This window comes from Tachysurus fulvidraco, chromosome 25 (assembly GCF_022655615.1).
Source record: "Tachysurus fulvidraco isolate hzauxx_2018 chromosome 25, HZAU_PFXX_2.0, whole genome shotgun sequence".
Lineage (NCBI taxonomy): Eukaryota > Metazoa > Chordata > Actinopteri > Siluriformes > Bagridae > Tachysurus > Tachysurus fulvidraco.
In genome coordinates, this window is record NC_062542.1 from 1969971 (window position 1) to 2042059 (window position 72089).

Consider the following 72089-nt stretch of genomic DNA (forward strand, 5'->3'; position numbering starts at 1 on the left):
TACTGTACTTAAGTAGAAATTTCACGTATCTGTACTTTACTTCGCTATTTAAATTTATGTCAACTTTCACTTGTACTCCACTACATTTCCTAGATAAAATGTATACTTTTACTTAGTATTTCCACTAAACATCTTCGTTACTAATTACTACAAAATAAAATCAGAAGAAATGTGTGCGACTACAATAAGGGATGTTTTGCGAATCACTGCTCCTAGATTGCATTACGCTCCGCATGCTCTAGGGAGAAGCACAGGCACGCACAGCATGCACGCGCAGTCAGAGCTGGAGACATTTATCTATAAAGTTAATCAGTGGAAATCCACAAAGACGCCAACCAAAAGCAGTGAAATTTCACTATTCTTATTACCAGAGTTGATATCACAAACAAAATATGAATGCAAACAATCCATTCAATACTAAATAAAAATAACATTTATTGATTTAGTCTTTCTCTTGTGAGTTTTTTTTTTATTAATGATTGCATTCATTGGACACACTGTTTGTAGAGAATGCACACATACATGAACTGATTTGATTCAAGACTGGCATTATTATATCATGCATAACATTTTGATGTCCACTTTTGCCATTTAATAATACCATATAATACCACTTTTGGCTTACTATGTAGTCATATAATATATAATATAAAACTCTTAAAGATGAAATCCTAGAACCACCCCTGCTCTTATGCTTACTGAAAATCTCTGAAATTTTACTTTTTACGTTTACTGTACTTAAAATACTTAAGTACATGTACATTAAATATCAGAAAATTACTTTTAATATTTAAGTACATTATATATCAGATACCTTAAGACTTTTACATGAGTAATATTTTAAAAGGTAACTTTCACTTCTTCCAAAGTATTTTTCTAGTATGATACTTGTACTTTTACTCAAGTATTGATTTCTAGTACTTTATACAATGCAGTTACCGGATGTTACCCACCCCTCTCTGAGAAGGAGGAGGAGATGGAACCTGTTCAAAGAGGGAGTGCTCAAATAAACATTGAGCCAAGGCAGCTGCAAGTCATCGGCACCGCTGGGCTGCACTGGAACTCCACAGAGGGAACATATGCACTTTCCACCTCCTAACTGTAAGTATTTGTTTTTCTCTGCTGATCTCTTTGCTTTTTTTATTCCTTTTTATTTGCTCATATTTTAAAATAGCAAAAAAAAAAGAATTAGTGAACAGGGCATACAAAATAGATCTTTGTACATGTCCACAATTTTGATGCATTTGCTAATTCTGGATTTTTTTTAAGTTTTGATAAGGACCTGTTTTGAAATGCCCGGATGTTGTGCTTAAGTAAATATTGACTTGCATAACACTTTTTTAACTATGGTAACTATGGATGTGGTTTTAACAGGGATCTCAAGTTTTGAAGACAGGCAAAAAAAAATGTATGACATAAAACATTTCAAAACATAATATTTGAATTAAGCAAAACATATTAAATTATATAATGTAGTGCTGGTGGTTAGTAGACTTATTTTTCTGAGATGTAATTACACAGAATTTATGACAAATTCATTATTTTATAAAATGTCATAAAACCCCTGGCACCATCTCAGGGCCACATGTTTGAGAACCACTGGCCTAGACTACTTGTTCTGAGCAGGTGTTGTCAGTGAACAGGCTGTAAAACTGTTGGCTAAGTTACAGACACTCATGAAAAACTGATGCGGTTTATCTGGGAAACGCCTCTAATGGCAGTCACAATGTCATTGTTTGTGTCAAACAAGTGTGAATTGTTGTAACATTAAAGCAAGAGATCATGACTTACTCTGTGCTCAGAGTGATGCTCGCAGCTCCAGTGGTTTTCTCTGTGGGTGAATGAGGATGATGCTGAACAATTCCAGGATCTGCTTTTTATTCATTGGTTGTTGCGTTACAATAGTGCTATTTTCTGATCGGTTATTGTGTAGCCTCTTCTTTTTGATTAGCTTTTAAGGCCATGTCCACACTAATACGTTTTCGTTTGAAAACGTATATTTTTCTCTCCATTTTGGCCTTTCGTTGAGACAGAGTTTAAAGTCAAAGAAAACGTAGCTGTTGGAAGACGCTCTCCAAAGCAAATAAATTTGTAAACGCTGTCTTCGCGTCAGTGTGGACTGTGAAGACGGAGGCTTTTAAATACTATGACACATTTTTAGTCATGTGATGCAGTCAAAAGTAAATTAACGCCTAGTGGAAATGACGCAGGTCGAAGCCTTACTCATGCACAGTAGAGAGATGTAAGCATTTTTATACATTTCAGTGTGGATGAGCAACTTTTGAAAAACGTTTAGATGTAAACTCCGTTTTCAAATATATCCGGATTAGTGTGGACATGGCCTAAGTGTCAGGCTTGACTAAGCACTCCAGTGGAGATACGCTTGATTCCTGCCCGGTTCCATAGAGAGATCGGTGTGGACAGATACATTTTGGGTGCTGCGGCATATTAAATATATGATAAATAGTAGGTTTTTCTGCGTGAGAAATACAATGTTTGGAGGGAGAGCGTGATAAATGCCCGAAATGAGTGACTGTCACACTCAATACGTGACACTGGTGCCGTGGTTTTAAGATAATAAAAAGACCTGGCTAAAGTTAAAATGCAACAATGTTGGTGCCATTAAACTGTAAAACTAGATTCTATAGGAAGCTAAGATTGAGTTATCGATTGAACTGAAATGAAGGATTGTGGCAGCCAGTCAGTTTTCAGATTGGCCCGTTAGCCCTCAGCAGTAATCATCAGGAAGTGTCAATGATGGCTAAGTCTAGAAACACACTAAAAACAACAGCTTGTTACACACTGGCCACTAGGGGCTCTGCTGAACCTTTTTTATCTAGTCAAGCGTAGCTCATGTAAAACAAGGTGACAAACATTTACCTTTGCCTGTACTTTACCTGTAAATATGCAAAAATCTATTCTTAAGATGTTTGCTTCAGAAAAGTAGTATCAAATTACTCTTATGTACCTAACCGAGAGTGATTAAAAAGACCTTTGGCACTAGCTCGAATGAATCATTCATTGCCAGACAGAGTTTACTTTAGTTAAGCTGCAACACATGAAAGATGGAATCACACAAAACCTGAATATCATATTCAGGACAGGATTGTGAGGCTTGCTACTGAAACACCACAGCAAACAACAACAATACCATAGCAAGTAACTTGCAACAGCTACCTGGAATGTCATGTTGACCACCTAGCAACACCCTAGCAACCAGAATATCACTACTTACTTTTTAACTAAAACTGGAACGTTGCCTTGGGTTACATCAAAGAACTAGGATTATTTATACATAGACATATAATCATAGACCTTGGCTTTCTTTGGACAATGCACACAAACCCAACATTCCTGATAACGTACATCCTTTATTTATTTTGGAAATACTGCAACAAAAAAAAAAAACTGCAAATATTTGTACATTATTCCAGATGAAGTTCATACTTGTTCTGCTATCTGCTAGCTTTTAAATTTTTTATATGACAGAGTTAATTATAATTTTTTTAATGAATGTGACATTTACATAATGCATTGATTAAGGAATTCCTGAGAAAGTTTTTAATATGACATTTCTTATTGTGTTACAGAAAGAACGTTTGCCTCCATTAACAGATTAAGACAGAAACCTCTTTCATCACCTGACGTCCAATATGATTTTGGAAGAATGGTTTATGGAGAACAGCGACAAGATCGAAAAGGGAGTAGAGATACTAGGCAAAGGCTGTGAGATCCTTGCAGCCACTGTAGGCAAGTTCAATCCCATCCTGGAGGCAGTATTTAAAGTCGCTGCTGAGCTCCTTAGCAACCCAGAGAGCAAAGAGACTAATTATCTAGCTGAGCAGTTTGTGAAGGTCAACCAGAAGCTGGAAAAGATCCAGAGTGATATTAAAAATATAGAGCTGGTGATGCAGCGATCATTTGTGAACATCGAGAACTTCAAATTCCAAGCAAACATAATGAGTCAGTATGAATATTTTCAGTATATTTTCACAGCCAAACCTGAGTATAAGAAGTTGAAGCGAGATGAGTTCCTCATCTTCTTTGAGAAATTTGAGGGAGAAAAGAACCTTGAATGCTTATATAATGCTATCATGATAGAGAACACCTCTGGACAGACAATGCTGGACATTATAGTGGAAACTGAGCAGCGGAGCAGGAGGGCAGTGGAGGAATTCTGTGCTAGCCTGAAGAAGCTGTTTGTGGTTGGGATCATCTCACTGATGGGCTACGCTGCACTAAAGAAAGACACTGTTGATGAGGAAATGGGAAAGAAATGGCTTGCCCGCATGGAGGACGTAGAGAAGCGCATGAAGGCAGCAGTGGATGAGTGTGTGAACAACTTTGCTGAGCAAGCCAAGACTGATATAGATGAGATTCTCCTGGAGAAGCAGAGCAGTGTCGACCCTGAGTTTGCTAAATTCCTACTGGAGGCTCTTGTGAAGAAGTATGACTGGGTCTCCTGGTCAGTCCGGGTGTTTAACGATGATGATGGTGGCAAACTTGTGAAGTCTCTGTTTCGGAAGAAGCGCGTTGACAATTATTTTGAACATTTGTGCAGTAATAAAATAAGGGTTGTGGTGTCTTTCACTGCAGACCCTAAACCACTCGATAAGAACCAGATAAAGGATCAAATAGAGAAAGAGAAAGGTGGCATGGAGTCTGTGGCTGAGTCTCTGAGCAAAAGTTTTCCCAACTGCCTTGTCCATGCCATAAATTGCTCTTTAAATGTAGAGGAAGCCAATAATTTTGAGTCTGAGCACCTTTATTATAATTCTCACAAAATAGCACACATCTGTATCCACTCTGAATAATGGAATTTAGATTAAACTAAACATATTGATGTTCAATCAGAATCTATTCTCTCCAGGCTTCTATTAATTAAAGAGTTCTAAAATTACAAATGTATGATTGTTATTAGTAATGATGATGTTATGGCACTTAAGGAAACAAGACTGATTAAGACTAAGGCTTGAGATGATCACTTTTAATAAAGGCTTGTAAAAAAGAAAAAGGGCTTTGTGTCGTTCGCGTATTTCTTTTCTCTGTTATATCCATGATAAAAATTGATTTTTAAAAATGAATACACATTAAATCAGAGCATAATTTTAGTACAGTTTCATGCATCACTTCATGCATTTATTATGTAATACTCTTCCACTTAGCCTGAAACTTTTGTGCAAATTATAACCATCTCTTATTTTTGCCAAAGTAACACTAATGATTCTTTTTGTGCATTTGTATTATTATTACTTTATAGATCCATCATTTGTTCAGGAGTAATTCATAATAAATTAGGAAAAAAAAATATTTTGAATTTTATTTAGTCTCATCCAGAATACATTCACCCCTTTTAAATGTTTGGAATATTCCACATATCACATGTTCCACAGGAAGTGACATCGTCTTAAATGACTGAATGCTATGAGAAGACAAAGGCAAGTTTGCTAATTCTTTTTTTTCTGTATTTTTAGTTATATTTTGATCCTTAATGAAGATAAACTGTTCACATTTTATAATTCATACCTAAATTAGAGATTAATTTATTAATTTCAACTAAATACACTTGATGTGAATCTGTGGAATGTTCTATGTCCACATGGCATTAGCATGGACGTTAGCTAGCCCTTTTTTGTGTGTGTTTGCTTATTAAATGCTTAAAAACTCAACCCTGTAAATTTTGACCCTGTTATTCATTAAGATTAAAAGTGTTGAGTGACAGTAACAGGGTTAATATTTTATGGTTTGTATAATATGTATGTATGAATTATAATTTACTTATAAACATAACTGAAAATACTGTTATCTGAAGTCTTAAAAACAGAAGTGTTGCAGAATAAATATTAGTGTAATATTGCATAGATTTAAGGAAACTAATCCAACATTAAGTGCTGCAGAGTAACAGAGATGTTATAGCTACTATATACACTATACTATACTGAAATAGCTATTTCTCATAACATGTAAAATAACAGAAATCTTTACAGAACCTGAACTCAAGTTGAATGTGTTCATTTTTTTAGATTGATTTAAGTTAAATAATGATGGATTGTGCTGTTCTTTGTGGAAATCTTTTTTTTTTTTTTTTTAAAGATTATTCAAAAGGTCTGGAAATGTTATATTGCATGTTATTTTTTTCCCAAACTGTCTGGACTTGTGTGTATTTACAGTCATACAACACCAGAGGTCGCTCTATGAACGCCACTAATCTTCCAACTCTTGAGTTTCTGCAGTAGCCATTTTGAGAGAGAAATGCACAGAGATTGAAGGCTGTACTTTAGTTGTGTGCTCCAGAAGAGGCTGTTCACTGACCCCGTGAGGGACAGGGGGTGGAAAAAATGAGACAAATTTATTTTATTTGTATAGCACTTTTAACAATTTCCCATTGTCTCAAAGCTTTACAGAAGTATGTAAACAGATGAGAGACAAATAAATAAATAAATATATGATGACAATAATAATAATAAGAAGAAGAAAAAATAAGTATAAAAATAAATAAATGAATATATACAATTATTTAAAAAAAAAGTTTAAAATTAATTTTGGACAGTCCATACTACAACAGTACAATGATCCCAAACACACATCTTAGCTTTGCCAGAGCTATTTGAAGAAAAAAAAGAACTAGAAGGAAAGCTGAAAATAATGATTTTATAACAGATTTTTTTTTTAAATCTTAAATTTGATCATTTATCGTGATGCTCATGGCAAGTTTCTCTATCAGTTTTTATAAGCAGGTAATCTAATAGTTGCAGTAGCTGCTCTTTTCCCTGTGTACATCACAACCCGATACCTGTAAAAAAAAAATCTATATAATAAAATAAAAGTCTAGATTTTTACTTCAGTTAACTAAACTAAAACGATATTTTAATCAGCGTACAATAGTGAGTAGAGAGAGAACCTTGTGACAAACAGTCCAACCGGCTGGACGTGAAGTTCTCCCGCCGCACTTCATGTTCTTACATGTTCAGGATTTGCTGAATTCACCATTAATTCAAGGTAAGATATGTTTCTTAAGAAGCCAATTCTGTGACTATAGATACATCCTAACACACACACACGGACAAACAGCTGTAGATATGTAGAAGGCTTTCTTCTTATTTGTTTTTCCTTTGTACTTGTTCTTGTACTTGACAAAGTCAGACCCAGCACACACCTACCTTAAAGCACCTGTCACACCCTGCTCTACTCTGCATTCCCTCACTGCTCCCATCATGCCTTAAGCACTGTTTGATTGAACCCACCATGTGTCAGGGTACAAGGAAGACATGTATCAAGGCTCTTCTCTGCATCACTTCCTGTCTTCTAGCAAAGAATAAAAAATCTGTACGCAAAGCACAAAAATAAATAAAACATTACTTTCTTACTATACAAATAGCATCAACAGGGTTTTAGACTTTATTCATGTTCACACACTTCTACAAGAAGTTCTGTAGAAGTTGTGAGGATGTGGTAGCTTAGAGGTTAAGGCGTTGGACTACTCATCGGAAGGTCATGAGTTTGAATTCCAGGTCCACCAAGCTGCCACTGCTGGGTCCTTTAACAGTCAATTGCTCAGTTGTATAAATTGAAATAAATTGAGTAACTCTGGATAAGGGTTTCTGCCAGAAATGTACTGTAAATGTTGTGCATGTTTGTGTAGCTCCTTGTTTAATCTGGGAGGAAAATTAGTAATCTTTCTTTTTTAATTTGTATTTCATGTGTAGCTCCAAATCGACAAAATCCTGGGAAGAAATTAAAACAAGAAAATACTGATTTTAACTTAAATTCCTGGAGGAAAAGCTGAAAGACCTCAAGAGTGAGAGGGATTTCCTCAAGAGTCTTCTTAAAGATGGTATGTTTCTTTGACAACCTCATTGAAGTCTTCATTTTTGACAATCTGTGGTACAGAATACAAATGTTAGTTTTCCTGATCTGAGTTTCTGTCTTAAGCATATGTGTGTGTGTGTATACACTATACTGTGCAAAAGTTTCAGGCAGGTGTGAAAAAATGCTGTACACACTACACTTTGTCACCTTGTACCCATATGCAATGAAAGGAATTCATCACTATGGTGCTTTTAATGTTTGCAGTAATTTTTCCGGTGTATTCAGTCACATTTAATAGAATAAGAAACCTTGCAGGTGAAGCACCACCCACTACTTCTTAAAGTCTTGATAAAGATATTAATCAGAACCAGGTTCCTGATGGACATGAAGTTACATCTCTGGTTTCATCAAAATCATATTTATAAAAGATTCAACAAAGTGAATGATTATATTAATGGACTAATGGATGAACTAGTGTATTCTCATCCCTTTTTCTGAAGATGACAGTACCAGACATGAAATTTAATGGTTCTTTCAAATAACCAGTTGACTTTTAGGCCTAATACCACTTTTATTTCATTTGTTTAGGGAGGTGGTATATCACTGGTATCTGCTCCTAACATAAAAACACTCGCTTGCCATCTCCTGGTAAAAAACAGTGGTATATGTGAAAAATGTTAAACACATACCATTAGATTTTGAGTGTGTAGATAAAGGATTTCTACAAGTATACACATATTGCACAAACCCAGATTTAATTGGTTAAATAATGATGTTTCTGTGCATATTTTGTGAGCTAAGCTAATTGTTGCTAACTACATTAATTATACTGTTTATCAATTATGATTTTTCTGCTGTTGTAGGAGACTAAAGACGTGGCAGGACCAGCAGAGGAAGATGAAGCAATCGGCTCTTCACCATGTTCACAGGTAAGAAGTCAACATTGGGGTTCTGTTTTGTACCCATACAGTAATGTACAGTATGTTCTCATGTATACAAATCTTAGTTATAGAGGATTTGACATGTATAGGATGTTGGTCAGGGTATCTATTTTTACTGTATATCATTCACAAATGTTACATAGATTTGCAGATTAATAGATATTAATAATATATAGATTTTCCACAAAATGCCAGTTAGGCCTATTGTTTAAGTGCTTCTGTTAAAGTTCAGGGTGTTAGGGTTTCGATGCCAAAGTAGACTTTATTGAGAATCATCGGCCTCAGCAACTCTGACCCTTTAGCTGTCTGCTGCCCATCTCTTTTGAGTTTTGCTTTTCTTCTTGCTTCATTGCTTTAAAACATATTGACATGCACACATCCTTGTATGATAGCATATTGATAAAGTCTTATTATAATTAGCATACACCTTTTGTTCACCAAAATATTTTATAATCCCAAACCCCTGGGGTAATTACATATGACAATGGAATACGTTATGATTTGTGTTTGTGTGTGATGTTAAGGTAATCACTTGCACCTCCTCCAGCCAATAGTTCATTCTCCAACTTCTCAGCCCATCACATTTCTCAGAGCAGTGAGGCTGTAGAGGTAGATGAGGCTTTTTCCGTAGGTGCTGCAATAACGATTTAATTTTATAGGCTATTTGTTTAGGTTAATTAAAAAAGCATTTTAAAGCTAAAATGCTAATTTAATAATTTGTAAAGCCTGCAGGTGTCAATAGACTAATGATTCAACGCCCGCTAATTTGTATATTCCTGTTGAGTTTCTGAATATTTAGAGTTAGCTACTATTTGACTATCAAATGGTGTCACGTGATGCACTTGTTTTGGAAACTAATTACAGTTACTCATGAGGCCATTCTTAAAAATGTTTTTGTTTGCCCTAACCCGACTGACCCTGTCAATTTAGGACCGACTCTATTTATTTATGTATTTATTTATTTCCGACCGATTTGCCGGTTGTAAATTTGCATTAAGTCCGACCAATTTTTTTTTACTCTTCAAACAACTAATACAAAAGCAATAAAATAATAATTATTATATTTTAGTAAGTATTGTAAATATATAAATTGCCTAGGCCTACATACAAATGAAGGCTATGTTCTTTCTTTTAAATAAAAACCTGTGACATCATCTATGTTTACACTATTGGTTAACGGATGGCACACTGTCAGAGCCGACGGTTCACGCTTGGTAATGATGGCTGCGGCTGCAGTAAACAAAATGTTCGCGGTCACCGTTCAACGTCATACGAGTTCGGGCACCATAATACATCTTAAAAATTCATCAAAACAGCTCGACACTGCTTTAACTTGGCACAAAGTTCTGGAAAAACTGTGCCCACCATCAAAGGCACGGGTTGAAGACCCAGTCAGTGACATCACGATATGCTAATTTGTTTAACCATTACCAAAATTCTACTTTTTTTTTTTTTTTTTTTTTTTTAAATTGAAACTTGGGGGGGGGGGGGGGTAGACCTACCTACTGATACTGCAAACCAAAATATTTTTAAGGATGGCCTGAGTTAAAAATCATTGATTATTGATCACTGAATGCACTGATATTAGATATCTTAGAAAATATCTGGCTTTACTATATCACATATAATGAAAAATCTGTTAACCTTTTTGAACTTTAATTGCGAATTCAACAAAAAGACAACGAAAACAACCAGATAAACTTTTCTTTATCATGATATAAAAAGCATTGATTTTGTCTTACTTCTGCATTTTGGTCTGAAACTTAAGGATCATTTCACTGAAGCCAATTTGGAAAAGAAAAGCTAGATAAGCGCATTTCATCACCTCATTTCGCACAGACAGAAATGTAGCTCTGTACGTAAGGCTCGCGGTGGTGCTGTGTGTGTTTACATCAACAAGGAATGGTGCAAGAACTCTGTGCTTGTTTCTAGTTACTGCTCATCGCTAGTGGAGTTTGTGACTGTTAGATGCAGGCCATTTTATTTAACACGGGAATTCACCACGATTTTCATTGCCCCAGCGCTAATGATAAAAGGTGCTATGTGAACTCTATGGGACTATAAGCAATCTTAAGAATGTTCACCTCGACGGACTGTTTATCATCGCCACAGATTTCAGTCATGCAAATGTCAAATCTTTGCAACAAGATGGGAAAATATGCTGGATCATGTTTACACAAACATGCCTGGTGCTTATCATGTGGAGCTCCTCACCACCTTCACTAATCAGACCACATCTCTGTTATGCTAATTCCAGCATACAGACCACTCGTTAGACGCTCTTACCCGGTTCTGAAGCAGGTGAAAACCTGGCCAGCAGGAGCCACCTATCCTCTTCTTGATTTGACTTGACTTGACCTTTGAGCACAACTGTATCTACCTTCAAAATGTTTTGTTTGGAGTCGGTGTGAATGCTTAACGATTTTTCCGTTTATAAAATGCTCCCATGTATAAGACGATCCCCAGTTTTTCAACCTCAAATTAAGAAATCGATATTTTAAACATAATGCAATGCTTATTTATTTTTTTATTTTCTGACACTTTTATTGGCTCAGACGTTCTGACATTACCGGTCCCTGATGCATCTGCTCACTGGCTGCATGCTCTCCACTTCCAACAGGGTGTGTTCCAATTGGTTTGTTCAGCATCAGCTGATGTCAGGTACATAAGGCTTGTGATTGGAGGAAGCCTGTTGGCAGAGACAACCTATTAGCAGTTTCACTTGTGACTGGAGGAAGCATGTCTGCAGTGATGAGGTATGGGCAGTTTCACTCGCGATTGGAGGGCAGTGATTGGAGGAACCATGTCTGCAGTGAAAAATACTCTACTTGATTATTTTTCATCACCTAAGGTAGACTGTGGTCTTTTTCTTACTCTTTTCAATGAGAAGACACCAACGGTGATGCCGTGACGCCAAATCCGCTAATTAAGCTTTAATAAAAATTGACAGATTCTGCAAGGTTTATTTAAGGCATAGTTGTGATTTGCAAATGCAACTTACATTAGAGCTCCACTTCACCTGCCACTATCTTGTTTGTGAGAGTGAAGCAGTAGATGGAAGGAAGATGGAAAGTTCACAATGCAGGACATCTGGAGTCAAGGGTTTTGACTGAGTGCAGATGACACATTAGTCTAGCAGGATCAATAACCTGAATATGGCAGACAAAAAAGGCTGTCTTAAAGAATAAGTAGACTTAGTAAACAAAACCTTTGCATTATCAGTAATTTCTGTGCTATTCATCACATTTGTGGGTTTTAAATATTAGTTTTAAATTTCAGAAATTACAGGTCATGCAAAAGCACAGCTATTCCCTTATGAATGATGGTGTTGAGCCATAACATTGACCATAAGCACACACGGTAATAAACACTTATCTGTTAATAGCTATACTACTTTCACTATGTCTTTTGTAGCCTGGTGGGCTGATAAACCTGCTGAGAAGATTTCATCATTGTATTTAAGACAAACTGCTTCAAGGCATTATTTTCAGAAGCCGGGGAAGGAAGCCACCAGAGCACCCCCCTTTAAAAAAAAAAACACTGAGCATTTCTCAAACACGAGTCACTCCCTTAGCCTGCCCATTTAGCACAGTGCTAAGGACGCTTTCCAGGCTGCTGTTGAAATAATAGCTGCACGAAACAAACAGCAATACTATTAAAGGGAACAGGTACTCTACAAAAAATAGCAGGTAAGATATTTAGCTTTGGCCCATTTTTCTTTTGTCCTGTTTACTGCATGCCTTGTCATTTTAGACAGATGTTTTTTTTGTTTATGGTTGAGAGTCATGTGCTTGTGTTTTTATTTTAAGCTAACCTCTTACTCTGACAATGATGTAGTCTGTATATTGTGTACATCTTGGTTTTTAAATGAATGTATTGGAAGGGTTTATTTTGGCTATTTTCTGAGTGCCTGACTCAATAGCAGAGTAGCTACAAGAAGCTCAGCTAATGGCTAGTGGTTGGTATTAACAGAGACAGATTTACAGCCTTAGATTCAAACTTGAATGCAAATGTATCTTGTGTGAATGTGAAATGAAACCTTTGCTTTGCATGCAATGTCAAGAAGGAGACAGCTTGCTTCCACAAAGCATTTAAATAGCGGTAATATTTACTGATGATTCCAGCGTATTAAGGTGACAGTATATTGGACATGCTGAGATTTTTTTTACTGAGAACAAGTTCTAGCATTTTGATTTTTTTTAATGCTACAGTAATTTCCTGGGTTTGCTTAAAAATATTTTAAACATCAACCTACTAACATACAGCAGTGATAGTTGGGTATTATAATATGAATGTTTATGGTACAGGTTATTAAAATTCCGATATTTAACATGGTAAACAATTGTCCATCCTCTATAAGGAACACAATGACATTACATTCACTTTATTCGTGCCTCCCATGACTTTTCATATGAGTTGTTGACATGACTTTGTTATTCTACAACATATATTAAACATTACCAAAAAACTCCAGAAGGAAACAATACTGATTTCCGAAGCCATTGTGAAACAAACTACACCCAAAGCTACTTCCTCTAGTTACCTGGAGGTTTTCCAAAGTAAAAGCCCTTGAAATGTAGATATTGTATGGCTGGTTGTATTTGTGTATTCAAGGAAGAAATCAGTGATTGCACTTCTTTCCAATCTTTAATAATTTCTCACCTTTTTTCAGAACCCCACATGACCAAAGGCTAGTTAAACCAAAACTAGTGACCACTTTGCATCAATGGCAGACAAGGGGCAAATCAAACAGACTGCAGCCATAGTGCTGGGTTGCTTGGAGAGTGTCTCTTCATTTGCCGCCACCTTCAACCCTCTGTTTGGCATCGTCACCACACTGGTTGGTGCAGCGAGGAAAGGCCTGGTGGATGATGACACAAGCAAGCTGGAGAAGGACTTCCAGCAAATTCATGAGAAGTTGGAGAGCATCTCTGAGCAGAACAAGCAGCTGCTGGACCAGATCCACACTGCTGAGATTACCATAAACTATGGTAATTTGGAAAGGAACATCGAGCACCAGTATCGAGGCTTCAAGAACATGGTGGATCGCATCAGGATAGACCCCGAAAAAAGTGAGCGTTATAGAGAGGAATTCAAGAAAATCTATAGAAAACAAAAAGGCCACCAGAATCTGAACAGGTACTATGATGCCATCATGGAAGATGAGGGTCCTTTTGGCAAGCCGCTACTGATATTTTATCTAGAGCATTACAAGAAGAACAAAAAGATTATGGAGGCAAAATGCTCTCATCTGGCCTACATCTTCCACATCGGCCTCATAGCACTGATGGCCTACTATGTGGTCACTGAGGATAATGAAGATGAGTTCAGGGATGAATGGGGCCAAAAGGTCTTTAACATTCAGGCCAAGATGCAAGAAGTCCTGGAAGAGTGTAACTAGAAGTGATTCCAAATTCACTGAAATTTTGTTAAACCACAGCTGTCTTAGTTTCTTCTGCATGTGAGAACACAATTGTTCTTTTCTTCCTGAATTGATTTTGTATGTTTATTAGATTATCACTTAAAGATTTCAATCTTTTTTCATATCCTTATATGGCTGTATATATCAGAAACTTTTGCTGTATATACAGTAAAGCTGTAGACATATTTGTGTATTAAAATCAGTGTTATTCATTTTGGCAGTTTGTTGAATCGTGGGCTATGATGTATCAGAGCTTAATTTTACTGATAATTAGCTTGGAAAAAGGAGCATTGTGTAATCACATACTTTTTTTTTATCAGACATTGAAATATTAAAAAAAAATTAGATATCAGTTTAAATCAGCCAAAATCATATTATTAGAATGGTCATTGTAAAAGTCCCGTGATATTCTGTCCAATACAGCACAATATGCAAATTAGCATGATTTGCAACAGTCGACTAGTGACATCTACAGGCTTTATGAAGAATTACATGGATACGCTTGCACAGATTTTTATCTCATCTTCGCAGATAAAAGACCCAAAAATTGTCTTGCACATTTGTCCTCCTGTTGTGTGTATGTTATGTTAGTTTTTGGGGATTTGCTGAAGTTTCTTTTTTCGTTTGCACCCTTAGTTATAGGGTTGCATTTGGCTGCTCTGTCCAAATTCTTTTTTTTTTTTTTTTGAAAGTGAAAATAAGTGAGCACAACAGCTAACACTAACTATGACTAGCAATATCATATCAATATCAGGATTACTTCCAAGCAACTAAAAAAATGTGCAAAGGAATAAGTGCAATATATAAAAGTATGTACAACAAATAAAGCTACAGCATGTTGTTTGCACATTAGCATACAGCATAGCATGTGTACATTGTATGTACAATCAAGTAAGGCCATCCTTAAAAATATTCTTGTTTGCCGTGACCGACGCTGTCAATTTAGGACTGAATGAAATTTTTATTTATTTTTTTGCTTTAAGTCCGACCGACTTGCCAGTTGTAAATTTGCGTTTAGACTGACCTTATTTTCTTAAAATCATAAACAGCTCGACACCGCATTAACTTGGCACGAGGTTCTGGAAAAACTGTGCAACCCAGCATCAAAATAAGGTTTGCAATGATTCGCCCGAAGGCACGGGTTGAAGACCCAGTCAGTGAAACTTGAAAAAAAAAAATATATAGACCTACTTACCGACCCCCCCCTTTTTTTTTTTAACTGTTACTGCAAGCCAAAATATTTAAGGATGGCCTAACCAAGAAATATATAGTGTATGTACAGTTAATATACATAAACAGAGGTGAACAATGAATAGAGGTAAGCAATGAATTTACAGCTATATCCATTTATAATTGGTAGAAAAGATGTAACAGAATGTACAGAGTGGAGCAGAACTGCAAGGTGATTGTACTAAGGCTTTTATTATATTAAATATATAGTTGTTTTCAAAAAATGCAGCATGTATTATGACTTCAAGAAAACACAAAATACTATTTTTTGTGCCTTAAACTACACCAGTCTGTGTTCCATTACTGAGGTTACCTTCATGAGTCAGCATCACATGCCTGCATACAAGCCTTACCCAGCTCTTCCGTGTCTGTTTCCTCCCTCTATTGGGTTACTCTGCATTCATTGGTGAACACGAGCCGGGGCTCAGCAGGAAGTGGATAAAGAAAGCCAAGAGACTGTGCAAAAGAAGATGTAGGAGGTGCTATTATTCGACTTCCCCATACACACAGACCTCGCTGTGTTTACCACAGCAGGCTATCCCACGTTACATTACAAACGTATTTAGGTTGCTAGTATGAGCAAGACAATGGAAAATAAATAGTTTGTAAGCCATTTTCCTTCCATGATAACGAAATCTTTGGAAGAACCAGACTCATAAGGGACACAATCTTCTTTCTGGGAAACACTGGATAGTGCATTAATGCTTTATTAATTTTCCACGTTAAACAGTCAAACAGTACAGAATGTGTTTAATGGTCTTGAGTACAAGCATCGGAGATCATGGCATCATGGATTGCATGCAGTAGATTTAACAAAGAAAAATAAGTAAAAAATTATACAATATTAGGCACAATAAGATGAATACCAAAGCTATAAGACCAAGGCACATCAGGGTAAATTTGAGGTACCTTTAATCTCTTGTGTTTACCATTTGGTATTTGTAAAAAAAAAAATCTACTCTGTGTAGGGACTTTTACTTTTTGTTTTTTTCTGAGGGAGAAACTCTTCAGTGGCTCAGGACACTTGGTAATGTCGCAGACTGAGCAGAGTGGAAGCCTGTGAAAAGGGCACAGTTACAGGATGTTACCCATCCCTCTCTGAGAGGGAGGAGGAGATGGAGCACGTCCAAAGAGGGAGTGCCGCATGCAGCAAGGCTACAGATAAACATCGAACCAAGGCAGCTGCAAGTCATCAGCACCGCTGGGCTGCACTGCAACACCACAGACGGCACCTCTGCACTTTCCACCTCCTAACTGTAAGTGTTTGTTTTTCTCTGCTGATCACTTTCTTATGGGGCTTCTTTACTTTGTGGTTTTTTTAAATTATTATTTTATTTTCATTTGCTCACCCTTTAAAATAGCAAAACACAGAATCAGTGAACAGTGCACACAAAATAGATTTTTGTACATGTCTACAATGTTGATGTATTTGCTAATTCTGGATTTTTTTTTAAGCTTTCATAAGGACCTGTTCTGAAATGCCCGGATGTTGTGCTTAAGTAAATATTGACTAGCATAACACTTAGCAACCATGGATGTTGTTTTAAGATAATAAAAAGACCTTGCTAATTATAAAAGGCAACAATGTTGGTGCTATTAAATTGTAACACTGGGTTCTATAGGAAGCTCAGATCGAGTTATCGATTGAACTGAAATGAAGGATTCTGTCAGCTAGTCAGCTTTCAGAACAGCCCGTTAGCTCTCAGCAGTAATCATCAGGAAGTGTCAATGATGTCTATGTCTAGAAACCCACTAAAAATGGCAGCTTCTTAAACACTGGCCACTAGGGGCTCTGCTGAACCTTTTTTATCTAGGCAAGTGTAGCTCATGTAAAACAAGGTGACAAAATTTACATTTGCCTGTACTTTACCTGTAAATATGCAAAAATCTATTCTTAAGATGTTTGATTCAGAACTGTAGTATAAAATTACTCTTATGTACCTAACCAACAGTGATTTAAAAACATTAATATCTGTACAGACCTTTGGCACAAGCTCGAATGAATCATTCATTGTGAGACAGAGTTTACTTTAGTTAAGCTGCAACACGTGAAAGACGGAATCACACAAAACCTGAATATCATATTCAGGACAGGATTATGAGGCTTGCTACTGAAACACCACAGCAAACAACAACAATACCATAGCAACCATGGCAACCACCTAGCAACACCCTAGCAACCAGAATATCACTACTTGCTTTTTAACTAAAAATGGAACGTTGCCTCGGGTTACATCAAAGAACTAGGATTATTTATACATAGACATATAATCATAGACCTTGGATTTCTTTGGACAACGCACACAAACCCAACATTTATGATAACATACATGGCATATCCTTTATTTATTTTGGAAGCATTCATGCAGCATGGAATTTCACATACAACTGCAAATATTTGTACATTATTCCAGATGAAGTTCATATTTGTTCTGCTATCTGCTAGCTTTTAATTTTTTTATATGATAGATTTTTTTAATAATATTTTTTTAATAAATGTGACATTTACATAATGCTGCATTAATTCTGGAATTAAAAGTTTTTAAAATGTGCCTTATTGTGTTACAGAAAGAACTTTGCCTCCGTTAACAGACTAAGACAGAAGAGTCTTTCATCACCTGACGTCCAATATGAGTTTTGTGTCAGAATGGCTTACGGAAAACAGCGACAAGATCGAAAAGGGAGTAGAGATACTAGGCCAAGGCTGTGAGATCCTTGCAGCCACAGTAGGCCAGTTCAATCCCATCCTGGAGGCAGTATTTAATGTCTCCGCTGAGCTCCTTAGCAACCCAGAGGGCAAAGATGCTAAGTATCTTGCTGAGCAGTTTGTGAAGGTCAACCAGAAGCTGGAAAAGATCCAGGGTGAGATTAAAAAAACAGAGCTGGCAATTAAGCGATCACTTGTGAACCAGCAGAACTTCAACCTCCAAGCAAACATAATGAGTCAGTATGAATATTTTAAATATATTTTTACAGCCAAACCTGAGAAAAAGAAGTTGAAGCGAGATGAGTTCCTCATCTACTTTGAGGAATTTGAGGGAGAAAAGAACCTTGAATGCTTATATGATGCTATCATGAAAGAGAACACCTCTGGACAGACAATGCTGGACATTATAGTGGAAACTGAGCAGCGGAGCAGGAGGGCAGTGGAGGAATTCTGTACTAGCCTGAAGAAGCTGTTTGTGATTGGGATCATCTCACTGATGGGCTACACTGCACTACAGGAAGACACTGTGGATGAGGAAATGGGGAAGAAATGGCTTGCCCGCATGGAGGACGTAGAGAAGCGCATGAAGGCAGCAGTGGATGAGTGTGTGAACAACTTTGCAGAGCAAGCCAAGACTGATATAGATGAGATGCTCCTGGAGAAGCAGAGCAGTGTCGACCCTGAGTTTACTAAATTCCTACTGGAGGCTCTTGTAAAGAAGTATTACTGGGTCTCCTGGTCAGTCCGGGTGTTTAACGATGATCGCAAACTTGTGAAGTTTTTGTTTGGGAAGAAGCGCCATATAAATGGTGGAGTTGACAATTATTTTGAACATTTGAGTGGTAATAAAATAAGGGTGGTGGTGTCTTTCACTGCAGACCCTAAACCACTCGACAAGAACCAGATAAAGGATCAAATAGAGAAAGAGAAAGGTGGCATGGAGTCTGTGGCTGAGTCACTGAGCAAAAGTTTTCCCAACTGTCTTGTCCATGCCATCAATCGCTGTACGAAAGTGGAGGAAGCCAATAATTTTGAGCCTGAGCACTTTTATTATATTTCTCACAAAAAAGCACACATCTGTATCCACTCTGAATAATTGAATTTGGATTAAACTAAACATATTGATGTCCAATACGAATCTATACTCACTTCTATTAATTAATGAGTTGTACAATGTTTATGATAATAGATATTTGATTATTTACAAATGTATGAATGTTATTAAGGCTTGAGATGATCACTTTTAATGAAGGCTCTTAAAAAGGAAAAAGGGCTTTGTGTCATTTGTATTTTTTTCTCTGTTATATCCAGGTTGACAATTGATTTTTAAAAATGAATACACATTAAATCAGAGCATGATTTTAGTACAGTTTCATGCATCACTTCATGCATTTATGATGTAATACTCTTCCAATACGCAAATTATAACCATCTGTAATTTTTTAAAGTAACACTAATGATTATTTTTGTATTATTATTACTTTAAAGATCCATAATTTGTTCATTTGTAATTCATAATAAATGAGGGAGAAATATTTTGAATTTTATTGTCTCAATAATAATAATAATAATAATAATAATAATTGCATTTTATATATGACAGCACCTTTCAAACTCTCAGTCACCTTACAAAATTTAAAACACACAGCATAATATAAAACATACAAATAGACAACAGAATAATAATAGACATGAAAATAATAATAAAATATAAATTAATAATAGAAAATAATGGACTAGTTCAAATATAAAATTCATTTCTATACATGCGAGTTTTGAATCTGGATTTAAAGGTTGGCAGAGAGTCTATACCTCTGATGCATAAAAAATGAAAAACTCAACCCTGTAAAATCGACCCTGATTTTTATTAAGAGTAAAAGTATTGAGTGACAGTAATAGGGTTAATATTTTATAGTTTGTATAATATGTATGTATTAATTATTATTTACTTATAAATGTAACTGCAAATTCTGTTATCTGAAGTCTTAAAAACCGAAGTGTTGCAGAATAAACATTAGTGTAATAATGCATAGATTTAAGAAAACTAATCCAACATTAAGTGCCACAGAGTAACAGAGATACAGACCTACACCAAATACACACTCTAAATCAATTCAATTCAAATGTATTTGTATAGTGCTTTTTATAATTGATAATGTCTCAAAGCAGCTTTACAGAACATAAACATAGAACAAAAGGTTAAAATAAAGAATAATATAAAGATTAATATAATACAAATTTCAAGATTAATATTAGATATATTTAAATGTGTTTGTATTTATCCCCAGTGAGCAAGTCTGAGGTGACTCCCTTGAATGGTGAAGGAAGAAACCTTGAGAGGAACCAGACTCAAAGTGGAACCCATCCTTATATAGGTAATAATAGAGGGTGTGATTATAAATATACTGTACAATCTGACTAATGTTTATACACCTGACTATAGATAAGGGAGACAAGATTTTAATCTACATTTAAACTTGAAAAGTGTGTCTGAGCCCCAAACACTATCAGGAAGACTATTCCAAAGATTGGGAGCTAAATACAAAAACTCTCCACCGCCTTTAGTAGATTTTGTTATTCTGGGAACTACCAGAAGTCCTGAGTTTTATTATTGTACGTAATATTGATTGAACATATTTATAGTATAAATATGTATAGTATTTACACTGTTCAGTGCTGTGTATTGTCTTTTGTGTATTATCTTTTGTGTAATGTCTTATATTTTTTGCTTGCACTGTCTTTTTGTCCTGCACTGACTTTTTATCTTGTCCTGCACTGTTTGCACCAGGTTGCACAGATGCACTTTATGTGGCTAGGACTACTTACTAAGTCCTTAGCTCTCTCTTTGTTTTACAGTATGTAGTACCATGGTCCTGGAGAAACGTTGTCTCATTTCACTGTGTACTTTTGGGAGGCCGCTACTGATATTTTATCTACAGCACTACAAGAAGAACAAGAAGATTATGGAGGCAAAATGCTCTCATCTGGCCTACCTCTTCCACATCAGCCTCATAGCACTGATGGCCGTCACTATGTGGTCACTGAGGATGATGAGGATGAGTTCAGGTTAAAATGGGGCCAAAATGTCTTGAACATTCAGACTAAGATGCAAGAAGTCCTGGAAGAGTGTAACTAGAGGAAGTGATTCCAAATTCACTGAAATTTTGTTAAACCACAGCTGTCTTAGTTTCTTCTGCATGTGAGAATAAATTTTTTTATTCCTGAATTGCTTTTGTATATATTTATTAGATTATCACTTAAAGATTTCAATCTTTTTTTCATATCCTTATATGGCTGTATACAGTATATCAAAATCTTTTGCTGAATCTACAGCTTTACTGTATATCCATCTGAATCATGGGCTATAATGTCTCAGAGCTTAATTTTACTGACTATTAGCTTAGAAAATGGAGCATTGTATAATCGCATACATTTTTTTATCAGACATTGAAATATTAAAAACAAGAATAGATATCAGTTTAAATCAGATTAAATCATTTTATAAGTATGGTCATTGTAAAAGCCCCAGGGTATCTTTTAAAGGACTTGCTCCATGAGTTCAGCTCACTTCATGTCATTAACTCTTTTCGCGAATAACCACCACCACAGCACAATATGCAAATTAGCATGATTTGTAGCAGTCGACTAGTGACATCTGCAGGCTTTACGAAGAATTACATGGATACGCTTGCAAATATTTCTATCTAATCTTCCCTTATAAAAGACCCAAAAGTTGTTTTGCACATTTGTCCTCATGTTATGTGTGTATGTTATATGTCAAGATCCTACACAAATATCTTATAATTACTCAGGCTAATCCCCTCTTTACTCGCTCAGTGAGGTTTCCTGGAGGTCTTCCTCTTGTCACAGTTGAGGTTGTACTGTAAAAATTCAGTTTAAAAAAAATTAAGATGATTTCTGAAATGTTCAATGATTGGGATAATTTTTTGGGGATTTGCTGAAGTTTTTTTGTTTGCACACTTACAGTTATAGGCAACGATTTGGCTGCTCTGTCCAAATTCTTTTTTTTTTTTTTTTTTTTTTTGTTAGTGAAAATAAGTGAGCACAACAGCTAGCACTAACTATGACTAGCGACTTTACTTTATACTGATAAACCAAATAAAAATGAATTTACATCTAGGAATGCTTCCAAGTTGATCAAATAGGCAAGTCCAAGCAACTTTGTCATTGCATAGTGCAGTTAAATTGCAATGATATGCCGTTTAGCATCCACCAGAGGTGCAAATAGAAAAATGTGCAAAGGAACAAGTGCAATTTGTAAATATATGTACAACAAATAAATAAAGCTACAGCATGGAGTTTGTGCATTAGCATACAGCATGGTATTTGTAGACAGTACAATATGTCTAAAACATGTATAAATTGTATGTACTACCAAGCAGACCTGCCAACCTTGGAAAAAAATTTTGAGTAGCAACTTACTGCATCGACGCGGCGCAAGGTCAGGCACATTTGCTGGTCAGTGTTGATTAAGTTCACAAGCTCATTCATCACAAATTTTTACTATATTTTTCCTATATAAATACTGGCAAATAACGTAAAATTTGATCTGTGCGTAAAACTTAAACTTGAGGCACAACACCGGTCAAGAACTTCTGAGGGGCATATACTCGCTTCTTTTAAGATTTGCTTCCCTCTTCCTCTCTGTCAGTATCCTCATCTGACATCATGTCTATTACTAACTGCAAGGCACACACAACACACACACATCATCATCCTCATGTTTTTCATAATAGGTTTCCACGCGCATTTGCATGAAAACAATTTTATACATTATTAATATGTTTTAAGGCACAAATGTCATGTAAGAAGATTTGCATTTTACAGTACTAAAGTACAAAATGTACAATAACAATACTTGGCTGCTACTAGTGCATGATCGTTTGTGTATAATATCTGAATACTTTTTAACAACTCTTTATGTATTGCCATAAATTAGATCTAATGAACTAAACAGTAACTTCATATCTGACAACACATACATGTGTTAATTTTCTCAGCAATAATGCAAGACTCTAGACTTCGCTATGGTTTTGACTGGCTGATCATATAATAATACCTCCCTCATCATTTCTACTTTCTGCTTTTATTTCCCTGCTTTTCAAAAAAAAAATATGATGTTCATCAGATGTGATCTACAGTAGCCAGTAACAATCGAGTCAGAATACGATTGATTTCTGCGTGCTCGCACCAGTTTGTCTTTTCCGTTAAAGTACGACGGCAATGCGTTTACAGGCATGACTTACGTTTTCTATATAAATACTGGCAAATAAAGTAAAACTTGATCTGTGCGTAAAACTTAAACTTGAGGCACAACACCGCCTGTGGTTCGGCAGGCTTATTAAAATGGATGCAATTAACAATTCTGGCCATTTACCTTTGAAACGTTAAGTCCTAACTTGGAAAAACCAGTCACTGTAAGAAGAATTGAAGACGGACAGAGACAGATGAAAACCACATTCGTTTTGACGGCTCTCCGCTTGTAGTGTTGAGTTTTAAACTGGCGCTATGATTGGTCGTATTATTATTTTCTCAGGTTGCTGCCCAATGCGGTTACACCCATAGGCGCATTGCCTGGTGCGCAAATGCACAGACAGTTGAACTCAAAGGCATCAGCGGTTTTTTACAATGCGTATATTGAAGTGACAAATCGCAGCGCACTTTGATGTCTAAATGCGTATCTGCTACACAAAATGCGTAAAGGTTGGCAGGTCTGCCAAGTAACCAAGAAATATATAGTGTCGGTACAGTTAATATACATAAACAGAGGTGAGCAATGAATAGAGGTAAGCAATGAATTTACAGCTACAGTATATGCATTTATAATTGGTAGAAAGGATGTAATAAAATGTACAGTGTGGAGCAGAACTGCAAGGTGATTGTACGGCTTTTACTATATTAAAAATATAGCATTCAGGCCTTTGTTTTCAAAAAATACAGCATGTATTATGACTTCAAGAAAACACAAAATATTATTCTCTGTGCCTTAAATCATTCCAGTCTGTGGTTCATTACTGAGGTTACCTTCATGAGTCAGCATCACATGCCCACATACAAGCCTTAGCCAGGTCTTCTGTGTCTGTTTCCTCCCTCTATTGGGTTACTCTGCATTCATTGGTGAACATGAGGAGGGGCTGAGCAGGAGGTGGATAAAGAAAGAAAAGAGAATGCGCAAAAGAAGATGTAGGGACGTGCTACTATTCGACTTCCCTATACACACAGGCCACATTATCCCACGTTACATTACAAACATATTTAGATCCCTAGTATGAGCAAGACAATGGCAAATAAATACCCTGTAAGCCATTTTCCTTCCATGATAAAGAAATCTTAAGAAGAACCAGACTCCTAAGGGACACCATCGTCTTTCTGGGAAACACTGGATAGTGCATATGCTTTATTAATTTTCCACATTAAACAGTCAAACAGTACAGAATGTGTTTAATGGTCTTGAGTACAAGCATCAGAGATCATGGAATCACATATTGCATGCAGTAGATTTAAAAAAAAAAGAAAAATAAGTAAAAATATTACACATAATTAGGCACAATAAGGCTCTAAGCACATCATTTATCTCTAAAAGATTTGTGATTGTATGAAAAAAAAGAATAATAAATAGCATTCTTTTCATACTAGCATTCTTTTCAGACACGGTTTTACCAACATTGTTGGTTCCTCAGAAAACAAACATTTCAAAACAAGCTTAAGCCTGTCTGCTGTCACATGTAGTCAGGATATTGAGTAAGCTACTTTCACGCCAGGACCGATATACTGTATTTCCTTCACTGAAACTGAATTACTGTACAGCATGCCAGGAAATGTTTAGACTTTTAGACCTCATAGCAAATAAATGTTGTGCTCAACCTACAGAATAGCAAAGAAAGAAAACAACAATCCTGCTCGTCCAGCTTACACTTTCAGACAATAAGTGATGTTTAGCATAACATAATGTTTGGAATTAATATAGATGAATGCCAAAGCTGTTCTAAAAGACCAAGACACATCAGGGAAAATTTGATTTACTTTTAAATACATTTGGTATTTGTAAGAAATCTACTCTGTGTAGGGAATTTTTTTTTTCTGAGGGAGAAACTTTTCAGTGGCTCAGTCAGGACACTTGGTAATGTTGCAAACTGTTTCACAGAGCAGAGTGGAAGCCTGTGAAAGGGGCACAGTTACTGGATGTTACCCATCCCTCTCTGAGAGGGAGGAGTAGATGGAGCCCGTCCAAAGAGGGAGTGCCACATGCAGCAAGGCTACAAATAACCATCGATCCAAGGCAGCTGCAAGTCATTGGCACCGCTGGGCTGCACTGGAACACCACAGACGGCACCTCTGCACTTTCCACCTACAGTACTTACTGTAAGTGTTTTTTTTTTTTCTCTGCTGATCTCTTGATGATCTCTTTCTTTTGGGGCTTCTTTGCTATTTTCCTTTTTAATATTTGCTAACACTTTAAAATAGCAAAACATAGAATCAGTGAACAGGGCACACAAAATAGATCTTTATAAATGTCTACAATGTTGATGTAATTGCTAATTCTGGATTTTTTTTAAGCTTTGATAAGGACCTGTTCTGAAATGCCCGGATGTACTGCTTAAGTAAATATTGACTTGCAAAACACTTAGCAACCATGGATGTGGTTTTAAGATAACAAAGACATTGCTAATTATAAAAGGCAACAATGTTGGTGCTATTAAACTGTAACACTGGATTCTATAGGAAGCTAAGACCGATTTATCGATCAAACTGAAATGAAGGATTCTGTCAGCCAGTCAGCTTTCAGATTGGCCAGTTAGCTCGCAGCAGTAATCATCAGGAAGTGTCAATGATGGCTGCAGTACGTCTAGAAACCCACTAAAAACAGCAGCTTGATACACACTGGCCACTAGGGGCTCTGCTGAACATTTTTTATCTAGTCAAGTGTAACTCATGTAAAACAAGGTGACAAAATTTACATTTGCATGTACTTTATCTGTAAATATGCAAAAAATCTATTCTTAGGATGTTTGATTCAGACTGTAGTATCAAATTACTCTTATGTACCTAACTGACAGTGCTAAAAACATTAATATCTGTACAGACCTTTGGCACTAGCTCGAATAAATCATTCATTGCGAGACTGAGTTTACGTTAGTTAAGCTGCAACATGTGAAAGACGGAATTACACAAAACCTGAATATCATATTCAGGACAGGATTGTGAGGCTTAATACTGAAACACCACAGCAAACAACAACAATACCATAGCAACTAGCAAGTAACTTGCAACCACCTAACAGCTACCTGGAATGTCATGGCAACCACATAGCAACACCCTAGCAATCAGAATATCACTACTTACTTTTTAACTAAAACTGGAACGTTGCCTCGGGTTACATCAAATAACTAGGATTATTTATACTGTACATAGACATATAATCATATTCTATGGGGAAGTCGTGGCCTAATGGTTAGAGAGTTTGACTCCTAACCCTAAGGTTGTGGGTTCGAGTCTTGGGCTGGAAACACCACGACTGAGGTGCCCTTGAGCAAGGCACCGAATGCATTTTTTATACAATAAATGTGACATTTACATAATGCTGCACTGATTCTGGAATTCCTGGGAAAATTTTTAAAATGACATTTCTTATTGTGTTACAGAAAGAACGTTTGCCTCCGTTACAGATTAAGACTTTCATCACCTGACGTCCAATATGAGTTTTGTGTCAGAATGGGTTATGGAGAACAGCGACAAGATCGAAAAGGGAGTAGAGATCCTAGGCCAAGGCTGTGAGATCCTTGCAGCCACAGTAGGCCAGTTCAAACCCATCCTGGAGGCAGTATTTAATGTCTCCACTGAGCTCATTAGCAACCCAGAGGGCAAAGAGGCTAGGTTTCTTGGTGAGCAGTTTGTGAAGGTCAACCAGAAGCTTGAAAAGATCCAGGGTGAGATTAAAAAAACAGAACTGGCAATAAAGCGATCACTTGTGAACCAGCAGAACTTCAACCTCCAAGCAAACATAATGAGTCAGTATGAATATTTTAAATATATTTTCACAGCCAAACCCAAGTTTAAGCAGTTGAAGCGAGATGAGTTCCTCATCTATTTTGAGGAATTTGAGGGAGAAAAGAACCTTGAATGCTTATATGATGTTATCATGAAAGAGAACACCTCTGGACAGACAATGCTGGACATTATAGTGGAAACTGAGCAGCGGAGCAGGAGGGCAGTGGAGGAATTCTGTGCTAGCCTGAAGAAGCTGTTTGTGGTTGGGATCATCTCACTGATGGGCTACGCTGCACTAAATGAAGACACTGTGGATGAGGAAATGGGGAAGAAATGGCTTGCCCGCATGGAGGACGTAGAGAAGCGCATGAAGGCAGCAGTGGATGAGTGTGTGAACAACTTTGCTGAGCAAGCCAAGTCTGATATAGATGAGATGCTTCTGGAGAAGCAGAGCAGTGTCGACCCTGAGTTTACTAAATTCATACTGGAGGCTCTTGTGAAGAAGTATTACTGGGTCTCCTGGTCAGTCCGGGTATTTAACGATGATGATGGTGGCAAATCTGTGAAGTTTCTGTTTGGGAAGAAGCGCCATGTAAATTGTGGAGTTGACAATTATTTTGAACATTTGAGTGGTAATAAAATAAGGGTTGTGGTGTCTTTCACTGCAGACCCTAAACCACTCGACAAGAACCAGATAAAGGATCAAATAGAGAACGAGAACGGTGATGTGGAGTCTGTGGCTGAGTCACTGAGCAAAAGTTTTCCCAACTGCCTTGTGCATGCCATAAGCCACACTAAGAAAATGGAGGAAGCCAATAATTTTGAGCCTGAGCACCTTTATTATATTTCTCACAAAAAAGCACACATCTGTATTCATTCTGAATAATTGAATTTAGATTAAACTAAACATATTGATGTCCAATCAGAATCTACACTCTCCAGGGTTCTATTAATTGACGAGTTCTAAAATTTTTATGATAATAAAGATTTGATTTTTTACAAATGTATGATTGTTATTATTAATGATGATGTTATGGCACTTAATTATTGAAACAAGACCGATCAAGAATGAGGGTCAAAGCACTAAGGCTTGAGATGATCACTTTTAATAAAGGCTTTTAAAAAGGAAAAAGTGCTTTGTATCTTTTGTATTTTTTTCTCTGTGTTATATCCATGTTGAAAATTGATATTTAAAAATGAATACACATTAAATCAGAGCATAATTTTAGTCATAATTTTAGTACAGGTTCATGCATCACTTCATGCATTTATTTTGTAATACTCTTGCACTTAGCCTGAAACTTTTGTGCAAATTATAACCATCTGTCATTTTTGCCAAAGTAACACTAATGATTATTTTTGTGCATTTGTATTATTATTATTATTATTACTTTATAGATCCATCATTTGTTCAATTGATAATGAATTAGAATTATGAAAAAAATATTTATTTAGTCTCATCCTGAATACATTCACCCCTATTAAATGTTTGGAATATTCCACATATCACATGTTCCACAGGAAATGACATCGTCTTAAATAACTGAATGCAATGAGAAGACAAAGGCAAGTTTGTTAATTCTTTTTTTTCTGTATTTTTAGTTGTATTTTGATCCTTAATGATGATAAACTGTTCACATTTCATCATTCATACCTAAATTAGAGATTCATTTTTTAATTTCAACTAAATATAGTTGATGTGAATCTGTGGAATGTTCTATATGTCTACATGGCATTAGCATGGACGTTAGCTAGCCCATTTATTTTGTGTTTGCTTATTATATGCTTACAAACTCAATCCTGTAAATGCTGACCCTGATTTTCAGTAAAAGTGTTGAGTGACAGTAACAGTGACAGTAATGCCATGTGAATGTGTTCTTTTTTTTTTTTTTTTTTTTTTAGATTAATTTAAGTTAAAAAATGATGGATTGTGCTGTAAGTTCTTTGTGAAAATGTTGAGATATTAGGTCTGGAAATGTTAATTTACATGTTTTTTTTTTTTGTTTTTTTTTTTAAACTATCTAGACTTCTGTGTATTTACAGTCATACAACACCAGAGGTCGCTCTATGAACTCCATTAATCTCCCAGCTCAAGAGTTTCTGCAGTAGCCATTATGTAGAGAGAAATGCACAGAAATTGTAGGCTGTACTCTGTAAATGTGTGCTCAAGAAGAGGCTGTTTACTGACACCATGGAGGTCAGGGGGTGTAAAAAATGAGACCAATTTATTATTATTATTATTATTATTATTATTATTATTATTATTATTATTATTACTGTTATTAATAATAGTAATAGTAACAGTAATAATAAAAATAATAATAATAATAATGATGATGATTTTATTTGTATAGCGCTTTTAACAATTTCCCAATTGTCTCAAAGCAGCTTTACAGAAGTATGGAAACAGAAGAGAGAGAAAAAGAAATAAATATTTAATAATAAGAAAAAAAATAAGAATAAAAATAAATAAATGAATATGTACAATTCAAGTTTAAAATTAATTTAAATAAAGATTAACTTAAAACTTTTAAAAAGACACTTTATATCTATCCCGATCTCTAATGAGCAAGCCGGAAGGGACGGCGGCAAACTCCCTGAGATGATATGAGGAAGAAACCTTGAGAGGAACCGGGCACAGAAGGGAACCTCATCCTCATTTGGGTGACACTCTACAGTAAATAGTGTAAATGTAAATAATGTCCTTTTCTACAACAGTTTATAAAAGTGCAATCGAGAGCTCCTGAGAAACAGGACCGACACAGCATTGGTTCAAAAGAAGGCATGACCATGATGATTGTATATATGCCTGATGTCATCAATTTTTCGCCATTGCTTTTAAACATGACTTACTTTTAAACTAGAAAAAAATAATCAAGGATAGTAAACGCATTCTGAAGAAGGACATTGTTTTTTCTTTCCTGTTTAAAAGCAGTACGAAAATAAAAAAATAGCCTTTTCTCTTAATACCACAGGCGTGTCAGTGTTTACACCATTGTTGGTGCTGAGTTTGATTCTGCTGTATTCCTTTACTTTAGTACTTCAGCTGGATTAATTTCAGAGTGAATCACTGGGGCTCTAAAGCATCATGTATGATGATGTCATTATGAAAATGTTATTTTTATTTTTGAATATTAATTGTTTTGATCATTCATTGTGCGCCTCATAGCAAGTTTCTGTAGTAGTTTCTATAAGCAGGTAATCTAATAGTTGCAGTAGCTGCAATTTTCTGTGTGTCCATCATAACCTGATACCTGTAAAAAAAAAAAAATTCTGTATAATAAAATAAAATTCTTGATTTTTATTACAGTTAACTAAAATACCATATTTTAATCAGCATACAATAGTGAGTAGAGATAAATACATGTGACAAACAGTCCAACAGGGTTGCAGCGAAATTCATCTCCCTCACCAATTCATGTACTTACATGTTCAGGTTTTTCTGAATTCAAGTTGTTCGCGAAATTCAAGGTAAGAGGTTTTGTTAAGAAGCCAATTGTGTGACTGTAGACACACCCTATCACACACACACAGACAAACAGCTGTAGATATATAGAAGACTTGTAAAAAAAAAATCTGTCTCTGCACAAAAAAATAAAAATTTTCCATGTTTACACATTTCTACAAGAAGGTCTGTAGAAGTTGTGCATGTTTGTGTAGCTCCTTGTTTAATTGGGGAGTAAAATGAAGACTCCCCCCCCCCCATTGTATTCCATGTGCAGCTCCAAATTGACAAAATCCTGGGCACAAGTTAAAAGAAGAAAATACTGATTTTTATTTAAATTCCTGGAGAAAAAGCTATAATATATATATAATGCTATAAAAGTGAAGTGTCTGTAAGTTGGCTGGTCACCCTCAGTAGTGCTTTCCATTTTTAATGGAGCTATTCCTGTACCAGAGCTTTTGATTGAAACCTGTTATCTAAGCACTCACTCACATTTTTCCCAATTTCCCGTGTCTGTAGATTCAAGTCTTATCAAGCCATATTTCTAGTTTCAACTAGATATCCTGTGAAAATTTATAGAAAACCTTCAGTGAGACATTTATATGCCTACATCATTTTGTTTAAACAAACGTTTTGCAAAGGTAAAAAATACAGATACATATAGTTCACTTACTACTTTTCTATTTGAAAGTTTGTTATCAGGTTGAAATTAGAGATGATATAGATTGTGTAAGACTATAAAAACACAGGAAATTTGGGGGAAATGTGGGCGGGTTCTTAGATATCAGTCTTGAATAACTCCTGCAGGTTGTTCTCGTTCTGTGGGCAGGTGAGAGCAGGATTAATAACAGGTTCCTTTGTCAGTGAAACCAGTTTTTACTGTAAGCAATGAGAGGAATTAATCACTATGACACTTTAATGTTTGCAATTAATTTTTTCCAGTGAATTTAGTCACATTTAATAGAATAACAAACCTTGCAGGTGAAGCAACACCCACTTCTTGTTAAATTCTTGATAAAGATATTAATCAGAACCAGGTACAGGTATTGACATGAAGTTACTTCTATAGTTTGATCGAAATCATATTTATAAACGTGCAACAATTTGCAAGACTCAAGTATAAAATAAGTTCTTAAGATCAAGATTATAGTTACAGCAGTAAATATTTCTTTTTTTAAATAAACTTTATATTTACTTGTATGAAATCCAATCAAATCCAACCACGTTGCCTCAGACATTTAAATAAATTTGTTCAGATCTCTTGAGTGTCTCAAGGTGCAGTTCTAATGTCTGCATCTAAAAAGGTTCAAGTTTTAGTTTTCAATTCAATTCAAGTTTATTTGTATAGCGCTTTTTACAATAGACATTGTCTCAAAGCAGCTTTACAGAACATAAACACAGAGCAGAAGGTAAACATAATTAATGATAAAGGAATTAACGAATAATAAAAGAAATAAGAATTAACAGAATAAAAATTCTAGATTATTATTAGATGTATATAGTTCACAGTGTGTATGTATTTATTCCCCTATGAGCAAGTCTGAGGTGACTCAGGCAGCAGTGGCAAGGAAAAACTCCCTTAAATTGGTAAAGGAAGAAACCTTGAGAGGAACCAGACTCAAGGGGGAACCCATCCTCATATGGGTGACACTGGGGGTGTGATTGTAATATACAGTCAGTTAAATGTTGTATTGGTGTAAGGATCAAGGACTTCTGATCTCCTGAGTACCACAGAGTCTAACTGGAGATGTCTCAGGATTCTTAGAGTTGGCCTCGGCTCAGTAGACGTCCAAAGGCTTCGTCCCACAGAGGACGTTGGGAGCTGGTACAGTGTCTGGATGCCTCGGGATGGGTACAAAGAGAGAAGCAGTGGAAAGGGATTAACATATCTGCTGTTCATAAAAATGTGCTGGTCTGATGTACTGGTGCATGATATTATGGGATGTATTATGTGTACGCCTGACTGAAGAGGTGAGTTTTTAATCTACATTTAAACTGGGAAAGTGTGTCTGCGCCCCGAACACTATCAGGAAGACTATTCCAAAGTTTGGGAGCTAAATAAGAAAATGCTCTACCACCTTTAGTAGACTTAGATATTCTGGGAACTAGCAGAAGTCCTGTGTTTTGTGATCTCAGAGAGCGTGAAGGATTGTAACGTGTTAGAAGACTAGTTAGATACATGGGAGCTAAACCATTAAGAGCCTTGTACGTAAGTAGCAGCAGTTTGTAGTCAATTCTATACTTAACAGGTAGCCAGTGTAGAGTTGATAAAATTGGGGTTATATGGTCATACTTTCTTGTCCTAGTGAGAACTCTGGCAGCTGCATTTTGGACTAACTGTAACCTATTTATTAAAGATGCAGGACAACCACCTAGTAATGCATTACAATAGTCCAGTCTAGAGGTCATGAACGCATGAACTAGCTTCTCAGCATCAGATACAGACAGGATGTTTCTCAGCTTGGCAATGTTTCTAAGGTGGAAGAAGGCTGTTTTGGTAGTATGGGCGATATGATTTTTAAAAGACAAGTTACTGTCTAATATAACACCGAGGTCTTTCACTGTCGAGCTACTTGTAATAGTACATCCCTCTAAATGGGAGTTAAGTTAGAGTTTATGTGCACTGGTTTTTGGACCTATGAGTAGTATTTCTGTCTTATCGGAGTTTAACAATAGAAAGTTGCAGCTCATCCAGTCTTTTATCTCTCTAAGGCACTGAGTTAATTTGGACACTGTGGCTATTTCATCTGGTTTTGTTGAGATATATAACTGTGTGTCATCAGCATAACAATGGAAACTAATCCCATGTCTTCTAATAATGTTCCCTAATGGAAGCATGTATATAGAGAAAAGCAGAGGTCCTAGAACTGATCCTTGAGGGACCCCATAATTAACTGGTAGTAAACTGGAGGATTCACCATTTAATTCTACAAAATGGTATCGGTCAGACAGGTAGGATCTAAACCAGCTTAAAGCCTGACCATGAATACCTGTGTAATATTGTAAGCGATTTAGAAGGATGTTGTGATCTATAGTGTCGAATGCAGCACTAAGGTCAAGTAAAACTAATAGTGACATACAGTCTTGGTCCGAAGCTAAGAGCAAGTCGTTTGTAACTTTAACAAGTGCAGTTTCTGTGCTATGATGGGGCCTGAAACCTGACTGAAACTCTTCAAGGATGTTGCTCTCCTGTAAGAAGGAGCTCAGTTGAACAGACACAACCTTTTCAAGTATTTTAGACATAAACGGAAGGTGTGAGATAGGTCTGTAATTTGATAGTTCATTAGGGTCTAAGTTAGGTTTTTTGATGAGTGGCCTAATAACTGCCAACTTAAAAGACTTCGGGACGTAACCTAAAGATAACGAGGAGTTAATGATATTAAGAAGAGGCTCACCAGCTTTATGTAACACTTCTTTCAGTAGTTTAGTTGGGATGGGGTCTAGTGAACATGTTGAGCATGTAAAGGTTCACCAAAGAAAAAACAAACAGTAAATGTTTGATAGTTTGTTCTAAATAAAAGTCTGCAATGTTAAGCAGTAAACAGCACTGCACTAACAAACCTTTGTGTGACAGCAGGGTAACGTGTTTTCTCAGGTGGAGTTTTCTAAGGAAATTGACTGGTAAAGCATCTCATCACTACTGATGTGCAGAGATTTTTCGTATCAGTGTAGGACATGTTATTGTGCATCACGTGCAGGCCACTTTAGGATGTAGGTAGTAGCATTAGGACAAATCTGTCCTGCTCCTTAGTGAAGTCGTGGAGGTGTAGCTGTTGTTTTATGTGCAGGTCAAACAGAGTAGGAAGTTTTCTATACAGTAGCTATATCTCGTACCTCCTGGCGGGTTTCCGCACCATCCATCCATCCATCCATCCATCTTCTACCGCTTATCCGAGGCCGGGTCACAGCAGTCTAAGCATCGATGCCCATTCTTCCCTCTCCCCAGACACTTCCTCCAGCTCTTCCGGGGGAATACTGAGGCGTTCCCAGGCCAGACGAGAGACATAGTCCCTCCAGCGTGTCCTAGGTCTTCCCAGGGGCCTCCTCCCGGTTGGACATGCCCGGAACACCTCCCCAGGGAGGCGTCCAGGAGGCATCCGAAACAGATGCCCGAGCCACCTCAGCTGACTCCTCTCGATGTGGAGGAGCAGCGGCTCTACTCTGAGCTCCTCCCGAGTGACTGAGCTCCTCACCTTATCTCTAAGGGAGTGCCCAGGAAACTCATTTCGGCCGCCTGTATCCGGGATCTCGTCCTTTTGGTCATGACCCAAAGCTCTTCACAAATCAAATCACTTCACACTTCTCACATATTCGAATGCAGTTTGCTCTAGAATTTTTTTTATAGGAGTTTGTGCTCTATTTACTTTAAGTTCTCTCTCTATCAGTATCATTTCCTCTTTGTCCCTTACTTGGAAAGCTCTTTTCTTCTGCACTCAGCTCGCCAGTTACACAGGTTTTGTTGTTTGAAAAATATTATTTGACTTTTCATGTAGATGAATGAATATCTACATACCGATAAAGGAAACGTTGTTTTTAGCACATTCTAAAGCATATATCTTTCTGTTCTCCACTTATTGTACTGTAAGAATGTCCCAATTTCACTGTCCCAGAGTTTTACATGTTATTCAGTTTGTCGATTTCACAATAGAGACTTAGTTTGTGTTTAAGAAACCAAATATGTAAGATACTGTTAGATCAGGGATGTCAGATATAGAGCACAGGTTCTGTGTCCTGCATTTTTTTGCACATAACATACACTCACAAAGACCATCACAAAGACCATCACAAAAACACAAAATGAAAATGTATTTTACTTATTAAACCCAACAGATCGTGGTTAAGCAGCTTGGGACCCAACCACAACAAATGCACTGTTTTAAGAAAAGATAGATAATTTGAGGGAGTGGATGAACTGAATTAGCTAAATTAGCTTAACAAGAAGGTATGTACTATACATATGTGCTGGTAGAAAAATATAACTTATAGGAATATGTTAGGTGCTAAGCACTGACTGTTAATATCAACATTCATCACTTATCTTAACTCAGTGAATGATTATATGAATGGCCTAATGGATGTACTAGTATATTCTCATCCCTTTTTATAAAGATGAAGGTACCAGACATGGACCTTAGTGGTTCTTTCAAATAACCAGTTGACTTTTAGGCCTAATACTGCTTTTATTTCATTTGTTTAGTCTGGTTGTTTAGGGAGGTGGTATATCCCTGGGATCTGCTCCTAAAATAAAAACACTCGCTCACCATCTCCTGGTCAAAAAACTGGTATATGTGAAAAATGTTCAACATATACCATTAGATTTTGAGTGTGTAGATAAAGGATTTCTACAAGTATACATATATTGCACAAACTCAGCTTTAATTGGTTAAATAATGATGTTTTTGTGCATCTTTTGTGAGCTAAGCTAATTGTTGTTAGCTACATTATTATACTGTTTGTCAATTATGAATTTTCTGCTTTTCTGCTGTTGTAGGAGACTAAAAATGTGGCAGGACCAGCAGAGGAAGATGAAGGAATCGGCTCTTCGCCATTTTCACAGGTAAGAAGTCAACATTGAGGTTAAAAAGCTAAAATGCTAATGTAATACTTTGTAAAGCCTGCAGGTGTCACTAGACTAATGATTCAACACGTGCTGTTTTGCATATTCCTGTTCAGTTCCTGAGTATTTAGAGTTAGCTACTATTTGACTATCAAATGGTGTCACATGATGCACTTGTATTGGAAACTAATTATAGTAAAAATATGTTCCATGAGTTAAAAATGATTGATCATTGAATGCACTGATATAAGATATTTTAATATATCTGGCTGTGCCCTGCGATGGGTTGGCACTCCGTCCAGGGTGTATCCTGCCTTGATGCCCGAAGACGCTTGAGATAGGCACAGGCTCCCCGTGACCCGAGAAGTTCGGATAAGCGGTAGAAAATGAATGAATATATCTGGCTTTACTGTATCACATATAATGAATAATCTGTTAATCTGTTTGAAATTTAATTGCTAATTCAACAAAAAGATAAAGAAAACAGCCAGAAAGAAAGGTTTTTTTTTTCTCATGAAAAGCATTGATTTTGTCTGTTACTTCTGCATTTTGGTCTGAAACTTAAGGATCATTTCCAATGAAGCCAATTTGGAAAAGAAAAGCCAGATGAGCACAACTACCCACCATCACCTTCCTGTTCCTGTTGTGTTGCTTTTGATGATCATTCATCTAATGGTGGATTAAAAAATAAGTGATGACATTTTTTATATATTTTCTGCTATTTACATTTACATATGGTGCTAATTACATTATTATGTACTATTAGACACCAGAAACAGTGGTGTTCATGTATACAACTGGTAGATGTTAGTAAAATACAGAAATCGTGCAACAACCAACCTGCAGGATGATGCATTGGAAACGCTTTGCAACTTTGGCTTGCTACAGAGAACAGGCCTTCAGTCCTGACACCGGGGACCAGGAGAGGGGATGCCAAAAGCGGTGTTCGAGTAAGCGGAAGTGCGGAAAGCAGGCGGGTGTCCATGCTAGGCTAAAAACATATCCAAGCTGACCATTCAAATTTCCAATGTTTGCTCCTTGGACAATAAACTGGACTACATCCGACTAGAATGCACTATCTCAAATCTTTGCAACAAGAGGGGAAAACATGCTGGATCATGTTTACACAAATATGCCTGGTGCGTATCATGTGGAACCCTGCCCCCACCTCTGCTACTCAGGCCACATCTCTTTTATGCTAATTCTAGCATACAGACCACTCGTTAGACACTCTAAACCGGTTCTGAAGCAGGTGAAAATCTGGCCAGCAGGAGCCACCTCTTCTATTCAGGACTGCTTTGAGTGCACTGACTGGAACATCTTCAGGAAGGCTGCAACCATCGGTGACTCCGTCAGCTTGGAGGAGTACACGGCATCAGTGACCAGCTACATCGGCAAGTCCATTGATGACGTGATTGACTCCAAGACCATCAACACACGCTCCAACCAGAAGCCGTGGATGACTTCTAAAGTACGTGCGCTGCTGAGGACTATAGAAACCTAGCCTTCAGAACAGGGGACACGGCAGCCCTAAGAACAGCAAGGTCCAAACTTTCCTGAGCCTTTAGAGAAGCAAAGCACGCACATGACCAGATAATCCACAGCCACTTCCAGGACACAAGGTGCATGTGGCAGGGCATACAGTTGATCACAATCAAGACAGTTTCACCTGCCTGTAATAGCGAAGCCTCCCCCCCAGATGTGCTGAATGACTTCTACACTCGGTTTGAGATGCAGGAACATCATTCCTCCTCCCAATGATCAGGTACATAAAAGGCTGCTGGACCAGACAACATTCCTGACAGGGTGCTCAGGGAATGTGCAGAACAGCTAGCGGATGTCTTCACTGACATCTTCAACATTTCAATGAGCGATGCTGTTGCTTCTATGTGCCTCAAGACAACCACCATTGTCCCCGTCCCAAAGAAGTCTACAGTGTCCTGCCTCAATGACTGTCATCCCGTCACACTCACACCCATCGTTATGAGGTGCTTCAAGAAGCTCGTCCTGAGGCACATCAAGACCCAGTTACCACCCTCACTGTCTGGTTTGGGAACTACACCATCACAGATTACAAGACCCTGCAGTGGATAGTGAGGACAGCTGAGAAGATCATTGGAGTCTCTCTTCCCTCTATCATGGACATTTACACCACATGCTGCATCCACAAAGCCAACAGCATTGTGGATGACCCCTCACGCACACTCTTCAGCCTCCTGCCATCTGGAAAAAGGTACCAAAGCATTTGGGCCCTCAAGACCAGACTGAGTAACAGTTTTTTTCTACAAGCCATCAGACATCTTGATAACTGAACTGAACTGTACAGACCTACACCAAATACACACTCTCTAAATCAATTCGATTCAAATTTAATTGTATAGCGCTTTTTACAATTGATGATGACTCAAAGCAGTTTTACAGAACATAAACATATGACAAAAGGTTAAAATAAAGAATAATATAAAGATTAATATAATACAAATTTCAAGTTTAATATTGGATATATTTAAATGTGTTTGTATTTATATTTAAATGTGTTGTTGTCCTCAAAGACCACATGGAGTTGGAATCTCCTCTTTAGTATATCACAGTGCAACTGGAGCTGGTAAATCTCTAGATGTTTCAGGATCCTCACAGAGTCTGCCTCATCTCGGTGGAGGTCCAAAATCTTATGGCACTGAAGGCAATCTGAATTTATGGCTCGGGATGGGTAGAAAGAGAGAAGCAGTGGAGTGGGATTAATGTACAGTAGCTGCTGTTCATAGTATTAGAAAGAAATAGATGATAATGTGCATTTGGTCAGATGTATTAGAGCACAAGATTATGGGAAGTATTATGTGTACACCTGACTAAAGAGAGAAGTTTTTAATCTACATTTAAACTTGGAAAGTGTGTCTGAGCACCGAACACTATCAGGAAGATTATTCCAAGGTTTGGGAGCTAAATACAAAAACGCTCTACCGCCTTTAGTAGATTTTGTTATTCTGGGAACTACCAGAAGTCCTGAGTTTTGTGATCTCAGGGAGCGTGAATGATTGTAACGTGTTAGAAGACTAGTTAGATATGTTGGAGCTAAACCATTAAGAGCCTTGTACATAGCAGCAGTTTGTAATCAATTCTAAGCTTAACAGATAGCCAGTGTAGAGATGATAAAATTGGGGTTATATGATCATATTTTCTTGTCCTGGTAAGAACTCTTGCAGCTGCATTTTGGACTAACAATACATTACAATAATTATTATGTAATTATTAATTGTAATTACATGCATTACAATAGTCCAGTCTAGAGGTCATGAATGAATGATCGACATTCTCAGCATCAGATAAGGATAGGATGTTTCTTAGCTTGCCAATATTTCTAAGGTGGAAGAAGACTATCTTTGTAATATGGGTAATTAAAATGGAAGTTTAAGTGTGAGAGCCTATGTGTACTGGTTTTTGGACCGATAATTAGTATTTCTGTCTTATCAAAATTTAACAACATTATATATATATATATATATATATATATATATATATTGAACATATAGTATTTACACTGGTTTGTGCTGTTTTTGTGTATTATCTTTTGTGTAATGTCTTGTATTTTTCAGAACTAGCAAACATTCACTTATCTGTAAACAGCTATACTACTTTCACTATATCTCGTGTAGACTGACAGGCTGATAAACCTGCTTGGAAGATTTCATCACTGTATTTAAGACAAACTGCTTCAAGGCATTATTTTCAGAAGCCGGGGACGGAAGCCACCAGAGCACCCCCTTTAAAAAAAAAAAACAATGAGCATTTCTCAAACACGAGTCACTCCCTTAGCCTGCATATATAGCACATTGGTAAGGACGCTGTCCAGGCTGCATTTGATATAATAGCTTCACAAAACACACAGCAATACTATTAAAGGAAACAGGTACAAAAAATAGCAGGTAAGATATTTAGCTTGGGCCCATTTTTCTTTTGTCCTGTTTATTGTATGCCTTGTCATTTTAGACAGATTTTTTTTGTTTATGGTTGAGAGTCGTTTGCTTGTTTTTTTTTTTTTTATTTTAAGCTAACCTCTTACTCTGACAAGGACAATGATGTAGTTTGTATATTGTGTACATCTTGGTTTTTAAATTAATGTTGTATTGGAAGGGTTTATTTTGGCTATTTTTTGAATGCCTGACTCAATAACAGAATAGCTACAAGAAGCTCAGCTAATGGCTAGTGGTTGGTATCAACAGAGACAGATTTACAGCCTAAGATTTAAGACTCAAGATTCAGCCGAAGTATCTTGTGTGAATGTGAAGTGAAACCTTTGCTTTGCATGCAAATTGTTTCCATGAAGCATTAAAATGGCTGCAATATTTACTATTGATTCGAGCATATTAAAGCTATATTGGTCATGCTGAGTTTTTTTAACTGAAAACAATCTCTAGCATTTTGACTTTTTTAACGCTACAGTGCTTTCCTGGGGTTGCTTAGAATATGATATAATGTGATTCATATAATATGAATGTTTATGGTACACGTGAGATGCGTATTTTGTTAAAATTCCAATATTTATCATGGAAAACAGTTGCCCATTCTGTATAAGGAACACAATGACATTACATTCACCTTATTGCATTCTATGACTTTTCATTTGAGTTGCTTTTTTTTCTAGGCTAGATAAACCAAAACTAGCGACCACTTTGCATCAATGGCAGACAAGGGGCAAATCAAACAGACAGCAGCCATAGTGCTGGGTTGCTTGGAGAGTGTGTCTTCATTTGCCGCCACCTTCAACCCTCTGTTTGGCATCATCACCACACTGGTTGGTGCAGCGAGGAAAGGCCTGGTGGATGATGACACAAGCAAGCTGGACAAGGACTTCCAGCAAATTCATGAGAAGTTGGAGGGCATCTCTGAGCAGAACAAGCAGCTGCTGGACCAGATCCACACTGCTGAGATTACCATAAACTATGGTAATTTGGAAAAGAACATCGAGCACCAGTATCGAAGCTTCAAGAACATGGTGGAAAACATCAGGGAAGTCCCTGAAAAAAGTGAGCATTATAGAGAGGAATTCAAGAAAATCTATAGAAAACAAAAAGGCCACCAGAATTTGAACAGGTACTATGATGCCATCATGGAAGACGGGGGACCTTTTGGGAAGCCGCTACTGAAATTTTATCTAGAGCATTTCAAGAAGAACAAGAAGGATTTGGAGACAACATGCTCTCATCTGGCCTACATCTTCCACATCGGCCTCATAGCACTGATGGCCTACTATGTGGTTACTGAGGATAATGAGGATGAGTTCAGGGATGAATGGGGCCAAAAGGTCTTTAACATTCAGACCAAGATGCAAGAAGTCCTGAATGAGTGTAACTAGAAGAAGTGGTTCCAAATTCACTGAAATTTTGTTAAACCACAGCTGTCTTAGTTTCTTCTGCATGTGAGAACACATTTTTTTTTCTTCCTGAATTGCTTTTGTATGTTTATTAGATTAGCACTTACAGATTTCAATCTTTTTTCATATCCTTATATGGCTGTATATATCAGAAACTTTTGCTGGATATACAGTAAAGTTGTAGACATATTTGTGTATTATGATCAGTGTTATTCATTTTGGCATTTTGGAATCATGGGCTATAATGTCTCAGAGCTTAATTTGACTGACTATTAGCTTGGAAAAGGGAGCATTGTATAGTCACATACTTTTTTTATCAGACATTGAAATATTAAAAAAAATAGATATCAGTTTAAATCAGATTAAATAATTTTATTAGTATGGTTATAATGGGTCAAAAAGTCCCAGTATATCTTTTAAAGAACTTGCTCCATGAGTTGAGCTCAGTCCATGTCACTCAACTCTTTTCATGAATAACCACCACCACAGCACAATATGCAAATTAGCATGATTTGCAGCAGCCGACTAGTGACATCTACAGTCTTTACGAAGAATTACATGGATACACTTGCACAGATATCTATCTTCCCACATAAAAGACCCAAAAATACTGTCTTGCACATTTGTCCTCATGTTATGTGTGTATGTTATATGTTAAGATCCTACACAAATATCTCATAATTCTCAGGCTAATCCCCTCTTTACTCACTCAGTGAGGTTTCCTGGAAGTCTTCCTCTAGTCACAGTTGGTACTATGATGCCATCATGGAAGACCAAGGTCCTTTTGGGAGGCCGCTACTGATATTTTATCTAGAGCACTAAAAGAAAAAGGCAAAATGCTCTCATCTGGCTTACATCTTCCACATCGCCCTCATAGCACTGATGGCCTACTATGTGGTCACTGAGGATGATGAGGATGAGTGCAGGGATGAATGGGGCCAAAAGGTTTTTAAAATTCAGACCAAGATGCAAGAAGACCTGGAAGAGTGTAACTAGAAGAAGTGATTCCAAATTCACTGAATTTTTGTTAAACCACAGCTGTCTAAGTTTCTTCTGCATGTGAGAACACAATTGTTCTTTTCTTCCTGAATTGATTTTGTATGTTTATTAGATTAGCACTTAAAGATTTCAATCTTCTCCTAATAATTTCCTCAAGAGTCTTCTTAAAGATGGTAAGTTTCGGTGACAACCTCATTGAAGTCTTCATTTCTGACAATCTGTGGTAAAGAATACAAATATTGTTTCTTGATCTGAGTTTCTGCTTTAAGCAATAAATTAATCCTAATATAATGTAATTATATATAATTAGTAAAAAATATTGTAAATATATACAGAAAAAGCATATATTATAAGATTTATTTATTTATTTATTTATTTGCATTTCTAAGCTTATAATAGGTATAATGGTATAAAGGTCAAGTGTCTGTAGCATACACCATTAAGAGGCATGAAGAAACAGGGAAGAATGTTGAATGGAAAAGAACTGGTAGACCTCAATCAACAACAAAATCAGGGAAGTTTATAAGAGTCTCCAGCCTACGTAAAAGAAAGCTAAGTGCACCAGAAATCACAGCACAGCTTAATAAACTAAAGCTGAGCCAGTGTCAACAGTCCAGAGGAGACTTCAGGAAGCTGGATCGATGGGGCGTGTGGCTGCTGCGACCAAACAAGGTCAAAAGGATTCTTTGGGAAAAGGAATCAGAAAAATTGGATTGTTGCTGTCTGTAGAAATGTCTTGTGGTCTGATGAATCAACGTTTGATTTTTTTGGTTCTAAACAGAACCAGAATTTTTTTGTGCATCTCCGGAACTGGTGCGAAGATGATGCCAGACTGTGTCGCACCAACTGTCATGCATGGAGGCAGACGTGTTATAGTGTGGGGTGTTTTGTGGGCTATAGAGTTAGTGACCTATACAGGGTGACCAAATACTCAATAAAGAGGGTTACCATAGTATTCTCTAGAGACATGCCATGCCATTCAGTTAACTAAACTAATACGATATTTTAATCAGCATAGAATAGTGAGTAGAGATAAAACCTTTTGACAAACAGTCCAACAGGCTGGAAGTGAAGTTCTTCTCCCTCCCCCACTTCATGTGCTTACATGTTCAGGATTTTCTGAATTCACCAGTAATTCGAGGTAAGGTAAGATAGGTTTCTTAGGAAGCCAATTTTGTGACTGTAGACACACCCTAACACACACACACACGGACAAACAGCTGTAGATATGTAGAAGGCTTTCTTCTTATTTGTTTTTCCTCTGTACTTGTTTTTGTACTTGACAAGGTCAGACCCAGCACACACCTACCTTAAAGCACCTGTCACACCCTGCTCTGCTCTGTACTACAGTAACTCACAGCTCCCTCCAAGCCTTAAGCACTGTTTGATTGAACCCACCATGTGTCAGGGTACAAGGAAGCCATGGATCAAGGCTCTTCTCTGCATCAGTTCCTGTCTTCAAGTGAAGAATAAAAAATCTGTACACAAAGCACAAAAAAATTAAATATTACTTTCTTACTATACAAACAGCAGCAACAAGGTTTTAGACTGTATTTTGTTCATGTTCACACAATCCTACAAGAAGGTCTGTAGAAGTTGTGAGGACGTGGTAGCTTAGCACTTAAGACATTGGACTTCTGAACAGAAGAACTGCAGGTCCACCAAGCTGCCACTGCTGGGCCCCTGAGCAAGGCCCTTAACAGTCAATTGCTCAATTGTATAAATTTAAATAAATTGTGAGTCACTCTGGATAAATGTTTCTGCTAAATGCCAGAAATGTAAATGTTGTGCATGTTTGTAGCTCCTTGAGTAATATTTTTTCTCTTTTGTATTTCATGTGTAGCTCCAAATCAACAAAATCCTGGGAAGAGGTTAAAAAAAGAAAATACTGATTTTAATGTAAATTCCTGGAGGAAAAGCTGAAAGATCTCAAGAGTGAGAGGGATTTTCTCAAGAGTCTTCTTAAAGATGGTAAGTGTCTGTGACGACCTCATTGAATTCTTCATTTTTGACAATCTGTGGTATTAAATACAAATTTTAGTTCCCTGATCTGAGTTTCTGTCTTTAGCATATATATATATATTTGTGTTTGTGTTTGGGGGTATATATGCATATATGTTTGTGTGTGTGTCATTGCACATGGGTACAAGGCAACAAAGTGTATTGTGTATTTAAGAAGTTTGTATCTTTTTACACTCTCTCTCTCTCTCTCTCTCTCTATATATATATATATATATATATATATATATATATATATATATATATATATATATATATATATGTATATATGTATATATATGTGTGTGTGTGTGTGTGTGTGTGTGTGTGTGTGTGTGTGTGTGTGTGTGTGTGGGTATGTGTGTATTTGAAAGCTGTTCCTTGGACCACAGGCACCTAAACCTGATGGTAAACAGTGTTTATGAGCTGGATGACCGGTGATGATGCTGTAAGCTTTTTTGTAGTACGTGGGGTCCCAGTAATGAGTTGGCCGGTCACATTCAATAGTGCTTTCCATAATGGAGCTATTCTTGTACCAGAGCTTTTGTTTCAAGCCTGTTTTGTAAACACTCACTCACATTTCCCCCATTTCCTGTGTCTGTGGATTCAAATCTTATCAATCCATATTTCTAGTTTCAACTAGATATCCTGTGAAAATTTATAGAAAACCTTCAGTGAGACATTTATATGCCTACATCATTTTGTTTAAACAAACGTTTTGCAAAGGTAAAAAATACAGATACATATAGTTCACTTACTACTTTTCTATTTGAAAGTTTGTTATCAGGTTGAAATTAGAGATGATATAGATTGTGTAAGACTATAAAAACACAGGAAATTTGGGGGAAATGTGGGCGGGTGCTTAGATATCAGTCTTGAATAACTCCTGCAGGTTGTTCTCGTTCTGTGGGCAGGTGAGAGCAGGATTAATAACAGGTTCCTTTGTCAGTGAAACCAGTTTTTACTGTAAGCAATGAGAGGAATTAATCACTATGACACTTTAATGTTTGCAATTAATTTTTTCCAGTGAATTTAGTCACATTTAATAGAATAACAAACCTTGCAGGTGAAGCAACACCCACTTCTTGTTAAATTCTTGATAAAGATATTAATCAGAACCAGGTACAGGTATTGACATGAAGTTACTTCTATAGTTTGATCGAAATCATATTTATAAACGTGCAACAATTTGCAAGACTCAAGTATAAAATAAGTTCTTAAGATCAAGATTATAGTTACAGCAGTAAATATTTCTTTTTTTAAATAAACTTTATATTTACTTGTATGAAATCCAATCAAATCCAACCACGTTGCCTCAGACATTTAAATAAATTTGTTCAGATCTCTTGAGTGTCTCAAGGTGCAGTTCTAATGTCTGCATCTAAAAAGGTTCAAGTTTTAGTTTTCAATTCAATTCAAGTTTATTTGTATAGCGCTTTTTACAATAGACATTGTCTCAAAGCAGCTTTACAGAACATAAACACAGAGCAGAAGGTAAACATAATTAATGATAAAGGAATTAACGAATAATAAAAGAAATAAGAATTAACAGAATAAAAATTCTAGATTATTATTAGATGTATATAGTTCACAGTGTGTATGTATTTATTCCCCTATGAGCAAGTCTGAGGTGACTCAGGCAGCAGTGGCAAGGAAAAACTCCCTTAAATTGGTAAAGGAAGAAACCTTGAGAGGAACCAGACTCAAGGGGGAACCCATCCTCATATGGGTGACACTGGGGGTGTGATTGTAATATACAGTCAGTTAAATGTTGTATTGGTGTAAGGATCAAGGACTTCTGATCTCCTGAGTACCACAGAGTCTAACTGGAGATGTCTCAGGATTCTTAGAGTTGGCCTCGGCTCAGTAGACGTCCAAAGGCTTCGTCCCACAGAGGACGTTGGGAGCTGGTACAGTGTCTGGATGCCTCGGGATGGGTACAAAGAGAGAAGCAGTGGAAAGGGATTAACATATCTGCTGTTCATAAAAATGTGCTGGTCTGATGTACTGGTGCATGATATTATGGGATGTATTATGTGTACGCCTGACTGAAGAGGTGAGTTTTTAATCTACATTTAAACTGGGAAAGTGTGTCTGCGCCCCGAACACTATCAGGAAGACTATTCCAAAGTTTGGGAGCTAAATAAGAAAATGCTCTACCACCTTTAGTAGACTTAGATATTCTGGGAACTAGCAGAAGTCCTGTGTTTTGTGATCTCAGAGAGCGTGAAGGATTGTAACGTGTTAGAAGACTAGTTAGATACATGGGAGCTAAACCATTAAGAGCCTTGTACGTAAGTAGCAGCAGTTTGTAGTCAATTCTATACTTAACAGGTAGCCAGTGTAGAGTTGATAAAATTGGGGTTATATGGTCATACTTTCTTGTCCTAGTGAGAACTCTGGCAGCTGCATTTTGGACTAACTGTAACCTATTTATTAAAGATGCAGGACAACCACCTAGTAATGCATTACAATAGTCCAGTCTAGAGGTCATGAACGCATGAACTAGCTTCTCAGCATCAGATACAGACAGGATGTTTCTCAGCTTGGCAATGTTTCTAAGGTGGAAGAAGGCTGTTTTGGTAGTATGGGCGATATGATTTTTAAAAGACAAGTTACTGTCTAATATAACACCGAGGTCTTTCACTGTCGAGCTACTTGTAATAGTACATCCCTCTAAATGGGAGTTAAGTTAGAGTTTATGTGCACTGGTTTTTGGACCTATGAGTAGTATTTCTGTCTTATCGGAGTTTAACAATAGAAAGTTGCAGCTCATCCAGTCTTTTATCTCTCTAAGGCACTGAGTTAATTTGGACACTGTGGCTATTTCATCTGGTTTTGTTGAGATATATAACTGTGTGTCATCAGCATAACAATGGAAACTAATCCCATGTCTTCTAATAATGTTCCCTAATGGAAGCATGTATATAGAGAAAAGCAGAGGTCCTAGAACTGATCCTTGAGGGACCCCATAATTAACTGGTAGTAAACTGGAGGATTCACCATTTAATTCTACAAAATGGTATCGGTCAGACAGGTAGGATCTAAACCAGCTTAAAGCCTGACCATGAATACCTGTGTAATATTGTAAGCGATTTAGAAGGATGTTGTGATCTATAGTGTCGAATGCAGCACTAAGGTCAAGTAAAACTAATAGTGACATACAGTCTTGGTCCGAAGCTAAGAGCAAGTCGTTTGTAACTTTAACAAGTGCAGTTTCTGTGCTATGATGGGGCCTGAAACCTGACTGAAACTCTTCAAGGATGTTGCTCTCCTGTAAGAAGGAGCTCAGTTGAACAGACACAACCTTTTCAAGTATTTTAGACATAAACGGAAGGTGTGAGATAGGTCTGTAATTTGATAGTTCATTAGGGTCTAAGTTAGGTTTTTTGATGAGTGGCCTAATAACTGCCAACTTAAAAGACTTCGGGACGTAACCTAAAGATAACGAGGAGTTAATGATATTAAGAAGAGGCTCACCAGCTTTATGTAACACTTCTTTCAGTAGTTTAGTTGGGATGGGGTCTAGTGAACATGTTGAGCATGTAAAGGTTCACCAAAGAAAAAACAAACAGTAAATGTTTGATAGTTTGTTCTAAATAAAAGTCTGCAATGTTAAGCAGTAAACAGCACTGCACTAACAAACCTTTGTGTGACAGCAGGGTAACGTGTTTTCTCAGGTGGAGTTTTCTAAGGAAATTGACTGGTAAAGCATCTCATCACTACTGATGTGCAGAGATTTTTCGTATCAGTGTAGGACATGTTATTGTGCATCACGTGCAGGCCACTTTAGGATGTAGGTAGTAGCATTAGGACAAATCTGTCCTGCTCCTTAGTGAAGTCGTGGAGGTGTAGCTGTTGTTTTATGTGCAGGTCAAACAGAGTAGGAAGTTTTCTATACAGTAGCTATATCTCGTACCTCCTGGCGGGTTTCCGCACCATCCATCCATCCATCCATCCATCTTCTACCGCTTATCCGAGGCCGGGTCACAGCAGTCTAAGCATCGATGCCCATTCTTCCCTCTCCCCAGACACTTCCTCCAGCTCTTCCGGGGGAATACTGAGGCGTTCCCAGGCCAGACGAGAGACATAGTCCCTCCAGCGTGTCCTAGGTCTTCCCAGGGGCCTCCTCCCGGTTGGACATGCCCGGAACACCTCCCCAGGGAGGCGTCCAGGAGGCATCCGAAACAGATGCCCGAGCCACCTCAGCTGACTCCTCTCGATGTGGAGGAGCAGCGGCTCTACTCTGAGCTCCTCCCGAGTGACTGAGCTCCTCACCTTATCTCTAAGGGAGTGCCCAGGAAACTCATTTCGGCCGCCTGTATCCGGGATCTCGTCCTTTTGGTCATGACCCAAAGCTCTTCACAAATCAAATCACTTCACACTTCTCACATATTCGAATGCAGTTTGCTCTAGAATTTTTTTTATAGGAGTTTGTGCTCTATTTACTTTAAGTTCTCTCTCTATCAGTATCATTTCCTCTTTGTCCCTTACTTGGAAAGCTCTTTTCTTCTGCACTCAGCTCGCCAGTTACACAGGTTTTGTTGTTTGAAAAATATTATTTGACTTTTCATGTAGATGAATGAATATCTACATACCGATAAAGGAAACGTTGTTTTTAGCACATTCTAAAGCATATATCTTTCTGTTCTCCACTTATTGTACTGTAAGAATGTCCCAATTTCACTGTCCCAGAGTTTTACATGTTATTCAGTTTGTCGATTTCACAATAGAGACTTAGTTTGTGTTTAAGAAACCAAATATGTAAGATACTGTTAGATCAGGGATGTCAGATATAGAGCACAGGTTCTGTGTCCTGCATTTTTTTGCACATAACATACACTCACAAAGACCATCACAAAGACCATCACAAAAACACAAAATGAAAATGTATTTTACTTATTAAACCCAACAGATCGTGGTTAAGCAGCTTGGGACCCAACCACAACAAATGCACTGTTTTAAGAAAAGATAGATAATTTGAGGGAGTGGATGAACTGAATTAGCTAAATTAGCTTAACAAGAAGGTATGTACTATACATATGTGCTGGTAGAAAAATATAACTTATAGGAATATGTTAGGTGCTAAGCACTGACTGTTAATATCAACATTCATCACTTATCTTAACTCAGTGAATGATTATATGAATGGCCTAATGGATGTACTAGTATATTCTCATCCCTTTTTATAAAGATGAAGGTACCAGACATGGACCTTAGTGGTTCTTTCAAATAACCAGTTGACTTTTAGGCCTAATACTGCTTTTATTTCATTTGTTTAGTCTGGTTGTTTAGGGAGGTGGTATATCCCTGGGATCTGCTCCTAAAATAAAAACACTCGCTCACCATCTCCTGGTCAAAAAACTGGTATATGTGAAAAATGTTCAACATATACCATTAGATTTTGAGTGTGTAGATAAAGGATTTCTACAAGTATACATATATTGCACAAACTCAGCTTTAATTGGTTAAATAATGATGTTTTTGTGCATCTTTTGTGAGCTAAGCTAATTGTTGTTAGCTACATTATTATACTGTTTGTCAATTATGAATTTTCTGCTTTTCTGCTGTTGTAGGAGACTAAAAATGTGGCAGGACCAGCAGAGGAAGATGAAGGAATCGGCTCTTCACCATTTTCACAGGTAAGAAGTCAACATTGAGGTTAAAAAGCTAAAATGCTAATGTAATACTTTGTAAAGCCTGCAGGTGTCACTAGACTAATGATTCAACACGTGCTGTTTTGCATATTCCTGTTCAGTTCCTGAGTATTTAGAGTTAGCTACTATTTGACTATCAAATGGTGTCACATGATGCACTTGTATTGGAAACTAATTATAGTAAAAATATGTTCCATGAGTTAAAAATGATTGATCATTGAATGCACTGATATAAGATATTTTAATATATCTGGCTGTGCCCTGCGATGGGTTGGCACTCCGTCCAGGGTGTATCCTGCCTTGATGCCCGAAGACGCTTGAGATAGGCACAGGCTCCCCGTGACCCGAGAAGTTCGGATAAGCGGTAGAAAATGAATGAATATATCTGGCTTTACTGTATCACATATAATGAATAATCTGTTAATCTGTTTGAAATTTAATTGCTAATTCAACAAAAAGATAAAGAAAACAGCCAGAAAGAAAGGTTTTTTTTTTCTCATGAAAAGCATTGATTTTGTCTGTTACTTCTGCATTTTGGTCTGAAACTTAAGGATCATTTCCAATGAAGCCAATTTGGAAAAGAAAAGCCAGATGAGCACAACTACCCACCATCACCTTCCTGTTCCTGTTGTGTTGCTTTTGATGATCATTCATCTAATGGTGGATTAAAAAATAAGTGATGACATTTTTTATATATTTTCTGCTATTTACATTTACATATGGTGCTAATTACATTATTATGTACTATTAGACACCAGAAACAGTGGTGTTCATGTATACAACTGGTAGATGTTAGTAAAATACAGAAATCGTGCAACAACCAACCTGCAGGATGATGCATTGGAAACGCTTTGCAACTTTGGCTTGCTACAGAGAACAGGCCTTCAGTCCTGACACCGGGGACCAGGAGAGGGGATGCCAAAAGCGGTGTTCGAGTAAGCGGAAGTGCGGAAAGCAGGCGGGTGTCCATGCTAGGCTAAAAACATATCCAAGCTGACCATTCAAATTTCCAATGTTTGCTCCTTGGACAATAAACTGGACTACATCCGACTAGAATGCACTATCTCAAATCTTTGCAACAAGAGGGGAAAACATGCTGGATCATGTTTACACAAATATGCCTGGTGCGTATCATGTGGAACCCTGCCCCCACCTCTGCTACTCAGGCCACATCTCTTTTATGCTAATTCTAGCATACAGACCACTCGTTAGACACTCTAAACCGGTTCTGAAGCAGGTGAAAATCTGGCCAGCAGGAGCCACCTCTTCTATTCAGGACTGCTTTGAGTGCACTGACTGGAACATCTTCAGGAAGGCTGCAACCATCGGTGACTCCGTCAGCTTGGAGGAGTACACGGCATCAGTGACCAGCTACATCGGCAAGTCCATTGATGACGTGATTGACTCCAAGACCATCAACACACGCTCCAACCAGAAGCCGTGGATGACTTCTAAAGTACGTGCGCTGCTGAGGACTATAGAAACCTAGCCTTCAGAACAGGGGACACGGCAGCCCTAAGAACAGCAAGGTCCAAACTTTCCTGAGCCTTTAGAGAAGCAAAGCACGCACATGACCAGATAATCCACAGCCACTTCCAGGACACAAGGTGCATGTGGCAGGGCATACAGTTGATCACAATCAAGACAGTTTCACCTGCCTGTAATAGCGAAGCCTCCCCCCCAGATGTGCTGAATGACTTCTACACTCGGTTTGAGATGCAGGAACATCATTCCTCCTCCCAATGATCAGGTACATAAAAGGCTGCTGGACCAGACAACATTCCTGACAGGGTGCTCAGGGAATGTGCAGAACAGCTAGCGGATGTCTTCACTGACATCTTCAACATTTCAATGAGCGATGCTGTTGCTTCTATGTGCCTCAAGACAACCACCATTGTCCCCGTCCCAAAGAAGTCTACAGTGTCCTGCCTCAATGACTGTCATCCCGTCACACTCACACCCATCGTTATGAGGTGCTTCAAGAAGCTCGTCCTGAGGCACATCAAGACCCAGTTACCACCCTCACTGTCTGGTTTGGGAACTACACCATCACAGATTACAAGACCCTGCAGTGGATAGTGAGGACAGCTGAGAAGATCATTGGAGTCTCTCTTCCCTCTATCATGGACATTTACACCACATGCTGCATCCACAAAGCCAACAGCATTGTGGATGACCCCTCACGCACACTCTTCAGCCTCCTGCCATCTGGAAAAAGGTACCAAAGCATTTGGGCCCTCAAGACCAGACTGAGTAACAGTTTTTTTCTACAAGCCATCAGACATCTTGATAACTGAACTGAACTGTACAGACCTACACCAAATACACACTCTCTAAATCAATTCGATTCAAATTTAATTGTATAGCGCTTTTTACAATTGATGATGACTCAAAGCAGTTTTACAGAACATAAACATATGACAAAAGGTTAAAATAAAGAATAATATAAAGATTAATATAATACAAATTTCAAGTTTAATATTGGATATATTTAAATGTGTTTGTATTTATATTTAAATGTGTTGTTGTCCTCAAAGACCACATGGAGTTGGAATCTCCTCTTTAGTATATCACAGTGCAACTGGAGCTGGTAAATCTCTAGATGTTTCAGGATCCTCACAGAGTCTGCCTCATCTCGGTGGAGGTCCAAAATCTTATGGCACTGAAGGCAATCTGAATTTATGGCTCGGGATGGGTAGAAAGAGAGAAGCAGTGGAGTGGGATTAATGTACAGTAGCTGCTGTTCATAGTATTAGAAAGAAATAGATGATAATGTGCATTTGGTCAGATGTATTAGAGCACAAGATTATGGGAAGTATTATGTGTACACCTGACTAAAGAGAGAAGTTTTTAATCTACATTTAAACTTGGAAAGTGTGTCTGAGCACCGAACACTATCAGGAAGATTATTCCAAGGTTTGGGAGCTAAATACAAAAACGCTCTACCGCCTTTAGTAGATTTTGTTATTCTGGGAACTACCAGAAGTCCTGAGTTTTGTGATCTCAGGGAGCGTGAATGATTGTAACGTGTTAGAAGACTAGTTAGATATGTTGGAGCTAAACCATTAAGAGCCTTGTACATAGCAGCAGTTTGTAATCAATTCTAAGCTTAACAGATAGCCAGTGTAGAGATGATAAAATTGGGGTTATATGATCATATTTTCTTGTCCTGGTAAGAACTCTTGCAGCTGCATTTTGGACTAACAATACATTACAATAATTATTATGTAATTATTAATTGTAATTACATGCATTACAATAGTCCAGTCTAGAGGTCATGAATGAATGATCGACATTCTCAGCATCAGATAAGGATAGGATGTTTCTTAGCTTGCCAATATTTCTAAGGTGGAAGAAGACTATCTTTGTAATATGGGTAATTAAAATGGAAGTTTAAGTGTGAGAGCCTATGTGTACTGGTTTTTGGACCGATAATTAGTATTTCTGTCTTATCAAAATTTAACAACATTATATATATATATATATATATATATATATATATATATATATATATTGAACATATAGTATTTACACTGGTTTGTGCTGTTTTTGTGTATTATCTTTTGTGTAATGTCTTGTATTTTTCAGAACTAGCAAACATTCACTTATCTGTAAACAGCTATACTACTTTCACTATATCTCGTGTAGACTGACAGGCTGATAAACCTGCTTGGAAGATTTCATCACTGTATTTAAGACAAACTGCTTCAAGGCATTATTTTCAGAAGCCGGGGACGGAAGCCACCAGAGCACCCCCTTTAAAAAAAAAAAACAATGAGCATTTCTCAAACACGAGTCACTCCCTTAGCCTGCATATATAGCACATTGGTAAGGACGCTGTCCAGGCTGCATTTGATATAATAGCTTCACAAAACACACAGCAATACTATTAAAGGAAACAGGTACAAAAAATAGCAGGTAAGATATTTAGCTTGGGCCCATTTTTCTTTTGTCCTGTTTATTGTATGCCTTGTCATTTTAGACAGATTTTTTTTGTTTATGGTTGAGAGTCGTTTGCTTGTTTTTTTTTTTTTTATTTTAAGCTAACCTCTTACTCTGACAAGGACAATGATGTAGTTTGTATATTGTGTACATCTTGGTTTTTAAATTAATGTTGTATTGGAAGGGTTTATTTTGGCTATTTTTTGAATGCCTGACTCAATAACAGAATAGCTACAAGAAGCTCAGCTAATGGCTAGTGGTTGGTATCAACAGAGACAGATTTACAGCCTAAGATTTAAGACTCAAGATTCAGCCGAAGTATCTTGTGTGAATGTGAAGTGAAACCTTTGCTTTGCATGCAAATTGTTTCCATGAAGCATTAAAATGGCTGCAATATTTACTATTGATTCGAGCATATTAAAGCTATATTGGTCATGCTGAGTTTTTTTAACTGAAAACAATCTCTAGCATTTTGACTTTTTTAACGCTACAGTGCTTTCCTGGGGTTGCTTAGAATATGATATAATGTGATTCATATAATATGAATGTTTATGGTACACGTGAGATGCGTATTTTGTTAAAATTCCAATATTTATCATGGAAAACAGTTGCCCATTCTGTATAAGGAACACAATGACATTACATTCACCTTATTGCATTCTATGACTTTTCATTTGAGTTGCTTTTTTTTCTAGGCTAGATAAACCAAAACTAGCGACCACTTTGCATCAATGGCAGACAAGGGGCAAATCAAACAGACAGCAGCCATAGTGCTGGGTTGCTTGGAGAGTGTGTCTTCATTTGCCGCCACCTTCAACCCTCTGTTTGGCATCATCACCACACTGGTTGGTGCAGCGAGGAAAGGCCTGGTGGATGATGACACAAGCAAGCTGGACAAGGACTTCCAGCAAATTCATGAGAAGTTGGAGGGCATCTCTGAGCAGAACAAGCAGCTGCTGGACCAGATCCACACTGCTGAGATTACCATAAACTATGGTAATTTGGAAAAGAACATCGAGCACCAGTATCGAAGCTTCAAGAACATGGTGGAAAACATCAGGGAAGTCCCTGAAAAAAGTGAGCATTATAGAGAGGAATTCAAGAAAATCTATAGAAAACAAAAAGGCCACCAGAATTTGAACAGGTACTATGATGCCATCATGGAAGACGGGGGACCTTTTGGGAAGCCGCTACTGAAATTTTATCTAGAGCATTTCAAGAAGAACAAGAAGGATTTGGAGACAACATGCTCTCATCTGGCCTACATCTTCCACATCGGCCTCATAGCACTGATGGCCTACTATGTGGTTACTGAGGATAATGAGGATGAGTTCAGGGATGAATGGGGCCAAAAGGTCTTTAACATTCAGACCAAGATGCAAGAAGTCCTGAATGAGTGTAACTAGAAGAAGTGGTTCCAAATTCACTGAAATTTTGTTAAACCACAGCTGTCTTAGTTTCTTCTGCATGTGAGAACACATTTTTTTTTCTTCCTGAATTGCTTTTGTATGTTTATTAGATTAGCACTTACAGATTTCAATCTTTTTTCATATCCTTATATGGCTGTATATATCAGAAACTTTTGCTGGATATACAGTAAAGTTGTAGACATATTTGTGTATTATGATCAGTGTTATTCATTTTGGCATTTTGGAATCATGGGCTATAATGTCTCAGAGCTTAATTTGACTGACTATTAGCTTGGAAAAGGGAGCATTGTATAGTCACATACTTTTTTTTATCAGACATTGAAATATTAAAAAAAATAGATATCAGTTTAAATCAGATTAAATAATTTTATTAGTATGGTTATAATGGGTCAAAAAGTCCCAGTATATCTTTTAAAGAACTTGCTCCATGAGTTGAGCTCAGTCCATGTCACTCAACTCTTTTCATGAATAACCACCACCACAGCACAATATGCAAATTAGCATGATTTGCAGCAGCCGACTAGTGACATCTACAGTCTTTACGAAGAATTACATGGATACACTTGCACAGATATCTATCTTCCCACATAAAAGACCCAAAAATACTGTCTTGCACATTTGTCCTCATGTTATGTGTGTATGTTATATGTTAAGATCCTACACAAATATCTCATAATTCTCAGGCTAATCCCCTCTTTACTCACTCAGTGAGGTTTCCTGGAAGTCTTCCTCTAGTCACAGTTGGTACTATGATGCCATCATGGAAGACCAAGGTCCTTTTGGGAGGCCGCTACTGATATTTTATCTAGAGCACTAAAAGAAAAAGGCAAAATGCTCTCATCTGGCTTACATCTTCCACATCGCCCTCATAGCACTGATGGCCTACTATGTGGTCACTGAGGATGATGAGGATGAGTGCAGGGATGAATGGGGCCAAAAGGTTTTTAAAATTCAGACCAAGATGCAAGAAGACCTGGAAGAGTGTAACTAGAAGAAGTGATTCCAAATTCACTGAATTTTTGTTAAACCACAGCTGTCTAAGTTTCTTCTGCATGTGAGAACACAATTGTTCTTTTCTTCCTGAATTGATTTTGTATGTTTATTAGATTAGCACTTAAAGATTTCAATCTTTTTTCATATCCTCATATGTCTGTATATATCAGAAACCTTTACCTGATATACAGTAAAGTTGTAAACATATTTGTGAATTATGATCAGCGTTATTCTTTTTGCCAGTTTATTGAATCATGGGCTATAATGTCTCAGAGCTTAATTTTACTGACTATTAGCTTGGAAAAGGGAGCATTGTATAATCACATGCTTTTTTAGCAGACATTGAAATATTTAAAAAAAAATTGATATCAGTTTAAATCAGATTAAATCAGTCCCAGGATATCTTTTAAAGGGCTTGCTCCATGAGTTGAGATCACTCCATGTCACTCAACTCTTTTCACGAATAATAACCACCACATCGCAATATGTAAATTAGCATGATTTGCAGCAGCTGACTAGTGACATCTGCAGGCTTTACGAAGAATTACATGGATTCGCTTGCACAGATTGCCATCAAATTTTGTGTCTAGGATCTTATGTCAAGATCCTACACAAATATCTCAGGCTAATCCCCGCTTTACCTGCACGGTGAGTTTTCCTTGAAGTCTTCCTCTAGTCACAGTTGAGGTTTTACTGCATTCGTTCAGTTTAAAAAAGAAATTTAAGATGATTTCTGAAATTTTCAATGATTGGGATAATTTAGGGGGATTTGCTGGTCTTTTTTGTTTGCACAGGTACAGTTATATTTTTTTATTTTGGAAGTGAAAATAAGTGAGCACAACAGCTAACAATAACTATGACTAGCAATATCTTCCTGCAAATCCATGCTGTGATACTTTATACTGATAAACCAAGTTAAAAGGAATTTACAGCTAGGAATGCTTCCACGTTGATCAAATAGGCAAGTCCAAGCAACTCTGTCATTGCATAGTGCAGGTAAATAGCAATGAAATGCCGTTTAGTATGTACCAGAAGTGTGAATAGAAAAATGTGCAAAGGAACAAGTGCAATGTGTAAATACATGTACAACAAATAATTAAACTTACAGCATGGCGTTTGTGCATTAGCACAGAGCATAGTAAGTGTAGACAATATGTCTGAAAATTTATAAATACAGTATATGCTGTGTAAATGTGTGCATTTTGTAAATTGTATGTACAACCAAGTTACCAAGAAATATATAGTGTACGTACAGTTAATATACATAAACTGAAGTGAACAATGAATAGAGGTAAGCAATTAATTTACTGCTATATCCATTTATAATTAGTAGAAAATATGTAACAGAATGTACGGAGTGGAGCAGGACTGCATGGTGATTGTACTATGGCTTTTACTATATTAAAAATATAGCATTCATGGATAGGAGGGGCCTCCCTATGTTTACCACAGCAGGTTATCCCACATAACATTGAATAAATATTTAGATCACTAGTATGAGCAAGACAATGGCAAATAAAAACTCCGTAAGCCATTTTCGTTCCATGATATAGAAATCTTAAGAAGAACCAGACTCATAAGGGACACTATCTTCTTTCTGGGAAACACTGGATAGTGAATTAATGGTTTATTAATTTTCCACGTTAAACAGTGAAACAGTACAGAATGTGTTTATTGGTCTTGAGTACAAGCATCAAAGATCATGGCATCACAATAAAAAAACAAACATAAAAAAAATAAAAATAAAAAATCTGTAGGTTGAGTACAACATTTATTAGCTATGAGCTCAGAAAGTCTAAACATTTCCTGGCATGCTGTAATTCAGTTTCAGTGAAGGAAATACATCAGTTCTGCCATGAAAGTAGCTTACTGCATATCCTGACTACACGTGACAGCAGACATGTTGAGCATGTTTTGGTATGATTGCTTTCCGAGGAACCAACAATGTTGGTAATAAATATTGTCATATCTGAAATGTTTCTTTAGAAACCGGATGTTTTTTAGTTCCCGGGTATTACCCATCCCTCTCTGAGAGTTAGAAGGAGATGGAGCCCGTCCAAAGAGGGAGTGGCACATGCAGCAAGGCTACAAATAATCCTCGAGCCAAGGCAGCTGCAAGTCATCGGTACCGCTGTGCTGAACTGGAACTCCACAGAGGGCACCTCTGCACTTTCCACCTCCTAACTGTAAGTGTTTTTCTCTGCTGATCTCTTGATGACCACTTTCTTATGGGGCTTCTTTGCTTTTTTCCTTTTTATTTGCTCATATTTTAACCCTTCTGCACACCTCGTCTGCATTCCTATGCAAATTAGGAGCACTGAGTCAAGTTGACCTTGTCTGTTTTGACTGCTTATAAAAAATGAAGTATATATGATAGCCTTTTTTTTTCACCTTTTTAATCTAACTTGTTTCCAACATATTAACATATATTTTGCAAAACATTTTGTAATATTTGGTATAATAAAAGATGTCAATTCCTTTTTATTTGCTCATATTTTAACCCTTCTGCACACCTCGTCTGCATTCCTATGCAAATTAGGAGCACTATTGTTGTTTTATTGTTTTGAGGAGTCAAAACATTTTGTAATATTGTATAATAAACTTCATTAATATGTAAAAATGCCTCATTTTCTAGTAAAAAAACAAACAAAACAGCAAATATTGTCAGCAAATAATAAAACCTATTTTTTTCCAGGCCAAACTTACTTGAATGCTTAGAAATCCAAAATTATACAATTATCACCATTCTGTGTGATCAGCCTTACATTTGTGTACATTTTGCTGTCTATTTTGCCCACCAGATGTCATCTGGTCACATCACATCTCTCACACACACACACACACACACACACACACACACACACACACACACACACACACACACATACACACACACACAGACAGAGAGGAGAGAGAAAAGAAGATATTGCCCCCAGCTGTACAAAAGCATTTAACAAGTGTGAAATCTTTTTTGGAGGCCTAATGAAATGCAATGCCCAATGCTTGTGTGTGTGCATGTGTGTACAGTAGCATCATTTCGGTAGATCATGTTTTGCCCTCTGTTAGGCAAAGGCATATCAAAAGTGTGAAATATTTACAAATATTTAGCTTTTTTTCTGGAGGCCTAATGAAATGCATTGCCCTATTTATGTGTGTGTGTGTTTGTGTGTGTGAGTGTGTGTGTTTTGGGTGCGTATGTTAGTGGACATTTTATGTGTGCATTTTTGTGTCTGTATGTATGTTCATTGCTCTGAAAAGGGCTAAAGTGTGACCTTTTGCCCCACTAAATGTTAAATTTTCTTGCAAATTTGGAACAATCCATTTTCAGGCAAATATGTGGAAGGAAACCCAAGTTATGACACAATAAACTTTCCAGCCGGGTCAGATTGACCCGAGGTCTGCAGAAGGGTTAAAATAGCAAAACACAGAATCAGTAAACAGGGCATACAAAATAGATCTTTGTACATGTCTACAATGTTGATGTATTTGCTTTTTTTTTTTTAAGTTTTGATAAGGACCTGTTCTGAAATGCCTGGATGTTGTGCTTAAGTACATATTGACTTGAATAACACAGCAAATATGAATGTGGTTTTAAATTTACAGGCAAGAGTGATATATTTTAAATATATCTAGCCCCCCTGGAAAAAAAATTATAATTAAGACATAAAAAATTCCAAAACTTAATATTTGAATTAAACAAAACATATTAAATTATACATTGTAGTGCTGGTGGTTAGTAGCCTTATTTTTCTGAGATTTAATTACACAGAATTTATGATAAATTCATTATTTTATAAAATGTCATAAAAAGACCTTACTAATGATAAAAGGCAACATTGTTGGTGCTATTAAACTGTAACACTGGATTCTATAGGAAGCTAAGATCGATTTATCGATTGAACTGAAATGAAGGATTCTGTCAGCTAGTCAGCATTCAGATTCGCCCGTTAGCCCTCAGCAGTAATCATCAGCGGCCAGTTGTTCAAAAAAAAATTGAATCTGGATCAAAATAATCCGGATTTGGAAATCCCTTTTTTTTTTCTATTCGGGATAAGGTAATCCGTCTTACTTTTACGCCGGTTTTTCAAAGCAACATTGGATTGGATCATCCTGATCCACATACACCATTTTCAAGATTACCAAATCCAGATTACCTGTGCTCTAAATGGGACAATATATCACAATGTGGGCTACCAGCTATGTAAAGAACAGGTAGAAAAGCCAACATGGGGTCACTGTAAGAGTTTTTTATTTTGAGACAAAACCCAAAAATAACAATCATCCACTTCCATTCATTATTTCTTTTATGACCCCTCATCTGAGTCATAAAAAATAAATATACATTACAGTACATTGTGGATATTTTGAAAACGTCTTAAAAAAAATAAAATGGCTAAATGTCCAATAGTTAACAAAATAAAGAATGTTCAGGGTACTTTTTCATCTGAGGAGGAGAGACCAGCATTTCCAAGCTCTGCTTTTAGGAGGCAGATCTGAATTTTTGTTTTGAAGTTTTGCTTCAATAAAAGTATAAACACTAAATGATACAAATGTACAGTATTATTTGACCCATTTTAACATTTTACTACATTTTCTTCCTGGAATCCACCTTGAAATCCTACCCCCTGTTGGGATCAGGATAATCCTGTTTTTTTGGATCAAAGTTATCCAAATCCTACTGACAAGTTTTGAACAACACAAACTGAAGGTTTGATCCAGATTAAAACTAGGATTGGATTTCGTAATCTAATCGGATTTCAGATTCCTTCTTTCCCTTTTGAACAACCCATTTTCAAGATTTGATCCAATTCGATAACCAAAATCCGATCAGCTTACCTTTGAACAACTGGCCCCAGGAAGTGTCAATGATGGCTAGGTCTAGAAACCCACTAAAAACGGCAGCTTGTTACACACTGGCCACTAGGCGCTCTGCTGAACCTTTTATATCTAGTCAAATGTAGCTCTTGTCAAACAAGGTGACAAACATTTACCTTTGCCTTTAGATTAAATCTATTCTTAGGATGTTTGATTCAAAACTGTAGTATCAAATTACTCTTATGTACCTAACTGACAGTTAAAAACATTAATATCTGTAAAGACCTTTGGCACTAGCTTGAATGAATCGTTCATTGCGAGACAGAGTTTACTTTAATTAAGCTGCAACATGTGAAAGACAAAATTACACAAAACCTGAATGGCATATTCAGGACAGGATTGTGAGGCTTGCTACTGAAACACTACAGCAAACAAGAACAATAGCAACTAACTTGCAACCACTTAACAGCTAATGTACCTGGAATGTCATGGCAACCACCTTGCAACACCCTAGCAACCAGAATATCACTACTTGCTTATTAACTACAACTGGAACGTTGCCTCGGGTTACATCAAAGAACTAGGATTTTTTTATACATAGACATATAATCATAGACCTTGGCTTTCTTTGGACAACGCACACAAACCCAACATTCCTGATAACGTACATGGCATATCCTTTATTTATTTTGGAAACACTATTACTGCTGCATTGAATTTCACATACAACTACAAATATTTGTGCATTATTCCAGATGAAGTTCATACTTGTTCTGCTATCTGCTAGCTTTTTATTTTTTTATGTGACAGATTTAATTATATTTTTTAAATGAATGTGACATTTACATAATGCTGCATTGATTATGAAATTCCTGAGAAAGTTTTTAACATGACATTTCTTATTGTGTTACAGAAAGAACGTTTGCCTCCGTTACAGTAGCCTCTTTCTTCACCTGACCTCCAATATGAGTTTTGTGACAGACTGGATCATGGAGAACAGCGACAAGATCGAAAAGGGAGTAGAGATACTAGGCAAAGGCTGTGAGATCCTTGCAGCCACTGTAGGCCAGTTCAATCCCATTCTGGAGGCAGTATTTAAGTTCTCCGCTAAGCTCCTTAGCAACCCAGAGAGCAAAGAGGCTAAGTATCTTGGTGAGCAGTTTGTGAAGGTTAACCAGAAGCTGGAAAAGATCCAGGGTGAGATTAAAAATATAGAGCTGGTGATACAGCGATCATCTGTGAACACCCAGAACTTCAAATTCCAAGCAAACATAATCAGTCAGTATGAATATTTTAAATATATTTTCACAGCCAAACCTGAGTTTAAGAAACTGAAGCGAGATGAGTTCCTCATCTACTTTGAGGAATTTGAGGGAGAAAAGAATCTTGAATGCTTATATGATGCTATCATGAAAGAGTCTATGCTGGACATTATAGTGAAAACTGAGCAGCGGAGCAGGAGGGCAGTGGAGGAATTCTGTGCTAGCCTGAAGAAGCTGTTTGTGGTTGGGATCATCTCACTGATGGGCTACGCTGCACTAAAGGATGACACTGTGGATGAGAAAATGCAGAAGAAATGGCTTGACCGCATGGAGGACGTGGAGAAGCGCATGAAGGCAGCAGTGGATGAGTGTGTGAACAACTTTGCTAAGCAAGCCAAGTCTGATATAGATGAGATGCTCCGGGGGAAGCAGAGCAGTGTCAACCCTGAGTTTACTAAATTCCTACTGGAGGCACTTGTGGAGAAGTATTACTGGGTCTCCTGGTCAGTCCGGGTGTTTAACACTGATGATTGCAAACTTGTGAAGTTTCTGTTTGGGAAGAAGCACCATATAAATGATGGAGTTGACAATTATTTTGAACATTTGTGTGGTAATAAAATAAGGGTGGTGGTGTCTTTCACTGCAGACCCTAAACCACTCGACAAGAACCAGATAAAGGATCAAATAGAGAAAGAGAAGGGTGGTGTGGAGTCTATGGCTGAGTCACTGAGCCGTAGTTTTCCCAACTGCCTTGTCCATGCCATCAATCGCTGTACAAACGTGAAGGAAGACAATAATTTTGAGCCTGAGAACTTTTATTATAATTCTCACAAAAAAGCACACATCTGTATCCACTCTGAATAATTGAATTTGGATTAAACTAAACATATTGATGTCCAAAACGAATCTATACTCACTTCTATTAATTAATGAGTTGTACAATGTTTATGATAATAAAGATTTGATTATTTACAAATGTATGATTGTTATTAGTAATGATGATGTTATGGCACTTAATTAATGAAACAAGAACGATTAAGCCTGAGGGTCAAAGCACTAAGGCTTGAGATGATCACTTTTGGTGAAGGCTTTTAAAAAGGAAAAAGGGCCTTGTGCGTTTGTATATTTTTCTCTGTGTTATATCCATGTAATAAATTGATTTGGAAAATTAATACACATTAAATCAGAGCATAATTGTAGTACAGTTTCATGCATCACTTCATGCATATATGATGCAATACTCTTCCACTTTTGTGCAAATTATAACCATCTGTATATTGTTAAGGTAACGGTAATGATTATTTTTGTGCATTTGTATTATTACTTTATCGATCCATCATTTGTTCAGGAGTAATTCATAATAAATGAGGAAAAAAATGTTTTGAATTTTATTTTGTCTCAATAATAATAATAATACATTTTATATGAGGGCACCTTTCAAACTCTCAAGGTCACCTAACATAAATACATTTAAAACACACAGCATAATATAAAACATACAAATGTGCAACAGAATAATAAGATAAGTTAAAATAATAATAATAATAATAATAATAATAATAATAATAATAATAATAATAATAATAATATATAAAGTAATAAAAGAAAATAATGGACAAGTTCAAATATAAAATACATTTCAAAACATGAGTTTTGAATCTGGATTTAAAGGAGAGTCTATACCTCTGAAAATATATACCTAATAAAAAATGAAAAACTCAACCCTGTAAATTTTGACCTGATTTTCATTAAGAGTACAAGTATTGAATGACAGTAACAGGGTTAAAATTTTCTGGTTTGTATAATATGTATGTATGAATTATAATTTACATAACTCAAAATACTGTTATCTGAAGTCTTAAAAACACAAGTGTTCCAGAATAAACATTAGTGTAATATTGCATATATTTAAGGAAACTAATCCAACTTTAACTGCTGCAGAGTAACAAAGACGTTATAGCTACTATATACACTATACTATACTAATATAGCTATTTCTCATAACATGTAAAATAACAGAAATCTTTACAGAACCTGAATTATGGGGCAAGGTGTTTGTGTGCATTTTTTTTTTAGATTGATTCAAGTTAAATAATGATGGATTGTGCTGTAAGTTAGATGTGAGATGGGTTTTTTTTCCAAAAGATTATTCAAAAGATCTGGAAATGTTGTTAAATTACATGTTTTTCCCCAAACTGTCTAGACTTGTGTGTATTTACAGTGATACAACACCAGAGGTCGCTCTAAGAACTCCACTAATCTCCCAGCTCTGAGTTTCCATGACTGCAGTAGACATGAGAGAGAAATGCACAGAAACTGAAGGCTGTACTGTTGTGTGATGGAGCGCCTGTGCACACACATCACCTACCTATTCTACATCGGCCTCATCGCTCTGATGGGTTACGCCACAATCATCGGTGATGACGAAGAGGGCCTGAGTGAGGAATGGGCTATGAAGATGGAGGTAGTGCAAGAGAAGATGCAGGAGGTGCTTAGGTAGTGCAAGTGATTCCTTTCACCTCATTCACTGGAAATTATTTCAGTAATCAAAGGGACAAAATTTTATAATGTGTCTACAAAACATCTCAAAATGTAAAGACTCTAAAAACAACAATTTTCCTTTGTTTTGTAAACTCCTCAAATACAATATAAACTGTGTTTTAACATTTAAGGGTAAATGTCATTTTATTGCTCTGCTCTGGCTGAATAGTTTGGTGTGGTGGGTCTACAAACCGGTTGAGAAACTGCCAAAATATTTTTCATCACTGCTATCCTTTTTAACCTTACCATATCTTCTGATGACTCTCGTTCTTGCTCTTTCTTGTTGTTACACCTGTGGAGATCATTACTGTATTGCTGGATGAACAGATCCTCCCTGATCACAACACACATTCTCTTGAGAGTGAAGCATATAATTTCCTCAACATTCTATACCTTCTATCAAAAAAGCACTGCTCTGACATCAGATAGTCAGAAAAGGTGTGCACTGTGTTGAGGACACACAAGCTCTTCTACTGAAGTCTTGGCAAAACAGGTTCTGATTAGAAGCAATGAAAAAGTTAATGAGTAAGTGAAACATTTAAAAGAACAAAAATTAACCGTATGTTCAGTAGATCGTTAAAATTATGATGTTTCCTGTTCACATTTAATCAGTAAATATTTTAATGAAAAGCACAGAGATGTCCATAGTGAATACAGTTGGACTTTGGATGCGTTGGATTGTAGCTAAAGACAAAAGTCACCAAAATGCCTCCCTAATAAAAAAGAGAACAATGAGCACTTCTCAGGTATGAGTCATTTCCTTTCCCTGCATATATATAACGCAGTGGTCAAGAAGATCATTCAAGGTCCTCTCTCCTGAGTTTGATAAAGTAAACAGCAGCACCATTTAAGAAGAGAACAGGTACAAACATAATTTCAGGTAAGATACCAACCTTGGATCAATTTTCTTTTTCTCCTGCGTCATGTCATTTTGGATTGAAGTTGTTGTTTGTTGCATTTTTTTGGGTTGTTTACATTTTAAGCCTCTTAAAAACAATTTTTTCTCCTTCTTTGTTTTTCGGACACTAGTGGCCTTTCTACATCAATGTCGAAGACTCAAATCAAACACACTGTAGACACAGCGCTGGGTTGCCTGGAGAGAGATGATCTGTCGCTCTTAGAAAGTGGAAGGAGCCAATAATTTTTAGACTGAGCACCTTTATTATATTTCTCACAAAAAAAAACACACATCTGTATCCACTCTGAATAATGGAATTTAGATCAAACTAAACATATTGATGTCCAATCAGAATCTACACTCTTCAGGCTTCTATTAAATTAATGAGTTCTATAATTGTAATGATAATAAAGATTTGATTATTTACAAATGTATGATTGTTATTAGTGATGATGATGTTACGGCACTTAATTAATGAAACAAGCCAGATTAAGACTGAGGGTCAAAGCACTAAGGCTTGAGATGATCACTTTTGATGAAGGCTTTTAAAAAAGAAAAATGGCTTGTATCGTTCTGTAATTTGTTTTCTTCTGTGTTATATCCATGTTGAAAATTATTTTTTATAAATGAATACACATTAAATCAGAGCATAATTTTAGTACAGTTTCATGCATCACTTCATGCATTTATTATGTAATACTCTTCCACTTAGCCTGAAACTTTTGTGCAAATATATAACCATCTGTAATTTTTGCACTAATGATCATTTTTGTGCATTTGTATTATAATTACTTATTAGATCCATCATTTGTTCAGGAGTAATTAATAATAAATTAGGAAAAAGAAAATATTTAGTCTCATCCAGAATACATTCACCCCTTTTAAATGTTTGGAATATTCCACATATCACATGTTCCACAGGAAGTGACATCGTCTTAAATGAGTGAATGCTATGAGAAGACAAAGGCAAGTTTGCTAATTCTTTTTTTTTCTGTATTTTTAGTTATGTTTTGATCCTTATTGATGATAAACTGTTCACATTTCATCATTCATACCTCAATAAGAGATTAATTTATTAATTTCAACTAAATATAGTTGATGTGAATCTGTGGAATGTTCTGTATGTCCACATGGCATTAGCATGGACGTTAGCTAGCCCTTTTTTGTGTATTTGCTTATTAAATGCTTAAAAACTCAACCCTGTAAATTTTGACCCTGTTATTCATTAAGACTAAAAGAGTGACAGTAACAGGGTTAATATTTTATGGTTTGTATAATATGTATGTATGAATTATAATTTACTTATAAACATAACTGAAAATACTGTTATCTGAAGTCTTAAAAACAGAAGTGTTGCAGAATAAATATTAGTGTAATATTGCATAGATTTAAGGAAACTAATCCAACATTAAGTGCTGCAGAGTAACAGAGATGTTATAGCTACTATCTACACTATACTATACTATACTAAAATAGCAGAAATCTTTGAAGAAGTAACATAACAGAAATCTTTAAAGAACCTGAATTCAAGCTGAATGTGTTTATTTTTTAGATTGATTTAAGTTTTTAAAAAATGATGGATTGTGCTGTAAGTTCTTTGAGAAATCTTCTGAGATCTTTTTTTTTTTTTTAAGATTATTCAAAAGTTCTGGAAATGTTAAATTGGATGTTTTTCCCCCAAGTTGTCTAGACTTGTGTGTATTTACAGTCATACAACACCAGAGGTCGCTCTATGTACTCCACTAATCTCCCAACTCTGAGTTTCTGCAGTAGCCATTTTGAGAGAGAAATGCACAGAAAATGAAGGCTGTACTTTAGTTGTGTGCTCCAGAAGAGGCTGTTTACTGACACCATGGAGGTCAGGGGGTGGAAAAAATGAGACAAATTTATTCAATTCAATTTTTTTTTAACAATTTACCATTGTCTCAAATCAGCTTTACAGAAGTATGGAAACAGAAAACTAAAGAAATAAACACATGATAATAATAATAATGAGAAGAAGAAGAAGAAAAAATAAGGATAATAATAAATTTATATATATAATAAAAGTTTAAAATTGATTAAAAAAAGATTAACTTAAAACCTAAGACAATATATATCTATCCCTAATGACCAAGCTGGAGGTGATGGCGGCAAGAAAAAGCTCCCTGAGATATGAGAGAGAAACCTTGAGAGGAACCAGGCACAGAAGGGAACCCATCCACATTTGGGTGACACTCTACAGTAAATAGTGTAAATGTAAATAATGTCCTTTCTACAACAGTTTATAATAGTGCAATCAAGAGCTCCTGAGAAACTAATTGATCAGCACAGACCTGATTGCTGATAAAGACCAGACCATACAGCCTACTGACAGAGCATTGGTTCAAATAAGGCATGACATTCTCTTCATCCACAACAATCCCTTGACACACTGATTGACTATGCAGATCAATCCTTGGCAAGTTGACCACCGGGTGATGAGACTCCAGCCAGCAGTAGAACATCAGGATTGCGAAAGTGGCTCCCTAAAAAGAGAAGATCAGGCTAGGAACTCTGAACACTGGGAGCTCTGGCGTGGCATATATATATAGCTTGAAACAGAGAGAGAAAAATTGTTAGGAATGACTGTAATCAGGTTAATGTAAATTACGTGCATAGTGCAGACAGGGACTCCGGCAAGACTAGCAATGACAGCATATCTAAAAGGCTAGAGTCAGAAGGCGTGACAGACATGAGGGCTTCCTGGAATGTAAAGTATCTCATCCACAGTCTGCAAACCTGAGCGACTTGCAAGGGTGGTAAGCCGAGATCCCAGTTCACCAAACACTCTATGCCCATGAATCCTCCAGATCTACTCCTTTACCTAAGAAAAGCTATTCATAAAAAGCTGGACTAAACACTGAGACTGTGTCTGAGTCCCGGACACTAATTGGAAGTCTGTTCCATATCTGTGGGGCTCTGTGAAAAAAAGCTCTGCCCCTTCTGTAGCTTTTTGTACATGAGGTTTTACCAAATAGCCTGCACCTTTAGATCGAATTAGGTGTGATTGATCATAAAAAAAAACTAAAGATCTCTCAGGTACTGTGGCGCGAGACCATTAAATGCTTTAAAAGTTAATGATAGTATTTTATAATCAATACAAAACTTGACTGGAAGCCAATGCAATGAGGATAAGATAGGAGTGATATGGTCATATCTTCTAGTTCTAGTTAGGACTCTAGCTGCTGCGTTCTGGAATAACTAGAGCTTGTTTATGCTCCTACTGGAACATCCAGACAGTAAAACATTAAAATAATCCAACCTAGAGGTAACAAATGCATGAACTAGTGTTTCTGCATCATGTAATGACATCATTTTTCTTATCATTGTATAATCACATAGTTTTTTAGCAGACATAGAAATATAAAAAAAAATTTTGTTTAAATCAGATTAGATCATTTTATTAGTATGGTCATAATGGGTCAAAAGGTCCCAGGATATCTTTTAAAGGACTTGCTCCATGAGTTCAGCTCACTCTATGTCACTCAACTCCATGTGGGGCAAGTCGTGGCCTAATGGTTAGAGAGTCTGACTCGTAATCCTAAGGTTGTGGGTTCGAGTCTCGGGCCGGCCACGACTGAGGCACTGAGCCCCCCAACTGCTCCCCGGGTGTGTGTTCACGGTGTGTGTATGTACTTTGGATGGGTTAAATGCAGAGAACGGATTCTGAGTATGGGTCACCGTACTTAGCCGTATGTCACTTCACTTCACTTCAAAATCTGCACTAAGATCAAGTAATACTAGCAAAGAGACACAACCCTGATCTGAGGCCAGTAACAGGGCATTTACAACTTTAATCAGCGCTGTCTTTGTGCTAAGATGAGGCCTAAATCCTGACTGATACATTTCATATTGATACGGTTTGATATTGGCCTATAGTTGGACAGCTGGGTTGGGTCGAGGTCAGGTCTTTTAATCAAAGGTTTGATAACTGCTAGCTTAAAAGATATTGGCACATAACCAGTGCTAAGGAAAGAATTTATTATCTTTAGAATGGGTTTTATAGCTACTGGTAGTATCTGTTTTTAAAGAAACATGTGGGTAAAGGATCCAATATGCAGGTTGATAATTTTGAAAGTCTTTGAAAGGGAAAGACCGTCTTTGAAAACGGTCAAAATACCGATCAAAAACAGAAATAATATCTGGCATTATCTATCTATTTTTTTGGTATAATGGTCTGAATTTTATGCCTGATGTTATCAATTTTTCCATTGAAATAATTCATGAAGTCATTACTGCTACAAATAGATGGTGTGCGCTTTTCGACAGTAACAAATTAGACACTGTGATCGAATTTAAAAATATAAATGAAGCTCTAAAAGCTGTAAAAGTCCTTGATATGTTACTTTATTCTCAGTTACTTGGCATTGAAGCAAGTTAGCACACTATATGTTCATTTAGCTCAATATAAAGTGACATCTACAAAGTTTCTGTACACAGAAAACATCGTCCACAGAGACGGCTAAAGTAAGCTGTTGTGTTTTAAATCCTTCTTTACTCACTCTGTAGGGCTGAAATTTTCAATGTTGCTTTAATATACTGGGAAATATGTTTAATATCTGAATTCAAATACATAGTAAATTTTTTGAGCTCTCAGATCAGATTATGGGTCTTTTAAATCACTTGTGTGTACTGTAGTTCACACCTCCAAGGTTGCTAGATTTCACAAAAGGGTCGCGGCCATTACTTTTAAACATGACTTCCCTTTAAACTAGAAAAAATAAATAAAAATAAAGAATATTAAATGCATTCTGAAGAAGGAAATTGTTTTTCTTTCCTGTTTAAAAGCAGTTTGAAAATAAAAAATAGACTTTTCTCTTAATACCACAGGCGTGTCAGTGTTTACACCATTGTTGGTGCTGGGTTTGATTCTGCTGTATTCCCTTACTTTAGTACTTTAGCTGGATTACTTTCAGAAGGAATCACTGGGTCTCTAAAGCAACATGTATGATAATGTCATTATAAAAATTGTATTTATTTATTTTTAAATATTAATTGTTTTGATCATTCATTGTGAGCCTCATAGCAAGTTTCTGCAAGTTTCAAAGTTGCTGCAATTTTCTCTGTGTACATAACCTGATACATGGAAGAAAAATCTATATAATAAAATAAAATTCTAAGTTTTTATTTCAGTTAATTAAAATATCATATTTTAATCAGCATACAATAGTGCGTAGAGATAAAACTATGTGACAAACAGTCCAACAGGGTTGCAGCGAAATTCATCTCCCTCACCAATTCATGTTCTTACATGCTCAGGTTTTTCTGAATTCAAGTTGTTCAAGAAATTCAAGGTAAGAGGTTTTGTTAAGAAGCCAATTGTGTGACTGTGGACACACCCTAACACACACACACGGTCACACAGCTGTAGATATATAGAAGACTTGTAAAAAAAAAATGTGTCTCTGCACAAAAAAATTTAAATAGTACTTTCTTACTATATTAACATCAAAAACAGGAATTTAGACTTTATCCATGTTTACACATTTCTACAAGAAGGTCTGTAGAAGTTGTGCATGTTTGTGTAGCTCCTTGTTTAATTTTGGAGCATGAATAATCTTTATAAATGAGTAATCTTTTTTTTTTCCTTTGTATTCCATGTGCAGCTCCAACTCGACAAAATCCTGGGTACAAGTAGAAGAAGAAAATACTGATTTTAATTAAAATTCCTGGAGGAAAAGCTGATAGACCTCAAGAGTGAGAGGGATTTCCTCAAGAGTCTTCTTAAAGATGGTAAGTTTCGGTGACAACCTCATTGAAGTCTTCATTTCTGACAATCTGTGGTAAAGAATACAAATATTGTTTCTTGATCTGAGTTTCTGCTTTAAGCAATAAATTAATCCTAATATAATGTAATTATATATAATTAGTAAAAAATATTGTAAATATATACAGAAAAAGCATATATTATAAGATTTATTTATTTATTTATTTATTTGCATTTCTAAGCTTATAATAGGTATAATGGTATAAAGGTCAAGTGTCTGTAGCATACACCATTAAGAGGCATGAAGAAACAGGGAAGAATGTTGAATGGAAAAG

General features: G+C 36.7%; 8 protein-coding genes and 1 long non-coding RNA gene across 12 annotated transcripts in view; all 9 read left to right on the forward strand.

Moving 5' to 3' along the window:
• The first annotated feature begins 981 nt into the window (after positions 1-981).
• Positions 982-5006, forward strand: LOC113649716. The gene is made up of 2 exons (XM_027157640.2): positions 982-1101; positions 3591-5006. Exon 2 carries the CDS (start codon positions 3654-3656, stop codon positions 4812-4814), a length of 1161 nt encoding a protein of 386 aa, XP_027013441.2. The 5' UTR covers positions 982-1101; positions 3591-3653; the 3' UTR covers positions 4815-5006.
• An 8470-nt stretch (positions 5007-13476) lies between these two features.
• LOC125138340 (protein rapunzel-like) lies at positions 13477-14384 on the forward strand. Its single transcript, XM_047808435.1, has one exon. The coding sequence runs from the start codon at positions 13477-13479 to the stop codon at positions 14149-14151; it is 675 nt and encodes a 224-aa protein (XP_047664391.1). The 3' UTR covers positions 14152-14384.
• LOC113649739 lies at positions 13688-19473 on the forward strand. The gene is made up of 3 exons (XM_047808433.1): positions 13688-13822; positions 16399-16658; positions 17971-19473. The coding sequence occupies exon 3, from the start codon at positions 18033-18035 to the stop codon at positions 19203-19205; it is 1173 nt and encodes a 390-aa protein (XP_047664389.1). The 5' UTR covers positions 13688-13822; positions 16399-16658; positions 17971-18032; the 3' UTR covers positions 19206-19473.
• Positions 19474-20353: 880 nt separating this feature from the next.
• LOC125140214 lies at positions 20354-21335 on the forward strand. The gene is made up of 2 exons (XR_007139466.1): positions 20354-20484; positions 20966-21335. It is a non-coding gene; the product is annotated as an uncharacterized LOC125140214 (long non-coding RNA).
• A 3961-nt stretch (positions 21336-25296) lies between these two features.
• On the forward strand, positions 25297-28241 carry LOC125138341. Its single transcript, XM_027157667.2, has 2 exons — positions 25297-25492; positions 26773-28241. The coding sequence occupies exon 2, from the start codon at positions 26826-26828 to the stop codon at positions 28002-28004; it is 1179 nt and encodes a 392-aa protein (XP_027013468.1). The 5' UTR covers positions 25297-25492; positions 26773-26825; the 3' UTR covers positions 28005-28241.
• A 7811-nt stretch (positions 28242-36052) lies between these two features.
• Positions 36053-63950, forward strand: LOC113649736. Its single transcript, XM_047808434.1, has 3 exons — positions 36053-36120; positions 58497-58696; positions 62239-63950. Exon 3 carries the CDS (start codon positions 62291-62293, stop codon positions 63449-63451), a length of 1161 nt encoding a protein of 386 aa, XP_047664390.1. The 5' UTR covers positions 36053-36120; positions 58497-58696; positions 62239-62290; the 3' UTR covers positions 63452-63950.
• LOC125140213 (protein rapunzel-like) lies at positions 39725-42101 on the forward strand. The gene is made up of 2 exons (XM_047808436.1): positions 39725-40043; positions 40763-42101. The coding sequence occupies exon 2, from the start codon at positions 40799-40801 to the stop codon at positions 41471-41473; it is 675 nt and encodes a 224-aa protein (XP_047664392.1). The 5' UTR covers positions 39725-40043; positions 40763-40798; the 3' UTR covers positions 41474-42101.
• LOC113649742 (protein rapunzel-like) lies at positions 53749-56725 on the forward strand. The gene is made up of 2 exons (XM_027157681.2): positions 53749-54063; positions 54783-56725. The coding sequence occupies exon 2, from the start codon at positions 54819-54821 to the stop codon at positions 55491-55493; it is 675 nt and encodes a 224-aa protein (XP_027013482.1). The 5' UTR covers positions 53749-54063; positions 54783-54818; the 3' UTR covers positions 55494-56725.
• Positions 63951-71422: 7472 nt separating the features above from the next.
• LOC113649741 (protein rapunzel-like) overlaps positions 71423-72089 on the forward strand; it is a 16914-nt gene continuing 16247 nt past the window's right edge. For 2 of the 4 annotated variants that reach the window (XR_007139455.1, XR_007139456.1), the window contains exons 1-2: positions 71425-71546; positions 71654-71780. The gene's annotated coding sequence lies outside the window, so the exon portion shown is untranslated. Of the gene's footprint in view, positions 71547-71653; positions 71781-72089 lie in introns of all 4 variants that reach the window. The other 2 variants (XM_027157679.2, XM_027157677.2) reach the window with 2 other exon arrangements.

Excerpts from the sequence above, each read along its gene's own strand:
- LOC113649739 (XM_047808433.1), top strand. The coding sequence starts at position 18,033 with ATGAGTTTTGTGTCAGAATGGCTTACGGAAAACAGCGACAAGATCGAA.
- LOC125138341 (XM_027157667.2), top strand. The coding sequence starts at position 26,826 with ATGAGTTTTGTGTCAGAATGGGTTATGGAGAACAGCGACAAGATCGAA.
- LOC113649742 (XM_027157681.2), top strand. The coding sequence starts at position 54,819 with ATGGCAGACAAGGGGCAAATCAAACAGACAGCAGCCATAGTGCTGGGT.
- LOC113649716 (XM_027157640.2), top strand. The coding sequence starts at position 3,654 with ATGATTTTGGAAGAATGGTTTATGGAGAACAGCGACAAGATCGAAAAG.
- LOC113649736 (XM_047808434.1), top strand. The coding sequence starts at position 62,291 with ATGAGTTTTGTGACAGACTGGATCATGGAGAACAGCGACAAGATCGAA.
- LOC125138340 (XM_047808435.1), top strand. The coding sequence starts at position 13,477 with ATGGCAGACAAGGGGCAAATCAAACAGACTGCAGCCATAGTGCTGGGT.
- LOC125140213 (XM_047808436.1), top strand. The coding sequence starts at position 40,799 with ATGGCAGACAAGGGGCAAATCAAACAGACAGCAGCCATAGTGCTGGGT.